Below are 72,089 nucleotides of genomic sequence, written 5' to 3' on the forward strand. Positions count from 1 at the left end.
TGGAGCCTCATAGGACAGTCTTCACTTAGTCCAAATTTTTTTTTCTTTTTTTTTTTTCTTTGTCTATTTGTTATTTCTTGGGCCGCTTCCGTGGCATATGGAGGTTCCCAGGCTAGGGGTCCAATCGGAGCTGTAGCCACCGGCCTACACCAGAGCCACAGCAACTCGGGATCCGAGCCGCGTCTGCAACCTACAGCACAGCTCACGGCAACGCCGGATCGTTAACCCACTGAGCAACGGCAGGGACCGAACCCGCAACCTCATGGTTCCTAGTCGGATTCGCCAACCACTGCGCCACGACGGGAACTCCCCCAATTTTTTTTATACAGTGTATTTTTCACTTCCTATAAATCATTATTGCTGTTTGTAATTAATGACATATATTAATGAATTATATTTAAGTATAATAAAGGTAAGAGAAAAAAATTCACCTTCCATTTGAATTGAATTAGCTCTGGGGAGCTGAGGTGGGGGACGGCCCTTAGGATGGTCTGCAGGGGACTGAAGCCAAATAAGATCCACAGCATGTACTTGACTTTGGATTTCTCTGCTTTTGTAGAAGTCTTCAGGTCTTTCTACATCTGGAGTCCTTTTTTTTTTTTTTAATCTGGATTCATCTGTCTTCTCTGATTGACTTAAAAAATAATAATCCTCTTCAGATGCCCCTAAAAATGTATCTGGATTCAGCTGTGCTTGCTTCTATTTTTTTCCCAAGTTTACCACACATACATACCCCCTTCCCTTTTTTTAAGACAGCACCAAACAAGTCAATTAATTATAAGGATGGCTAAGGATAAGTCCACCTTTGCTAGTGCTCTCAGACTGGATTACACATGAAAGAAGTTTGGTTTTGTTTCCTTTTTTTTTTTCTGAAATATTCTATTAACTGTTGAAACCTAAATTTTGACAGCAAATTTTCTCCATCGTTTAAAAAACAAGTGGCCAGGCAATGTACCCATAAACCCCAGTTTTAAGATGAAAGACATAACATGTACATATTCCGGATGCTATTTTATTGAATAAATAACAAATTTACTCATCCTATACAGTTTTGTCACTGAATGTGATTCCATCTCTCTCCAGAATTATAACAGAGGTCTCTAGCTTCATCTTGCTAAACTCCATTTCAGCACAGGAGCAAGGGAGGGCCTGTGTCACTGTAAATCAGATCACCGGTGCTCAGAACTGCCCCCCCCCCACCGCCCCGCTTCCCATTCCCCCTTGGGGACAAGCCCTGGGAAGAGGTGGCAAAGCCCTCCAGGATCTGTATGCCCTTTCTCTCTCTGACCCCACTTCCTCCAAAGTTCCCCCAGGCTCACAGCACTGCAGCCTCCTTGCAGTAGACCAAGTTTTTAAACCTCAGCCCTACTGACACTTTGGACCTCATGGTTCTTTGTCATGGGGGCTGGCCTGTGCCCTGCAGGACATTCAGCAGCATCCCTGGTTTTGCCCCACTAGATGAGAACAGCACCCCGCTTCTAAAGTGAAAAACCACAAACTCGCCCCAACATTGCCAAATGCTCCCTGAAGGACCGAATCACCCCAGGCTGAGCACCATGCCTGTCAGCCATGCTTCCTCTGCTGACTGCAACCCCCTGACCCCACCCCAGACATCTACAGGGCTCCTTCACTTCCTCAGAACTTCACTCAAAAATAACCTTTTCAGGAGTTCCCATCGTGGCTCAGTGGTTAACAAACCCGACTAGGATCCATGAGGATGCATGTCCCGAGACATGTTTCTATGATATTTTCTTAGCCTCTTTGCTGAAAACTCCATCTTGTCCTGCTTTACTTTACCCCATCTTCCTACTTGGAAAACAGTCACAGTGCTGGTAAATGACTGAGGCTTAAGAACAAAGACCTAAAGGCATAAGTTATTCATAGGTTCAGCTGAATGAGGACATAATGCCTTGGTCTAGGCACGCTGGACCTGTGCAGATTGGCATGCTGTTTGCACAAGCATGGTATGTCCTCTAAAGAATAAGAGAAAGAGGAACCTCATGGCCAAGGGGTTTATAAGCAGTCGTAGCAGAATACGCATTAGCAAAGAGAACCAAGGTGCAAACCTAGGCACACTGGGTTGCCACAAATAGGCATGTTTGGGGAAGCACAGTAAGGATTCTGTGAAATGCTATGCATAGATAGCTAATTCAAATGCTAATGATTGTTAAATGCCTAAAGGTCAGAGTAAAAGCTTAATCATCTACCAGCTATGTGACTTTTAAAATAATAAAAGAACTTATAAAATAATAAAAAAAAACCTATATCCTCCACCTATATATATATATATACATATATATATATGATTGGATTAAGATGTGGTGTATATATACACAATGGATATATCTGTGTGTGTGTGTGTGTGTATATATATATATATATATATATCCTCCACCTATATATATATCCCTCCTCACTTGATGTAATCCTAAAGAGCACAATAAAAGCAGTGTGGTTTCTTGAAGCTGCGATCTTGGTCCCTGAGACCTTGAATTCCCCGGTTCCCATCTCTATTTAAGATAAATGTCTCTGTGTTTTGTTTTATGTTAACTTTTTTCCTTAAGTTTCACAGCACCCATTCTTCGGCCCCATCCTGCTGAGCTGGTCTCCGCAGATGCAGGTTCGATCCCTGGCCTCACTTAATGGGTTAGGCTCGGTCCTGCATTGCTGTGGCTGCAGTGTAGGCTGGCAGCTGTAGTTCTGATTCGACCCCTAGCCTGGGTACCTCCATATGTTGTGAGTGCAGCCCTAATAAGCAAAATAAATAAATAAATAATCTTTTCAGGAATTCCTTTTGTGGCTCAGTGGGTTAAGAATCTGACTGCAAAACTTTCCTTTAAAAGGCACATGCATCTGCATGTTTACTGCAGCATTATTCAAAATAGCCAAGACATGGAAACAACCCAAATATCCATTGACATATGATTGGATTAAGATGTGGTGTGTATATATACACAATGGAATACTACTCAGCCATAAAAAAGAACACAATCATGCCATTTGCAGCAACGTGGATGGAACCAGAGACGTTCATCCTGAGTGAAGTAAGTCAGAAAGAGAAAGACAAATACCATATGCTATCACTTATACCTGGAATCTAATATACAGCACAAATGAATCCTTCCACAGAAAAGAAAACCACAGACTTGGAGAATAGACTTGTGGTTGCCAAGGGGGAAGGGGAGGGAGTGGGAGGGATTGGGAGTTTGGGATTAACAGATGCAGACTATTGCCTTTGGAATGGATCAGCAATGAGATCCTGCTGTGTAGCACTGGGAACTATGTCTAATCACTTATGTTGGAGCATGACAATGTGAGAAAAAAGAATGTATACATGTATGTGTGACTGGGTCACCATGCTGTGCAGTAGAAAAAAAAATGTATTGGGGAAATAACAATTAATTACAATGAAAGTAATTTTTTCTTTAAAAAAAAAACTGACTGCAGCAGCTGGGGTCCCTAGAGAGGTGTGGGTTCAGTCCATGGCCCAGCACAGTGGATTAAAGGATCTGGTGTTGCCACAGCTGCAGCTCAGATTCAATCCCTAGTCCAGGAACTCCCATATGCCATGGGTGCAGCCATAAAAACAAAACAAAACAAAACAAGTCTTTTCAGTGAAGCCTTTTCTGGAATCCCTATCTAAAATGAAACCACCAGGTCCCAGGCATTCTCTAACCTTATTTCTTGCTTCATTTCCCCCCATGTCACTGACCACTTTTTTGATGTTATAGTTATTTATTTTGTTTCTGATCTGTCTCCTCCCTCTAGAATGTAAATTTCACAGTGGCAGCAATGGGTTGTGTCTATTTCATTCAAAGGTGGACTTCTAGAACTTAGAACAGAGCCTAGTGCTGGCTCTGTAAATATTTGTTCAATAAATGAATGATCGTCTAAAAAGACTGGGAGTTCCCTGGTGGCTCAGAGGGTAAAGGAGCCAGCATTATCACTGCTGTGGCTCTGGTCACTGCTGTGGCATGGTTTTGATCCCTGGCTCAGGAACTTCTACATGCTGTAGACATAGCCAAAAAAGAAAAAAGAGCTGACCCTACATTTCTCCTCCCTTTCCAAAGAACCCTACTTAGTGAGGGACCATAGGTCCTGCTGGCAAAGTCTGGATTTTATGTAATTTTATTCTTTTTAGGTGTTTCCTGTTTGCTTTAGCAAGCCTGCTGCCCTCCTCTACCCATTACAATAGGCACCTGTGTCATGAATATTTTATATGCTAATCACTCCAGTTTCCCTCTGTACTTTTTCTACCCTTATTTCCTTCTTGTCATTTATCTATCAATCTACCTATCTATCATCAATCGATCTACCTAAACTTCTATCAGTCTATCAATCTACCTATCTATGCATGCATCAATCTATCAATCAACATACCCTCTATCATCTATGTATCTATCGAGTCTATTTTTATATGTACTTATTCTTTCTATTTCATCTATCTTTCCATCTAGCTGATCTATCTATCTATAATCCATTCAGTCACTTATTATCTGTCATGTTATATATCTCTGTAAGATATATTAAATAATTTAGGGTAAATGAGACCTGGTAATAAATGTTCTTAATCAAGAAGATGATTTTCAAATGCTGATCTCATTTTAAAAATCTGATATTTGATCTTGAAAGAATTTTTAAAATTTTTACACATCAGGAGACAGATGCTGTGCCAAATACCTATCTTGGTCTTAAGCTCAGAAAATTTCATTCTTCGTGGAAAAACTAGTCATTAAACGCCACTTGTCTTCCATGAGTAACAGTGTTCTCCAAACTGCTCCCAAGTTGTTACAACATTTCTAACAAACTTGGTAGTTTTTGAGGTTTGGCATGGAAAATTTTATGGCTGACAGTATTTTTACCTTGAATCCAAGCCTTCCTGAGCCGAATAATTATTTGCAATCAAATATATTATCCTTAATGCATCATAATGACAGGGCTTTAGGAGGTCAATGATCTGTGTTCAATTTCAGACCCTAATAACAGATACTTAGATAAGAAATATGAGCCAACGAGCCCAACTGGAAAGCACAAAGTGGTCGCCTGATCACTTCCTTCTCTCAAAGCAGAGGCACTGTCTGCGAACCAGAATAGAGCTTTTTATAGCTGCTCAACTTCCAGGCAGTTTTATTAATATTGGTGATTAAACGAAGGCAACCATCAGGGGAAGAGCGATGAACGCAAAAGCTATACTGTAATCAAACTTGGGAATGGTTAGTTCATTCTTTTTATTTTCATCATTCCCACTAATAGGATCCATTTCCCCAAAATAGGCTTTTTAAGATTTAAATTTTAATTTGGATTCCAAGTTCCATTTATCTCAAGTAGCACTGTCACAAAAATTTGGACGAATCAATAAACATGAATTTAACTCCCTTTGTTTAAGGGGTGTGGTTTTAAAAGGGAGATGGAAATAGATTGTTCCCTATACATCGATGCTGTCTTCACAGTCTAATAAAATTACTCAAAGTGCAATAGAAGAATATCCAATATTTATGGGAAAAAAATTTCTCTTGGTGATAGTTCAAAATGAATTCTTTTGAGTAACAGTGGTGACGATAATTATAACACTCAGATGTAATATACTCTAGGGGTGCTTGTGTACCAAGGATTTGGCTAACTCACTCATTTAATCTTCACAATAACTGTGTTAGGTACAGATTGGTATCCAGTCTACTGCTCCGCTGGGAATCTAAAGCTCAACAAGGTTACCAAATTGGCTAAGTGGCAGAGTTAGCCCTCCATGCTAAGGTCATCTTATCCCTGAGCCTACGCTCCTCAACACTGGGTCACTGCACCTGTCCATTGACAGGTACAGGCCCAAATATCACCCGCCTATGACCTTCTATGGCAATGCAGACTCTCAGATGGGTGCTCAAGCCAGAGCAGTACATGGCCCTCCCTGGTCCTTTCAACCCAATTCCTATCACTGACAGTTCGCCATGTCCCATGCATGCATGAGGCACTTAGTCTCTCTCTCTCTTTTTCTTTTTTCTTTCTTTTTTTTTTTTTTTTTATTGCTGCACCTGCAGCATATGGAAGTTCCTGGGCTAGGGGTCAAATCAGAGCTGCAGCTGAGGTCTAAGCACAGCCACAGCAACATGGGATCTGAGCCGCATCTGCAAACTCTGCTGCAGCTTGTGGCAATGCCAGATCCTTAGCCCACCAAGTAAAGCCAGGGATCGAACCCACATCCTCGCAGAGACAACACTGGGTCTTTAACCCGCTGAGCAACAATGGGAACTCTACCTTAATCTCTGTTTGCTTTTGGTGATGCTTTTCCTACCTGTTAAAAACTGACATACTTAGATCTCTCCTCTGAAACCCAAATGCCATACAAATACAAAAGTTTATTCGAATTTGTGGTTACAAAGAACATTCTCTGATCATTTTATATCAATCAAGTTTTCCTCCCATAAAATCTCGTGATCTCTTCAAAGATGCCTTTTTCACTGGTCAGTGCAGAAATAATTAACGGCCACTGAAAATATCCTTTAACTTGACAGTTTTCTTTGGCTGTAGAATCGAAAGAATTACATTGTAATGGAATGCTATTAAAAACTCTTAAAAACTGAGATGTGACAAGGTCAAAGGATTTAACAAATGAAAACAATTTTACTCTTAGAAGCCATCTCATTAAAATTCTTAGAAGACACATATAAGGCTTAAATTTTCTCATATACAAAGTAGCTCTTCAAACAATATTTTTATGAATTATTAAACTTAAACATGTCGAGAATACTTCTTAAGAGACTGGAGAATTTAAAAAGGCTCTTTTTAAAAAATAAAATTAGAAAAGCCCATCAGTTGAGTGAAATATCTAAACAGCATTTGAACATACCTGATGACCAAGTGGCATGCTAATAGCAAGCAATTTTGAGACAAAAAACAATGCCTAACTTCCATAAAAAAACTCAAAACCTCAAACTAGAAGTTTCCAGGAAATATCTTTTTTGGATTACAATAAAAGTAAGTTCTCCCCTAAGTTGATGCCATTATGATTCTTTCAGCTTTTGTAGTAAAAATAAAGGTTCCTGATCTTCCTTTTTACTTTATGCCATTAAAAAATTTATTTTTTCAGACTCACTTTATATTGCTTATGAAGAGACCTCAGATTGGAGATCTGTCTTAGCTCAAACCTTGGAATTATCTACATTCATGACTTTCCCGAGTAATGGGCCCATGTTCCCCAAAAAAGGAGGATGATTGAATGGAAAGAAAGGATCTATCACTGAATCACTCTGCTGTACAAAAGAAATTAATGCAGCATTGAAAATCAACCACCTTTCAATTTTAAAAAATATGTTTAAAAAAAGAAAGGATCTAATCTTCTAGAGGGCACAGGTCCCCTGGGGCCAGATCGAGCCCTCCTCCTCTGGTTCACACAGAGGCTACGTTTTACCTATGACAAGAGTTCCCAGGACCTGCAGCTCAGGTAAAAGGAGAAATCTTAGCAAAGTCAAGCCTCTGAAAGCTTGCCTTGCAGTAGCATCTGATGCCTTCCTTTGCATCAACTCGGTGGCATACAGAGCAGCCCACATGCTCCTCTAGATGGAGGATTTATACAATGGAAAAATGGAAAGCCCACCTCCACGGCTCTCAGTCTATTTCAAAAACATAAAGCCACTTTAAATGGGTAAGATATCCAGCTACCTTGAACTGCCTAAAACATCCTAGCGTTATTCAGGTCTAACCAATGGGCTGAGATACTCAACCTCTGTGTTGTTTAATCTCCATAGAGAAATACAAATCTTAGGAAATGTCTGGTCTTGCTGTTATGTCTGCTCCTCAGAGCCGTCTGCTCCTCAGGATTAGTGCAGACCCTGAGTGGCCAGGTACTGTGCTAGGTGTCAGGAACTAAAGAGGAGGGTCTGCAGCCTGATCCCTCAAGTGTGACACCCTAGCTGGGGAGGTGGCAAGACAAAGATAGAATCTCTAGGTTACAGGTATGAGGAAAGAGCCGGGGGGAAAGAGGTGGGAGGTATAGGTGGGCCCCAAGGAAGAGGATCATCTGAGCTGAGACACAAGGAAGAGGAATTTCCATTGTGGCTCAGTGGAAATGAATCTGGCTAGTATCCATGAGGACACAGGTTCGATCCCTGGCCTTGCTCAGTGGGTTAAGGATCCGGCGTTGCTGTGAGCTGTAGTGTAGGTCACGATGAGGCTCGAATCTGGCATTGCTGTGGCTGGGGTGTAGGCTGGCGGCTACAGCTCCGATTGGACCCCTAGCCTGGGAATCTCCATGTGCCATGGGTGCGCCTCTAAAAAGACAAAAAAAAAAAAAAGGGAAGAAAGAAACTAGGAAGGACAGAGAAGGGGCAAAGGCTGTGCCAGGTCAGGAAAGCTGTGGTGCCGACATGAATGTGAACGTGCCAAGCGTGCGCAGGTGTGGCTGTAGCCAGTTTACAAAGCACCCTGTGCAAATGAGGAAAAAAGGCATCCCCTCTGGATCCATGTACTGCTTGTTGAGTGCAGTAAACACCTGCCTAGACCAGAGCCCTGTCTTCAGGAATGGCTGACCATCTGGAAGCACTGGAGCATAATGCAGGAGGAATGGTAAGGCATGTGGTTGGGTAGGACTGTTGTGAAGAATATTCAGTGCAATGCTAAGGAGTTTGAATTTGGCTTCAGGCAATGGAAAATCACTGAGGTTTGAGTTCAGAAGTGACCCATTCAGAGGCATGCTTTTTAAAGGTAATTCTGTTGCTCAAGTAGAGAATAGGTGAAAATTGATTGGGGGGGGGGGGGTAGGGGGATGAAGTGAGAAAATCCATTTAGTGACATGGCCACAATTCAAGTGAGAGATGTTCAGCTTCTAGACCAGGACAGCAGATCCAGTGATCCTGGGGGAGTAGAAAAAGAATAGGACAAGCAAAGCCAAAAGCACTTACAGTAGGGAGTTCCCACTGTAGCTCAGTGGGTTAAACCCAACTAATATCCATGAAGATGCAGTTCTTTGATCCCTGGGCTTGCTTAGTGGGTTAAGGATCTGGTGTTGCTGTGAGCTGTGATGTAGGTGGCAGACACGGCTCGAACCCTGCATTGCTATGGCTGTGGTGTAGGCAGGCAGCTGCAAATCTGATTCAGCCCCTAGCCTGGGAACTTCCATACACCTGCCATAGGTGCAGCTATAAAAAGCGAAAAAAGAAGAGCTTACAGTAAGGACACAGTATATATTTAGTGGGAGAGGGAAGGCTCTGTGGTTGTAATCAGAGTTCAAGATTCCGGAGGTAGTTTTCTCCACGTGCTAAGTGAGTTCAAGATAGAAAGCATTTAAGCTGTAACTTATAATTGGTGGTCATCTTGCATGACACCAAAGGGGTGAAGTGGGAAGATGAGTTTCAGTCTTAAACCAAAGTCTGCAATGATTATTGACCAGTGACAGGAACAGTGGACAGTGATGAGAAAGGAATGAGAAGTACAACTGGACAAACAAAGAACTGTGGGAAAGCCAGGTTTCCAACAGAACGGATACAAATCCCAATGTGCCACTTAGTGAAAGACGAGAGACACAAATTTGATATTTCTGAGTTTCAGCCCTTTTAACAGTGTAATGGGATTCTGATGTCTTCTCAGGCTGCTGCTGATAGAAGGCAGCAGTAGGCAAACTATGGTCCTTGTACCACATCCAGCCTGCAGTCCAGTTTTATTGGGATCCAGGTACACCCATTTCTTTATGTGTTGTCTGGCTGCTTTCACACTAGAAAGAGTTGAGTAGTTGTGACAAGGACCTTATGGCCTACAAAGCTGAAAATATTTACTATCTGGCCCTTTACAGAAAACATTTGCTGACCTCTGTTGTAAATGGTCGACATGAAAAATCCCCAAGTTTCAGTGTATGACACACAGCAGGTGCCCAATATAAATTCTCTCCCTCTTGCTCTTTCGGGAAGGTCATCATAATTATTGAAGGGATGAGAGAATGTGGCCTCCACTTCATGACTCTGGACTTTGTATTAGAACAAGGTTCATTTTTTTCCAGGTTGTGAAGGAAGTGATTTTGTTAGAAAAGAGCTGGGTCCAAATTAAGAGACAGAGGAAGCCTTGCAGGTACAGTGATGACAGTAGGAAGTTACAGCTAGACCTCACAGAGGACTTTGAAAACAGAAGGTAATATAGCCTCGTGAAAAGCATCTGTTCATCTCGATGAACCAAGGTCTCCACCCCCAGAGCTAAATTTCTACTCCAAACAGAAGGCTCTGGGGATTGTGACAACTATTATGAAGATATGGAAAGAAAAACCAGCTTAATTTGAAAAGGTGGAGCTCGTAGATTAAGAGAGGGCAGAGGGTGGGAGAAGAATCAGATTATCTCACAGAGGAAAGTACTAATTTGACTCTTCTCAAAAGAGTTGAGAAGAAAAATTTGGGGAGTTCCCATAGCGGCTAATGAACCCGACTAGAATCCATGAGGATGTGGGTTCGATCCCTGGCCTCTCTAAGTGGGTTAGGGTTTGGGCGTTGCCATGAGCTGTGGTGTAGGTCGCTCGGATCTGGCATTGCTGTGGCTGTGGTGCAGCTCAGCAGCTGAAGCTCTGATTGGACCCCTAGCCTGGGAACCTCCATATGCAGCAGATGTGGCCCTAAAAAGACCAAAAAAAAAAAAAAGAGAGAGAGAGAGAGAGAGAAAGAAAAATGTCTACTGACGCTTTAGGATAAAGGAACACAAATGCCTGTCTATAAATGAAAGTAACGTTTAGATTGAAGTTTGGATTTTCACTACATCTGATTTCACTGAAATGTGGTAGATAACATCAGAAAAGATTTAAAGCCAGGCTAGAGACAAATGTGAAATCCAACTGGAGCCAAGGAAATTAAACGGAAAATCAACAGTTGTTCAATAGAATGTCACCAAAACAGGCCTTGATGAAAAGGATTCTGGAGGGAACCACTAGGACTATATATGGAGCAGGCAGGGGGACAGGGGTTCTTTTGAATTCCTGTAAAAGGGCTGACCTGGGTGAAGGAGTTGTGAAGCAAGTACGTAGCAAAGAGGAGAAGGGGGAGATGAGCCTCCTCAGATAGAGAAGAAATAAGAGCTGGAAGAAAGTAATTTCTACATTTGGGTTGAACTGCAGTGAGAAAGGCATTTGGATATTTTCAAAGTATCCACTGGTGGCAATATGGCACCTTGGAGAACATTTTCTGAACTAAAATTACATCGCATCACAGCCAGTCCAAATGTCTGATAAATAGCAGACACTATCATCTGACCTTCAGACTCAGTTTCAGATGTTTGCATCAAAGGCCAGCAGGCTGGCCAAGTTCATCAACATTTTGCCTTTTGCTACATAACAAAGACAGGTAAACACAGAACCCAACGCAATTTTTTTCAACTGTAATATAACATTTCTTTTTTTGAGCCCCTAAATGTACCCAGTATATTGTTAAAATATGCCTATCAAAACAGTTGGCTCCCCTTTAAGCTACCTCATGCATAATCTACACACAAAACTTTGAAAAAAAAAGTGTATGTGATTAGCACTTTGTAAACACTCCATACAATTTAAAATATTTACAATGGCTCATGGGCAAGAGTTTGAAAAATAAAGATCAGTGCTTAAAACAGATTTTTTGCTTTGAATTTTAATACTACTCATAATGCAATTACCTATATAATACAATAATTTTTGCACCTGCCGAATTCATTTAAGAAATATAATAAAATGTGCTAGCTTTCCTGACATAGCAAATATGTAAGAGCAAATTCATGTTATTCTAGATTCTAGCCTACTTTTTCATATTTTCTCTCATTGCATACATGGGTCATTCCATCTGTAGTATAGCAAATATCACCTTTTAAAAAACAAAATTGCCTACCAGTGTTTTTCCGCCTCTGAACTAAAAACTGCACTGAAATGGGAGAGGATGCTTACCTTAAGGATATTAGGGAGAGCCTTTGCTAGTTTCCCAAAGCGAAATTTTCCATTGTATTAATCATACACATCTAATTTATCACAGCATAGATCTGTTGCTATACCACATAAAGAGTGGCAGTTATTTATTTTCCAATTCAACCAAATTCTGGTTGATACGACATGCTTCGACACCAATGCACAAGTTAGATACTCCTATATGAAAAGTTGCCAGAAACAGATGTAAGTTTAAAATGTAAACTAAAATGTGAATGTTTTTGAAAAATTTAACTTGAGGAACACATTTGGTTGCGGATTTAATTTAGGTGACACCAGATAAGACAACCGCACACCAATATCCAAAATTGCACTCTAGGTTTTATACATTAATTTGAAAGAAGACAAAGATCAAAAGGTTGGAAGTTCTTTCATTCATATGCAAATACACTGAGGTTGGCTGCAGTGAAGGATGCTCCAATCAAGCAATCCCATTCAGAGCTGTGCAGGGATTACTTGGCTGTCCTTGGCACCGCTGTGGCGTAGGCTTGGGATGCTATTTAAAGGAGCCTTCAACACTTGTGGTTGTGTCAAGAATGACTCAACAAGACATAAGTAAAAGCGTGAAATCCAGGGTGGCAATGACCTCTAGCATCCTGAAACAAAATTCTGGGAGATTAATGAAAATACTTCTTGGTATTCTTGGATCATTACAACACTTTCGATGGACTTCATGCCTGATCGGGTTATTGTAAAACTTTCTATTTTGAATGAGCTATCTTATTTGGATGATAAAGTTGCACCTACCCTAAATTACCAAAGACAGGTTGAAGTTCATTGCATTTTCACGCAGGTGGATTATTATAATATAATATGCTTTAATGGAGAGGTGGCAGTGTATATGAGTAACTACTCTCTACACACACAAATAGATGTGGTTCAGGTACCACTCACTAGGTGAAGGCTGCTACTACCTGCTTCCTCCACCCTAAGCACAGAAACTTGACCCCAAACATCACTTGGATCTATCCACTTCAGGTACCTGTTCTTAGTAATATCCAGAGCTCTTTCATTCAAAGCTTCATAAAGACATGCAAAGGGATGATTTAAGAGGAAAAATTATCTGTTCCTTCTCTTCATTAGCTAAACATAGATGTATATGCAGCTGCAAATAAATAATACATAGGTACAGAGTCTGATAGAGTTCTGATATTAGCTTTCAGTGCCTCCTGGACAAGTTTTAGAGGGATGCAAGCAAACATCTTTCTCTCCCACTTTTCCATTGCCTGTCATTATAGTCCTCTGTGCCCAGCTGGTCCATGTCTAGTTGCTTTATTCTAGATTGGTTATATCCATCTATCAAGGCTGACAGAGCAACTGCAGAGAAGTCTCAGTCTCCTCAAGTTCTTCAAAGTTCCAACTGTAAACTACAAAGTTATTAGCAGCCACAATGCTACAGACACGGGAAGTGCAGCTTGCCCACATGCTCTGCAGAGCACGCTGGTGGCCATGACCTGGGAACTCCTTTATCCTTCTCTTCTCCACTGCAGAGGCAGGGAGGGTTTTAATGACCACCCAGGCTGTCGGTGGGCAAGAATAATCTAGGCTGACTGTTGCTTTAAAAAGCAATGAGGTCCCACTGCACAGCACAGGGAACTATATCCAGTCTCTTGGGATAGAACATGATGGATGATACTATGAGAAAAAGAATGTATATATATGTTTGACTGGGTCACTATGTGGTACAGCAGAAATTGATATCACACTGTAAATCAACTGTAGTCTAAGAAAAATTAAATTAAATTTAAAAAGCCTCTATCATTCTTAGAATACTTCAATAGGATATCTTACATGAAGGATGTGTCCTGTACAAATCTCTACAATACCTTATGATCTCCCCTATAAAATACAGAAATAGTTAATGAGAGTTAGTATATATGGCAATCAGAGGGGAAAAAAAAACCAGATTGGTTGAGGTTAACATGCCAGGTGGGCCAGCTAAGCCCACTATCAAAGTCACTAGCTGTTACAGACCAACTTTACATGACAAAGAATTCAGATTCATGCTTTGGCATGTTACAGATTATTGAATGTCATGGAGCCCTGGGGGTTATTTTCAATTAGAATAAAACCACCACTGCTAAATCAATGCCAAAATCTACTATAATCTATGGCTATTTCATGACTTGTACATTAGCAATATAACCATGTTTTGATCAAAAGGAATTTTTATTCCAGAAATTCTTCTAGAATCAACTTTGTCAATTACTTTGAAATATCCTTATCAATCAGAACGTTCAATTCACATGAGCATATAGAGTCTCTGTCAAGAAGAGCTCTCACCTTGGGTCAGTTAATAAGGTTCTTGAAGGAGAGATGGGTTCATTTTTCAAATCATAAATACAGATTTTGTTTATGAATTTCAACTCTATTGTTAAATTGTAAGACTGTCCTTTCTTAGTTAAAATTACGCAAAATAGTTTGCAGAAAATGAAGCATTCCCTAGTGTTACTGTGAAAATTTAAAATATATTTCTTCTAATTCTGTTTTTTTTGCTTTTGATTTTTTTGTTATTTTATTTGAATTACTCATGGTATATGCGTTTCTAGTGAACTGCCTCTTTTATAGAACTAGGTGGAAGGGTAGAGGAGTGAAAAATAAATAGAGGGCCCCCAATTTTTTATTTTTGATGATTCAATTTATCCAATATTGAGTATTCAGCCATATTGGCTAATTCGATATTCCATAGTAAACAATCTTCTATCAGCAAGTTCTTTGGAAAGAGATTGTTTCATTTCATTCTATTTAGCAAATATTTCTTTTTTTTTTTTTTTGTCTTTTTTGCTATTTCTTGGGCCGCTCCCAAGTGGTATATGGAGGTTCCCAGGCTAGGGGTCGAATCGGAGCTGTAGCCACCAGCCTACGCCAGAGCCACAGCAACGCAGGATCCGAGCCGCGTCTGCGACCTACACCACAGCTCACGGCAACACCGGATTTTTAACCCACTGAGCAAGGGCAGGGACTGAACTCGCAACCTCATGGTTCCTAGTCGGATTCGTTAACCACTGCGCCACGACGGGAACTCCAAGCAAATATTTCTATAAAAGGTAACAACAGCTAGTAAAAGAGACAAAGAGCAGTGACATTCATCACAGCATCTTCTCATGTTCAGTTCCAATTCAGCTAACTGCTTTATCTGCGCCACATCACAGGGCTAATTGATAGTTATCAGGATGACCTGGATACTCCAACAAGTCTGGGGGGAAAGTAAAATAGTAACAATATAAACAAATACCTGAGGAGGCAAGAACTAACCATCTCCTTGAGCAATCAAAGCAGTTACAAGACTGGACTTACACACAATTATTAGATGAAACTTTCAGGGCAAAGTTGCACCAGACAGCATACATACTTAAGAGCATGGGCAAGCTATCTAAGGTCGAGGCATGTGCACCATGGGAATTTTCTTATAAACTTAGCATTTGGGAAGTATTTGGGATTTTTCTTCCTCTTTTAAAAATTTTTTCAAGTGGGAGATAAAACACAGATAAAAACACTTAATCTAAAACTTTTTTTTTTTGTCTTTTTAGGGCAGCACCTGAAGCATATGGAGGTTCCCAAGACAGGGGCTGAATTTGGAGCTGCAGCTGCCAGCCTACACCACAGCCACAGTAACACAGGTCTGAGTCACAACTGCAACCTATACTGCAGCTCGCGGCAACACTGGATCCTTAGCCCACTGAGTGAGGCCAGGGATTGAATCCACATCTTCATAGATACTACTTGGGTTTGCTACTGTGGAGCCACAACGGGAACTCCTAAACATTATTCAAACCCTCCTAGAGCCTTCCAAAGTGGAGAGTGTTAAATATTGTGACCATTCTTTCATAATACTTATGCTTTATCTAAAATAGTATATCCGTCACTTTATGAAGTTTCTCACTTGAAATAAAGAAAACAAATCTGTTAATAATCAAAGTGGTATATGTGACTTTTCAAAACCAGAAAATTTAAATACTGCCAATGTACTCTGTTTTGTGATAACATTAGATAAAGTAGAAAGAAGCCCTTATTTTTTTTACTTTGAAAATGATAATTACTTATTGAGGTTTAAAAATCAGACTTGAAAGGAACCTGAATGTCTTCTTTTAATATTAATGGAAACCAATGATTTTTCAAAAGAGATGGAAACATTGCTTTAAAATTAAGACTGGCCCTCTTCTGATGTAACCAAGAAACAAAGAAGAAATGAAAAGTATGTGATTCTGGGAGTTACCGGGTGGCACAGCAGAAATGAATCCGACTAGTATCCATGAGGATGCAGTTCAATCCCTGGCCTTGCTCAGTGGGTTGAGGATCTGATGTTGCTGTGGTTGTGGTGTGGGCTGGCAACTGCAGCTCCAATTCAACCCCTAGCCTGGGAACCTCCATATGCTGTGGGTATGGCCCTAAAGAGACAAAAAAAAATTAGACCAGGACAAAGCCATTTGGGGTATTGTCAGCAAAACCGGGACTTAGGTATGAGAGGGAGAGGGAGAGAGAGCACCCTAGGTCAAAGGCAATGGGATGTGAACTTGTATCAATTTCCCCCTTTTCTCACCCTCCTTTCCCTGATCAAATGAGGCCAAGTGGGCAAAGAGTGGTGTGTTTTCTGGGTGGCTATTCAGGGAAAGCAGAGAAACACAGACCTAAGGACCACTGGAACCAAACAATGGAATATCTGAGACATTTTCATCAAAACCCAGTGTTGTTTTCTATCTTCCTCTGTTTTATCTTCTTACACCTAATTTTTTCAGGGCTTTCAATCTGCTAGTCTGCATAGATTACATACTTTAAAAAGGAAAAACCCAACCCAAGTACATCCTCCACAGACTGGCCACATTCTGTTAAGTGATCTCCTGTGAGAACCTCCGAACCCTTGTGCCCTGTTATCGGAGAAGCACAAAAACCTAATCTGTGCAGCTGGGACGCAGAAAGGAAAGCGCGAGAAGGGAAAAGAGCAAGCATTCAACACAGACACAGCATGACTGGCACACTAAGCAGGCCTCTGGCAATCCGAGGTAAGAACTGGAGGATGGCTCAGGCCACAGAGGCACCTCGATACTGGGGGATTTCTGTGTGCACTCACATCGAGTCGTTCAGCCTGGGGACCCATTATTGTTGATCATGAGGAAAGTCATCGGAAAGGTCAAGTGAGGTTTTTGTACGGTCAGAATTGTTCACTTGACTATACACACATACATATATATATATATATATATATATACACATACACACACACACACACAGACTATATACATGTTATATTGACCACATACACTATATACATAGACTTATACTATATATGTGTGTGCATATATTATGCATATACTGTGTATGTATATCTACGTGTGTGTATATATACACATATACTGTGTGTGTGTATATACCTACATATGTGTGTTTCTACATATATATGCACATGTGAAAGTTCTGTTCTTGGACTGAAAGGGAATCATTTATGGCTCTGTTCTCATACCTTCTTTTTTTCACTCAAAGCATGAAAATAACTGATCCCTGTACTATAAACAGAATGAGAATGTTAAGCATTCTTTCCCTCTTGATGAGTACACAGGAGTTTTGTTTTATTGGGGTTTATTTTCCTTTACCATTTCCCTGACTTGAGAGGCCCCCACTCTAACTCAGAAGAGAGTACGGTCTCAAGGTTATCATCAAAGGACAAAGAATGGGCAGGAGCCCTGGGGAAACTTGTAACTTTGGCTTCTAGCTCCTCCGAGTGCTGGAGCTCCAGGGTCAGCCCCAGGGCGTCTACACCATCAGCTGCTCTCTTGATGCAGGGATGACAGAGGTCTCCTGGCCTTTCCCGTGCTTGCTCTGAGGGCTGTGCTGCGCCTTCTCGGTGATGGTGGCCACGTGGATGTGTAGAGGTCGTGAGCTGGAGGTAGGGAACAGAACCACCTCCATTCTATGTATTTCCAATGTCATCACCAAGAGGAGAAAATTAGTTCTTATGGGGAGGGGTGAAAAAAAATCTTAAAATATTTCAGTAGTTTGTAGCCCTTCCAGCTCCACCCGATTTTGATAAAATCTTATTCCTTTGTATGCAGTTTCTCTCTTTAGGAAATTTAAATTTGACTTAATTGTTCTCCTTATGGGGTCATTAATGAAAAAAGTTAATAATTCCTCTAGTCAACCACCCTCTCCCTTTCCTAAGAATGAAAGAAAGAGAGAGAAGGCGGGGTGGGGAAAGGGAGGAAGAGAAAAGAATGGGAACAAATGTACCCCTTAAATAAGGGGTAGCTGGGGATACATAGGGAAATTGAAGAGAGGGAAGCAGAAAATAAACAGTGCCCCCCAGCCCCCCATTGACCCTGGAGTGCACCTAACAGGGCTACTGGGTGGCTCTCTCTGTACTGGTTCAGATGAACAGAAATGTCCTTCTGCAGATTTCACCTTATATTGTTCTTATCAAATAAGAGCTGCTTATATTCAGCTTCCCGACCCGACACCTGGGATTGACCTATTGGCCAGCACGGTCCTGGACACCATATCCACTTGCGTGCTGGGCCGAGGCTTGCCTCCCAGGCACATCCTTCCTAACTAGGTTTGCCTAAAGACCTGCCCACTTCCACTTCCTCTGCCCTTGACCTTCTTCAGATGTCCGAGTGAGGGCGCCCTATGGTACTAATTCTAGTTCCATTCAGCTCTCAGGTGGGCTATGCTCCTTCCTGGGTGTTTTCTCAATCCTAAGGCTGATAAGACCTCCTGACCCAGGACACCTTTCCTTTAAATGCTTTCAGACACCTCTTAGACCCAAGTTGCGGCATGCAACATTTAAAGGGGAATTGCTACTGCAGTTCCTTTGGGAAGAGGCCAAAGAAAAGAGAAAAACGTTTCCAATCCGGAGGCTGACTAAATTGCCGTGAGCTGGAAGAAGTACAGGATCAAGTCTAATTCCAAATCACTGCCCAGGAAACTGGCAGCCGGTTAAGCTCATCTCCTCCTCTTGCACGTTCCTGTGAAAGGCGTCCCAGAGCCAGCAATTCCATGTTGTGGCAACCTGGAGATTTGTCCCATCCATTCATTCCCTGGGCTTATTTGGCTGGTTCTCTCACATTCACAAACAGTCTCAAATGTCAACTCTGTATATTATCTTTACACGAGGGAAACCACACAGTCACCCACCAGACACACAGACAGGACAGAAAGAAAGCAAAGGCCATCATACAGACGTGAACTCGGGTCCCATGACTAGATCATACCCAGAAAACTACCAATATCTATTAGCCCTGTTACTATTTTGTGAAATGTACAGTTATATATATATTATATTTATTTATAAGTACTATATATACGTGTGTGTGTACATATACATATGTGTGTGTGTGTGTGTGTGTATTGCCTTTTAGGGCCACACCTGCAGTATATGGTAGTTCCCAGGCTAGGGGTTGAATTGTAGCTGCAGCTGCCAGCCCATACCACGGCCACAGCAACACAGGATCCAAGCCGTGTCTGTGACCTACATCACAGTTCATAGCAAAGCTGGATCCCCGACCCACTAAGAGAGGCCAGGGATCGAATCCCCATCCTCATGGACTGTAGCTGGATTCGTTTCTGCTGTGCCACAACGGGAACTCCTGAAAAGTACGATTATATTACATGGTATACTGTGAATATGTAAAAATGTTAATATGTTAAATATAGACTTTAAAATATACACTTTTAAACTCTATTTGGCATTTTTTCAGTTATTACTATATCAGAAAGTTAAATTAATAGAAGGGACACCAAGGTATGTGCTCCGTAAGGGCTGGATTGCTATCATCAGGATCATACCCAAAGATGGTACAACAGACCAGTGGGCCCCGCAATAATTTTATTTTCTTTCTCTAGCTGTACCTGCGGCTTATGGAAGTTCCCGGGCTAGGAAACTAGGGGTTGAATCAGAGCTGCCAGCTACACCACGGCAACCCTGGATCCCAGCCGCATCTGTGACCTATGCTGCAGCTTACGGCAATGCCGGATTCTTAACCCACTCAATAAGGCCAGGGATCGAACCTGCATCCTCACAGACACTATGTCAGGTTCTTAACCTTCTGAGCCACAACAGGAACTCCAAGCCTTGCGATAATTTCATATATCACAGTGGATGCACTTAGCACAGGCTGCACAATTATTATTTAATTGATTACCGAGTATTTATTCCATGTCAATGAACAGATATTTTAACCTATTGTGAACTATTTGATAGATAAGGGCAAGTTTTTCCTGCTATGCTAGGGATCTGGCAAGTAATCTCATAACATTTCTATTTTATTACAGAAATATTATAAACTATATTATACAGAAAAACCAAAAGAGGAAAAACAAACATTTTCAAGGATATTAAATCCCTGTTTAAGAATATTCTTTTAAACCCTGGAGAGAAGAGAATGTGTTGCCACATGTCTACACTAATGTGTGCAGCACACAAAGAACCATTTATATATGTTCAACTGAATTACCAATTACTGCTGAATAAGCATTAACTGAAAAGACAAGGTGAACAGATACTCTCCTCCAGACATAGCTTATCTTCCAAGCAAGTTAGAAAAACACACAGATTCCAAGAGTTTCACAGCAAAAGCATGATCCTGAGGACTAGAGTATCATTCTACTGAAGCTTTGACGAAATGAATTTTTCCTAAGTTGTAAAAATACTATTCACATATATTCACACACACATAGCATTAGCACGCCCCTCACCAATAATTATCCTGGAAAAATAACAAGTTGTAGGACTTGAGAAGAGTACAGGAAAGGTAGTAGTTTATATAAGACATCATACAGAGCTGTTTTTTAAAAGGCTCCAAACCTCAGACAAATGAACAATACTTTCACTTAACCACCATATAATCAAATGTAAAGAATTTGCATAATATCTCCCCATTCAAACAGAGAGGGAAATGGAGACATTTAAACAAACAAACACAAATCCTTTATGAAAACTTAGTAGAGAAACTACTTAAGGTTAGCAAAGATCCGTGTAGCTTGATTAATAATTTGGAACCAAATGTATTATTTATAACTACATAAAAATTTCCAAATCTAAAACCAATGTCCTTGGCTGCTGGGTATAGTTTGTAAGTAGATATGTTATCCATGTGCACATAATTTGAAGCAAGTTTAAATACCCTGTCTGAAGTATAGGGGGATAGAGTGGTGTATTACAATAGGCCGTTACCCATATCACCTTAGAGATCAAGGGATGGCTCTGTGTCTAAAATTTAGAGATTAAATGAACTTCCTCATCTGGGAAATGAAATCATTGATCTATTCCTTACCAGAAATTCTTCAGAAAAAAAAGTATATATTTAAATTTTTTTTATATCAGTACTTAATTTTAGATCTGTGCTCATAATGTTGTTAAAAGCAAATAAATCATATTAACCTTTCAAATTTCCTTTGATTTAGCTGCTTATTTTTACATATTTGGCTAAACTCCCTCTAAAACATCTGATGGAACAATGATTTATTCCTCAATTGCCTAAAAGCTTGAAAGAGTTCATTTGACACTGAAAATACTCCCTGAGACCCAGAGTTTATCTTATGTAGCTTCAAAATTCACTCCATATTTTTAGCAGTAACTCAAATGTGTAACTTAAATGCTTGACACTGGAAAGAGCAATAACTCTCCTCAACCAAAACCCACATCTCTTTCTTTCTTACAGATAAAACAAAAGTAAGCAAATTATTCATAACTATGGAAAGACCTAGTTGAAATCTTCCATTTGCCACAAAGGTGCATTTCTTCATTAGGAACAGCAGAAATAACATTTTATTTCACTTAGTTCCACATCCTGGCCGGAAAGCAAAATGCCTTTAGAAGTCACAATATGCAAAACTAGATATATCAATCCATGCAAGGAGCAGTTTTATGATCATTTGCATTCAGCTGATTATTTACATTCTTTATGTGTTGTAAACGATCATGTAGAATTTTGATTTCCAGTCAAAAGGCACATATAGTCAATTACATTTCTGTAATCTTTATGGTTTATAAGAAAAGATAATTGAAAAAACAGTAAGTAATCCAGGATAACACACTTTTTTCCCTACTCTGTTTTCCATCTTCATCTGCTCTGCACAAAACACTATGCTTCTGCAGCTAAAGTTGACTCTTTTGGCTTTTTACTTATAATTATTACCAAAATAAAGAACCAAATATACGGGATGAAAACCAATTTGTGCTAAGCTTCAAAGCTCAAAATAAAATTAGATAAACAGTCATGCAGTTGAATTAAATATTGAAATTGGTGGCAAAAGAGTTTACTCTGAGATTTAGATGTATGCAGGCCTGATAGAAAAATATGAATTGACCTTCATTTTTGGCACGCACTTCATTAACTCAGAGATATGGTCATACCTTCATCATGGACAAATCAGACACCAACAGACAGAAACATCACCATCAGCAGAGACCTCACAAGACGAGTAAATGGATGCACTCCAGACACTGATTCATCCCTTATAGTTCCTTCCTCCTGTGGGGGGCGCCCAGTCCACTGAACTACCCGGGACCACACTCTCCAGTCCCTCCCTGCACCCGCAGAGAACCAGGCAAGGAGGCACTCCCTCCACCTTCAAGGAAACACCTTGCTTCTACTTGGGATGGAGCCCAGACTTTTCTGCAAGACTCCACGCCTGATGGATCTGAGCTGGTGCCTTCTCTTCACCCTCCAAGTCACCAACCCCATAGAGCTCCAGGGTAGCCAGAACCCTTCGACGCCCTGTGGCCTCGGCCTGCGCCTACATAATAATAACACCTAGGAAAGTGATGCCATTGCATGCCTTGACAGGAAGAATAATTCAACTGGACCGCACAAGATCTTGGAAAGGCTATCTCACCGCATAGCCACAGTGTGTTCTGTCCTACCTCCGAAGCAACTTAAACGAAGCAAACCACATTCTCTAGAATAAGGCACCGCCTTTTCCAACCACGCGCAGGAACGCATCGCTCTGCCTTTCATACCTTTGCAGCCACGGAGGAGTTGGGTTTCTCCAGCAGGTCCCAGAGTTTCTTCCTCTTTTCCGGGCAGCAGGTGTTATCAAACTCTTCGCCCTCCCGCTCTCGCATGGTTTCCGCCTCCCGCCGCAGCTCTTCATTCATCTGCTCCTTCTTTTGATGATACCGGGCTTGGCAGCAGGACTCTAAGTAGATCTCATCGATCCCCCAGTAGTCGAGCTCTTGGCCGAAAGAGAGAGCGCACATCTCCTCCATCATGTGGAGTTTCCCCGTCCGGTAGAAATTTAAAATGGAAGTGAAGGCTCCCGGATGGCGATCAAAGAAATACTCGTTCTCGTTCAGATTGTAGTCGTCGCACACCTCCAGGAGGCTCTCGTGCGTGTTACAGTCCCGCAGCTTCCCCAGGCGGGTCCTGGGCAGGCGGTCCAGCGTTCGCCACAGGACCTCGTGGTTGAGGCCCCCCACGTTGATTTTCACACGGCGGGAGCACGTTTTGCTCCTAATGATGTCCACCGGTTCTGGCGGAAGGGAAAGCGTCGACCTTGACGTCTTCCTGTTTAAGCCAGGGGGGGCTTTCTCTGCCATTTTGGACCGAACAAAGTCGCAGAGTCAAGGTCCCCAAAAGAATGAGCCACGGGAAGGTCACCTCAAGCAGTGTCTCTGTGAGGTGCGCATTTCCACGGGTGCACCTGGAAGAAGGTAACAACAGAGTCTTCGGTTACTTGCATTTTTCCTAAAGCATTTCCTATCCTATGGGATCACTCTGTTGTTCATAAATGCCCACAACCAGGAGGTATAATATCAGTTACTGTGAATTGACAGAGATGTTCATCTTAGTTTTAAGGTCAAAGGAGAAAAAGACAACACCGTGGACTTACTACACAGAAGAAGCTATGTAATTAGTTTTATACACCTAGAGGTTGACAGTTCCTGAAGTTGTCACCAGAGACCTCTTTTTCAAGGTGGAGACTAAACTTTCTCTTTGCTGATCAAATTCTTCCTAGATGAACCACAGACACCTTAAACTAAACTGACCACACCTCCAACCAGCCCCACCAGTTCCTGTAAACTTCTCAGATTTACAGTCCTCTGCACGCCCACACAGAGCCATCAGCTCTGAGAAATCCTGATCCATCTGTCCATATCCAAAAAAGCCCAGGTCTTTCTTAACCAACTTTACCTCCCAAGCATTGCTTAAGCTCTCAGCCCTCATTACCCAGTCCTGTTGCTCTGAACCATTGTGCTGGTTCAAAGCCTCAGCATCTCTACCTACATTTCTACAAGAGCATGTTAAATTAGATCCTGAGCTCTGGTTTTGTCTAGGTAAATACCTTTCTCTGCATAGCTACTAGAATGATCTGCTGAGAAACAAATTTGACCTTACCATCTTTAAACCCTACAAAGGCTCACTGTTACCAGAAGTCCAATGAGCCCTACCAGATCTAACTTACCTCTCCATCTTCACCTCTCAACCCTCCACCGTCAATATATTATAGCAACCCCAGACTATACATATTCTATTTCAAGCTCCTGGCCCTTGTTCACACTAGGTCCTTGGAAGGGCCTCCACCTTTCTCATTTCCTTTCGACTAACTGCCGCTTGTTGTTCAAGACTTAACTCAGATGTCACCTCCTCCAGAAAGCCCTCCATGATACACATCTTCTAAGTTCATGAAACTGTGAATATCTCTTCTATTTCATCGTACCACTGCCATAACACCTTTCCCAACGATGCTGGAAGCTCTTAAAGATGAAGACTATCCTCTCTGTTATATCTTTATCACCAAGCCCAGTGCTTATATATATTGTGAGTGTTTAATAAATGTTAAATAATTAGTCAATACTTTAATTGTTTTCTACAAGAAACCTGACAAAACATCTAGAAGGGCTAATATCTATGGCCAGAAAAATGCATCAATGTAGTTATTTGGATCACTGTCTAAAATGTGCTATGTTTACATATCGTGTGCATATATGTTTGTGTGTGCAGAGTATGTGTCAGAATGTGTGTGTTTGCATTCTTTGCCCCACAGCCCTTTTCTCCTGTGTACTAATTCTTTAAGACATGATGCTCTAAAATTCCCTCTTCTTGAGCTATTCTTCTGACCTGCAGCAGCAATCATCTTATTTGATCTTCCCTTATAACTTTTTTGCAGAAAACCATGGAGCGTCAAGCAATTCATCCCAAATACCACTTTTAATGTAAAACACCATGTTTCATGCAGTCAATGGCTTACACCAAAGGGAAAATCTTTGGGATTTAAAAAGTCCTTATAATTAGAACTCTCTTTTAAGATACACACCAATTTCTGCATGTCTTTGGCTTCTCCACTCCTGTAGGTTAAATTTATTTCTCCATCTGGAAGCCAAGTATCCTCTCAAATGAAAATAAGTTCAATTTATGAAAAAAATGTAGATGGACTCTAAAAGAAGTATTTCAATCATGGCTAATAAATACACTTGAATTGGGAGTTTTTTCAACTACACAGTTACAGAAATATTGAAAGCATATACATAGACACTTTCACTGCAGATGACAAAAATGCCTATTTTGACAATAAAGAAGAATTACAATAATTGGTCAAATACCTTAAATTCTCTAAGTCTCAATTTCTTAATCTATAAAATGAGGATAATAGTATCTACTTTCTAGGCAGTGCTAAGACAATTAAGTGAGATAGTTTATGTCAAGGGCTCACTACAGGGAAGTAAATCTGAATAGAACCAGAAAACTCTTATTTCTCCTTTAAGTTTAGCTTCCAAGCGACTGAATGAAAACTATGATGAAAAGCTACACTGGTGTCTATTAAATAAATGCTGGCATTTAAGTTCTCTTCCTTATGCATATGTTCAGTCCTCTCTAGTGGATTGTAAGCCTATAAAGCCAGTAGTGATTGGTCCCATTTTTTCTCTACTGAGCACTGTACTTACACATAACAGGTACCTCATAACATGTGTCTTTGATGCCACGGAGGATCATGTCCTAATTTTGTCTTCAGATGACAACAGACCACACACACACACACAGAGACACACGCTCACACATGAATACACACAGAGTGTGTGCACAAGGGCACAGTAACATTAGGATCCAGAAAAACAGCTGAAAATATCAGAGATGGGCAATTCCAGTGGTGAATGTTAATGTCTTGTTCTCCCATCAAATAAACTTGGTTTCAGGTTCAATGATACCTCGGCAATCCATATAAATTGTGAAGAGTCCACATGAATAATAAAAAACAAGACAGCTAATCCATTTTTAATTTGGTTACAAATGGACAAAAAATGAATTTACTCTTTTCGGACTCTCATGACTTATACAAAGGTGAAGAAGATGAATGGTCTTTGAACTGATTATAGTATCAGATAGGAAGTTTTCCAGGAACAGTAAGTGCAAACTCCAAGGCAATACAAACATGTCATGTTTATGGTCAAAGGTTTAGTGTGACTTTCTTTCTTGTAAAAGTAATCCCTAAAAGCCTGAATGTTATTGGTACATTTATCTTAAATAATTTCATACTCATGACTTATAGTGAATTCCTCTTTTTGTAGATTATGTGTCCCAAGTGAGTAGAGGTGGGTCATAAGGCTCAAATTTCCCGGTATCTTCTTTACTAATCAACAACTTTCTATTCTAAGAAATTCAGTGTTGATTACAAATGCCACAATCAAAGACAGCCTGAAATCCAATGCCCTTTCTTTTCAAAGCAGGAGTAGAGAAACTTAGAATGAGTGAATGTAGCCTGTTGATCTGATTTTTCTTAAGATTTACAGATAATTTGTTCTGATTATTGTTACTCTGGTGAATATATATATATATTTTTTTGTCTTTTGTTGTTGTTGTTATTGTTGTTGTTGTTGTTGTTGCTATTTCTTGGGCCGCTCCCGCAGCATATGGAGGTTCCCAAGCTAGGGGTCTAATCGGAGCTGTAGCCACCAGCCTACGCCAGAGCCACAGCAACGCGGGATCCGAGCCGCGTCTGCAACCTACAGCACAGCTCACGGCAACGCCGGATCATTAACCCACTGAGCAAGGGCAGGGACCGAACCCGCAACCTCATGGTTCCTAGTCAGATTCGTTAACCACTGCGCCACGACGGGAACTCCTGGTGAATATTTTTTTATTCTCTCTGGGCAAAATATTCTGCCTGTGACCTGGTAAAGAGTAGAAGTTCAAGGGTATAAGTTCTCGAGCAGGTGAAGAGATGTGATGAGTGTTCAGAGAGTGCATTAGGTTTTCAGTATAGTTGTAAAACACAAGTCACATTTGTAAGCCTGTCTTGTTATTCAGGTCAAGTGCAAAGCATAAGCCCTGCTCGAGAGTCCCTTAGAAACTCAGCTTTTCTGTCTACCTGCCCCCCTGCCATTCTTCCTTTTTCTCTCTTGCTCTGTGGTTTTTCTCTCCCACTTTCCTGTCCCTATTTTCCCACACATGGCTTATCTCAGATCCATTCCTCTCCCTCTCTTCCTATCCTATTCTTTAGATCTTTCTATCCCCACCGCTTCTTAACCAACCACAAAACCAAACCATATATTTTCAAACTTGTCCGTACCGCATGAATTTTTCTATATCCTTAATAAGAGAACCTCCTGAGCTGAAATTACCATGTCTCACTTCAGAAGAAGAGAAAAACATCTAAAGTGGGTTGCTTTCTATGGGAGGTTGTAGGAGATCGTAAAAGAGGCTCTGCTTTGAAGCTCATGACTCTGGGGTCCAGTAGGGCTGCCCTCTTGTAACTCCCTCATCTTTCTGGTCAGACTTCCGCTTCTTCATGCATCAAACCACGGCATTTCCATGGCTACTTTTTTCTAGGGTCGCACCCATGGCATGTGGAAGTTTCCAGGCTAGGGGTCAAATCAGAGCTATAGCTGCCAGCCTACACCTCAGCCACAGCAACTTGAGATCTGAGCCACATCTGCAACCTACACCATAGCTCAACGCCAGATCCTTAACCCACTGAGTGAGGCCAAGGATCGAACCTGCATCCTCATGGATACTAGCCTGATTCATTTCAGCTGAGCCACAACAGGAACTCCCCCATGCCAACAATTTTTTGATTCCTGACACTTGGTTGATTTTTCTTCCCTCTCACAATGATTTTGTGGCCGTTACCATCCACTCCCTCCAATCACTGGCCTTTCTTTAGATAGAAAACATAACATAGTAGCCTCAGAGTCCAGGACAACATTTTTTCATGTCTAGTTTCTTAAGAAGAGAGTTCACTATTTCATTTCAAGAACCCTTTAATATTTATCAGGGCTTGAAACAGACTACATTCAGAACATCATAAAAGTTTCATTCATTTTATTTAGTGTTTTTAACTTTCCCTTTTGAATCTATGTTCTTTTCTGCCATATTAATTTTACTTCTAACAATGAATCTGCCGGTTTCCACTGGGTTTAGACACTGCGTCTTGCCACTCTTGAGAACCTGCAAAATTTATGCTTTTAATTTTCATAATTAAAGTGGATATGATGCTATGTTTTCTCACATTTAGTTGTATATGTGAAATTATGTCTACCATAATCATTTTATCCCCGTGAGAATCAATCATGTAATTCAATTTAGTAATATAAGCTTAATATAAGATGTAATAATTCTATGTTCAAACTGTGGAAATGTTACACATGAGAATCAATCATGTAATTCAATTTCGTACATAAGCTTAATATAAAACGTAATAATTCCACGTTCAAACTGTGGAGATTTAGATACATGAAGAGCTATAAATGAAGCATTTTTATGTCAAGGGCAGAATCTCAGTGAATCTTTTCTTTTGGCAGTTTGCTGGTTTCTTTCACCGTTCGATCAATTGGAAGTACGCTTGTGACAATCAGCCAGTGCAAAATGTACTAAACATCCCTTCATTAGTCAGTTAGAGAAAAAAAGCGACTCTTTAAACAATAAACAACAACAAACATTCTCCTTTTGCACAGCTGCACCAGGCTCCTACTAGCAGTATGGAATTATGTTGCCACTCGTTCAGGGCCAAACCTGACAAAACACAACTTTCTGATCTTGGCAACGTAATTACAGCTTGAAACTCTAGGTCTGAGGCAGGCAAGTGGTGGTGGGGCGGGAGGTTTTTTTTGTTTTGTTTTTTTTTACTGTATTCTCAAAAATACTACCATTATGTCATTCATTTACTTGACACTTCCTTACTGTAGCAAAGGCAGGATAAATCCCATGTGTGATTCCGTGAAGATGAAAAACAAATCTTTCCAAAGACCTGAGTGATGGTAGAATTTTGTTTCTGCATTGCTGGTACGCACTGAGCACACATTTGCAAACAAGCAGCTCCAAGACCTTTAGTCTAAATCACGCTATGTATAGTCCTAAAGCATTTTCTTAAATTTTCATGTAGGGTATTAAATAGTAAATGCATCTTTTGTGTAACAGCTATTTCTGTTTCAGAGAGTCACAAAGATTATTTACAGTAGCTATCTGGAGAGAAAAGCACCGTACTGTTAGCTGAAATGTAAGCAGTGCTTAAAAAAATTAGTACTCGCTGAAATTTTTAAAAGCACCTCCAGAAATTACTAATGAATACCAATAAATTTATAACAAGTTAAAAACAAATCGGATTTATTTGAGAAAGATGGATTGGTAGTATTTTAAAGTAAGGTCCTGGAAACTTTCAGCTAGCCTAAGAAATTCAACAAACCTGCTGAATTACTTTAGAACATGGCCAGAAATACGAATGAATTTCGTACTCTTTATTGTTTTTAAGATATCAAATTCTGGTAATAACTGAAACATTGCCCTTGTCCTCAGAGAGGTAGAAGTATCATTTCTTTTCTGTAATCAAAAGCCACTAATATTGATATGTTCCTTGATTTTAGCACAACTATTTACTCCTTAGTTAAAAAAAAAAAAAAAATTCCAGGACTTTTATCCTTGATATAACCGATGCTTTTTTTAGATATGCTCAAAAGCAATCCTAAAAGCTCTGCTTTCAGTGGTCAAAGGAAGCATCTTGTTGCAAGAAGAGACAATAAGTAGGATGTGTAATATGAGCATCTTTCCATATCATCAATGTCTCCAACTAACCAAATTTATAAATAAACTATTTTATTTAGACACATCATATGAATTTTCTTCAGCATAAGAGAGAACTATTTAAAGAATTAGCTCCTATATATGCCTTTGCTATAATGAGAGTAAAACATTAGATTTGCCTTTAGGAAAAAAAAATGGCTTTTTACAAGACATAGCTCATGAAAAATCCTTCTCTATCCTAAAAAATATAAACAACTGTTAGAATACATCTTAGAACTTTATCAACTACAAGGTATAGTTGTGGCTTGGAATTTTCAGTCTGTTTCAAAACCCACCCAAAAAGGCTCAAACCTTTATATGTTCCTTCAGCCATTCAGCTGGTGGAAGATTTTCTACTATGACGATAAAGTGCCCTTTATGTGGCTCTTTTAAAAGAAGACTTGTTCTTTTAAATGTCTCTTTTTGCACAAGTCTTCCCAGAGTCACAATGGGATGCAGGGGATAAATAAAGATGAAAGGTGATGAGAAAAATAAAAAAGGCAACATAACAAGAGAAACTGAAAGGAAGGGGGAATGAAGCTGGGCCACCCTGTAACATCTCAATAAAAGAAATTACAAACTTCAGTGGGTGGCTGCCTGGGGTTCTTTTTTTTTTTTTTTTTTTTTTTCTGTCTTTTCTAGGGCCACACCTGCAACATATGAAGCTTCCCAGGCCACAGCAACGCAAGATCTGAGCAGCGTCTGTGACCTACACCACAGCTCAAGGCAACGCTGGATCCTTAACCCACTGAGCGAGGCCAGGAATCAAGCCTACAACCTCATGGTTCCTAGTCGGATTCGTTAACCACTGAGCCATGAGGGGAACACCTGCCTGGGGTTCTATATGTATGATACAACCTTCTGTTTGGGTGACTGGCTTAAATTTCATATTCCGTCTCATTGTGTGGCCTGAGTTAGATTTAGTCTCTATGAAACCAAGTAAAAATGTTCATGAAGCTTGGCTAGGATTTGAAAATTTTTTAGGTTTCTTCCAATAAAATCAGATTTTGGATTATGCAATGCTTGGTCTGGAACGTTCAGCAGTAAGATTTCTGACAAGGGGTATTTCTTAGGGCTCTGTTTAATAGTAAAAATATATTTTTCAATTATATTCTGGTCCCTTACTTCTCTGTAATCAAACACATTGTAGGCAACGGAGTTTTTATGAAAAGCTCAAATACTGAGTCTGATTTGAGATCAATCTCTATATAACTTAAACATTATACCCAGTTTTAGATAACCCTGTGTTTGGAGACTAGAATCACTGCACGTACCAGAAAAGAGCTTAGATAAGATCTGGTCCAATTTCCCTATTTACAGCTTTCACAAGTGAGAGCCACTGAGGTCACATGATTTGCCTGACCTCTCTCCCTCATAGTTGCTGAACTTGGACCCAGACCCAGATCTACAGATGCCTTCATAAGCCTCTTTCCATTACACCCCAGCTCATCATTTTTTACTTTCCACCTTCCAGGCAAAGTTCTAAAAAACTTTTATTTCTTTGTCTACCCTCTATGTCAAAACATTGGATTCAAATGACACTACGCTGAGATGTGTTCTTTCTTGTATATCACTTGTTTCTTTAGAAAGTGACGGTCAGGCAACTTGACTGTGTTCTTCTAGAGAGATGCACTTCATAGAATGGTTCTTTCCTTGACTCTCCTTCCCTAGGGCCAGCATTTAGGACAAGTACTTCCTTCAGCTCTGGACTCCTCCTGTCATTTCTGCACACTGCAACCCAAACACTAGCAGATCCTGGCTGTCTCTTGCAGAAGAGGCTTCCGTGCTTTCCAGGGTCAGGGCAGACAGAGAACTAAACAAAGACTGCAAGACAAGGTTTGTCCTCTACTTATCTCTACAGTTCAATACCTCCCTCCCTCTCCCTCTCTCTCTGTTCTCACTTTTGCTTTCATTACTTTACATGTGCCATTTGCCTTCTGTCTCAGGGAATTGGCAGAGCTTCTATTTTCTCCCCTCTTCCCTTCCAGATAGCAACTCAAGGATCACATCTGAGTACCACCTGACTTCCGTGACTATGCACTAATCCCCTTATTTTAAGAACTTGGATATAGCTAGGTACCTCCACCTGGAGCACTTGTCATAACAGCAGTTTTAAATTCGTTAGGAGGAGTATTTTGATTATTTGATTAATACCCATCCTCTTGGAGTTCCCATTGTGGCTCAGTGGGTTGGGCACCTGACCCTGTCTCCTTGAAGACGTGAGTTTGATCCCTGGCCTCGCTCAGTTGGTTAAGAATCTGGTGCTGCCACAAGCTGTGGTGAAACTCCCAGATGTGGCTCGGATCCAGTGTTGGTATGGCTGTGGCATAGGCCAGTAGCTGCAGCTCAGATCCAACCCCTGGCCTAGGAACTTCCATACGCCGCAGGTGTGGCCTTAAGAAAAAAAAAAAATACCCATTTTCTCCACCACAGTCTAAGATCCTTGAGGTCAGGGATCAAGTCTGATCTTATTTATCATTGTATCTCAGGTGCCAAGCATACAATAGACACACAATAAATACTATGTGAATGAAAAAGTAATAACCATTTTACTTAACATTTGTTGACTATTTTCCTCTCTTCCAGCTATGTCATATTATCTGCCACTCCCCCGATTCAACATGACTTTCACATATGCAATGCTCCTTTTCACATCCCCCATCTGATAAACTCTTACTTGCCATTGAAAGTCAAGAACAAATATCTTGTTTAGGGAGAATTCATCTCTTGTCCTGTCTATTACAATGCTTTTCTCATTGTATCACAATGATTCACTTAGACTCCTTTCCTATTCATTCATTCAGCAAATATCTCTGACCCTTTACTCTGCTTAAGGTGCAATCTCTGACACCAAGGAGCTTACATTCTTTTTTTTCTTTAATTTTTAATTTTGTTCTTTTTAGGGCCACACTCTTGGCATGTGGTGATTCCCAGGCTAGGGATCAAATTGGAGCTGTAGCCACTGGCCTACACCACAGCCACAGCAAAGCCAGATCCGAGTCATGTCTACGATCTAGACCACCGCTCATGAGTATGGCCAGGGATTGAAACTGCATCCTCATGGATGCTAGTCAGATTCATTTCCAATGAGCCATGTTGGGAACTCCTGGAGCTTACATTCTAGGGAAGGTAGATAAACAGGCTACCAACAAACATGCACAAGCAATCAATGACAATGGTTATAAAAGCTACAACAGAGAAGAAGATGCCATGTGAACTCTCATTGAAAATACCCTCCTGGCTGTGAGTTCTTAAAAGTGATTAGTATCTTTTATCCATAGCTGCATCTTTGGGATGCAAACGTTTGTGGACTACCTGAAAGAATGAATAAATGAGTGACCAATGCATTTCAAAGCACGACTATCCTTTTTTTTTGGCAGGGGTGGTGGTGGTGGTGGTCATACGTTTTGGTTAACATCAAGCCAGAATCAATTTATTATGGTGATTTCTGATTTGTTCAGAAGTTCTGTCCACCCTAATTTGCTTGTTTACTAAGGCCTGAGTTCAAAATAAGAGCTGGATTTTATGGAACCATGTAGGGAACAAGTGATAAACAAGTAAGACTCTCTAATAATTACTGCCTTAAGACACTCCTGGGCCTGGTAAGGTTCCAGCAGCCCCCCGGTGCCCACCTGCTGTGCTGAGAGATGGACAAGACTGACTCCAAGGTACCTTCGATCCCTGAAATATCATGGTCCTACAAGATTTCTGTGTGACTACAACCCATCTACATATTCCACTGGGCGGATGAAAAACCCAGGAAAAAAGTTCACTCTTGTCAATTTCTTAAGCTTACAATTTAGCAAAAGTGAATTTTTAATTTCTCAGCTTACACTTAACTCCCAAGAAAAAATATCTGAGTCAGAAAAGCCAATATCATAGAATTTCTACCAATAAAAGGACAAAGAAAAGAATCAAAGTTAGTGAGTCTAAACTTTTTATTTTCCAAAAGATGAGCTTATACCCTTCAATGATGATCTTCTAAGTAACATAAAGTGTTGTTATACAAAAGCTATAAAAGGGGGCAAACTTTAATCAAAGGAATGACCCTATGGTAATGGACATACAAGCAGAGCAGTTTGGGGGGGTGGGAAAATAACTTAGGGTGAAAGGCAGAAATCTTCCCTAATGTTTTCAAATCGCAATGAATAGGTGGCCACCTCTCGAGACTCAAAAGCAGATGACTGCCCTGATTCACATTATCCTCAGTGTAGCCACATCCACTGGTATTTCGCTCCTTCCTTGACTGTGAATACTCAAAATAATGTGTTCTACATTCTAGCATGAACAAAAAGTTCCTAACAAATCAATGGGAGCCTTCATTAATGGCACTAATTTAAAAAAATCAGAATGTGTCCCAAGAAATTGTATGCTTGCTTTTTCCCCCCTGTGCATTAAGTAGAAAAAGAAGGGGTTCATTGGACTATAAACATCCATCTCCACATTCCCTTATGAATGTTTTCCATCTGCCCTTGTCATCAGTGAGGATCATTAAACAGCATTTATTAAGCATCCATCTGTGTATGACACTTTATAAATATTCCTCCCCACGCCCCTGCCCCCTTTCTCCATTTAACATGTGTCTCTGTTGTATAAAATGCTTGGGAGCTACAGGGATAATAAATAATTAATGGTAAGAACGTAAGGCAGATGGATGAGATGACCTACTGGCACCTATGAATTTCTGAATGTTAAATTTACTTCTAATAAGATAATTTTGCACTATTTGATAAGAAAATATCAAAGCATTTGATGAGGAGAAATGAGCTCATCATTCCACCAACATTTTTCTAAAATAAAAACGTGAAAATTACAGACCACAGATGGACTGACTGAAGCCCTGAGTTCATGTGACTTGTACCAGATGACACAGTCTTGAAATAAGTCATGTGAAAAAGTGTGGAAAAAAATATAAAAATTATGGTTGCCACAGTGTAAGAGTGAATGTGACTCTGAGCCAAGGGTGAAAATATTCAGAAATAAAGGAAAGTCATTGTTTTCATTGAAAGGAGCATTGTTAAGGATGGTGAAATTATAGATTTCACCTTCCCCTCTTTTCAGTTGTTCTTTAATGTCATTATATTATTTTTTTCTTAGAGAATAATTATATTGGTTTCTGAGATGGTGATATTAAAAACACTCCTTTTCTCCTTTCACTCCTTTGCACCTTTTATAATAAAAGAGCATGTCGGTCAGTGTAAAATAAGACACTGCTATGGGTTTCAGGTTTTTGCCACTTGGATTTTGATTTAGCTTAAGATCAAAATGTCCATAAGTAGAAACCATATTTTCTAGAAGGTAGGGATGATGTTTTTGCAGTCGTAGCTGAAGGACAGCCAAAGTTATGATCCAATTTGTTTAATGATTCTCATTTTTATCATCGAGCACATAGTGGGTGATTATCCCATGCAGCCAGTGCACTTAGCTCATGTAATTCTCATAATGAGAATTCTCATCATTCTCAATCCACCTTAGGGTGGGGATTATTATCTTTGAGTTACAGTTAAAGAAACTGAGGTTCTAAAAAGTAAGTACCTTTCCCAAGATAACATAACCAGTAAAGTGCTGATTCCAGGCTTCCAATCCAGCAATATCTTAAGTTGAAACCTATGTTCCTAACCTTCTAAGGCACTGAGGATTTTCCTTGAATGGCAGGATTCTGGATGCCTCGGAATGATAAATGAATGGAAATACCGGACCAATTTTTATAGCATTATGGAGAAGGAAAGAATGAACCTCAAATAAGTCCTATAAAACTATGGCTATCCCTTAGCTTAGACAGGTGGCATGTATAAATTATATTAAATGGAATAATTTTCTTATGCAGAGAGATGGTAGGGTTGGCAACTGTTTCTACAGTTCTAAATTCTCAAAACTACACATAAATTTTACTATGTGGCTTTCAAAAGTAACACTATTAGTCTTAGTGTTTGAGATTTATAGTCAAGATAGATGTTTTTAAACTATTTTTTAAATGTTAAAGATATAGGGAGTTCCTGCCATGGCTCAGTGGAAATGAATCTGACTAGCAACTATGAGGATGCAAGATCGATCCCTGGCCTCGCTCAGTGGGTTAAGGATCCAGCATTGCTGTGAGCTGTGGTGTAGGTCGCAGACACGGTTTGGATCCTACACTGCTGTGGCTGTGGTGTAGGCCAGTGGCTACAGCTCCAGTTCAAGCCCTAGCCTGGGAACCTCCATATGCCATGGGGGTGACCCTAAAAAGACCAAAAGATGTTAAAGATATAAAATTCATAGTATTTGGAAGGGCAAAACTGGCAGGTTTAAATGATATTCTCAGAGTCTGTTCAGCATAAGGGATAGAAGCCAAGTCTCTGAACCCATGTTCTTTCCACTAGATCTTGCTACCTCAGGGCACCAGAAATAAATAAAAAATTAGATGACGGAAAAGAAAAAATGTGAAGCAGGAACCATCTAGCTAGTTCATACCCAGTTAAACCTATAAATACCAGTGAGTTGAGCCTAATTATTAATGATTCCTGACTACAATATAAATCTGTAAATTCTACTATTCCAATAATGGCCAGAATGGAAAGAGACCATAAGCTCTCAATAACACATACTGATTTAGATCCATACTTCCTTCCTCATTCCCTCCTTTCCTTCAAATCAATGTGTTACTTGACTATTAGTATATACTGAGTGTAGGGGGTACAAAATTGGGCAGAGTAACCCTTGCTCTCAACCCATGGAATTACTGCAACCAATATTACAGAAAATTTTGGATTTGTGCTTTTAGCATGTATTGTGTAGGCTCAGACAATATTATGGACTTAAATATTTATTTGATACCTAATTAAAGCTTTCTATCTCATTTAAACTATCAAGTAAAGGAAGAGAGAGGTACAAAACACCAACCATTGAAGAAGATATCTTAATTCATGGGGCTTTACAGAATAAAGTCCTCATTTATGGGAGCTTAGCCTCAGCCACAGTTTGGAATTTTAAAACTCTTCGGGTCTTAAATGAATTAATGAATTTCATGAATAATTTAATTCATTCATTCAACAAGCATTTATTGATCACCTATTATAGATCAAGCATTGTGTTCCAAATGCTCTCAAATGCCTGCAAGAAAATGACTCCCTAAATTACAGAAAAAAAAAAGGCAAAACTCCTTATTGCAATGTTGTACTTTAGCTGCATATACATATTGATTACAAACTATGTTTACTATGCTGGAAACCAAGTATTTTGCTGGGTTTGAATGAAACCAGAAGCCAAGTTTAAGAAGTAGTTTTTTAATAGCTTCTAAGCTTTCTATGTGCTTTCTATAAAGCCTAATGAAAATGCTCTCCTTAGATTTGGAAAAGACTAGGATTCCAAATTTAAAATGACATTTATCTCTAAGGTGAATTAATATTTAATGATAGTCTGATTAATAATGGTGATTTTATGAACTAGAGACATTTAGCACACAAGCCTCTAGACACATTTGTTCTATACTGACTAGGGAGAAGGGCTAAAGATGGACCATCTCTTTTCAAATGTTACTTCGCTGTTATGTTTCAGAATTTTTCCTTCTAAACATCGCTTTCTCATTCTGGTATTAGCTTACTGGGAAGCCTTTCATTTGTGAAAAGCAGGACAAGAATTCAAGAGATCCAGTCATATGAGAACTTTCAAAGGATTAAGAGCAACTATAATGTTATCCAGGTGATAGCTGTGGGAAAAAAAAAGTACCTTACTTTATTAACATGATAAATACTGAAATTATGATACCTGATAAATCTTCAAAAATGTATCAACTGGCCAGTCAGTCATCACTTGAGATTTTTTTTAATCTTATTTTTATTTTTTTTTCCCTTTGGCTAATGAACTGAACTTTGGTTGGTTTTTGTTAATGATCTTAACTGATAAAACAGCTTTTGTAAATAAGCACAAAAGTAAAGAAATCAATATGCAAAAGAAAGAGAACTTGCTAAAGGACACAGTGTCGCACCTGTCATTTTAGAGGTTAGAAAAGAAATAAGAATAAAGGAAGGAGAGAGAGGTAAGGAGAGGGAACAAAAAAAAAGAACAAAAATCCTGGTTGGGAACAATGGATTTGAGAAAGCAGTTAAGGTCACATTACACAGATACTTATGAAGATAATGTTCTAGGAGTTCCCGTTGTGGCTCAGCAGTAATGAACCTGATTAGTATCCATGAGGACAATACCTGGCCTCACTCAGTGGGTTAAGGATCTGGCATTGCTGTGAGCTGTGCTGTAGGTCACAGACGTAGCTTGGCTCTGGAGTTGCTGTGGCTGTGGTATAGGCCAGCAGTTGCAGCTCTGATTTGACCCCTAGCATAGAAACTTCCATATGCTGTGGGTGTGGCCCTTAAAATAAAAAAAAAAAGAAAGAAAGAAAAAAAAGATAATGTTCTACCTTTGTATAATATTTTACATTTTGTACAATTCACATACAGAAAGTAATGCCTTTGATAAAGAACAACTCCTATGTTCTAAGCAAGACACAGGCTTTCAAATCTCTCTGAGATATTCATCACAGTCAAAATAGACACTAGACTCCAGACATGGTTATATATGGTTAATCAGAGGTCAATGTAGGTTGTAAATGAATATTTCTAGAATTTAAACCATACTGCTTTTGAAACTTGGGGTTTCCTAAAGTAATTCATGTTAATAATAGTCTTGGCCTGCACTGTCTAGTATGGTAGCCACCAGTCACATGTGGCTATTTAAATTTAAAACTTAATTTCTCAGTCTTACTGGTCAATTTCAAGGGTTTGATAGCTCTGTGGCTAGTGGCTACTCTCCTGGAGTGCAACAGATGTAAAACATTTCCATCCTCATGTCAAGTCCTATTGGAAAGCGCTGGTCTAGACAGTTTTCCTACGAAGTTGGGAAGCTGAGTATGTTGTGAAATAGGGAGGAGAGAAAAACGCTCTTGGAAGCACCATGTTCTGCCTTGTCTGGATCTCATTCCACCAAACGCCTCCATTCTTAGCAGTGGTAGCCCTGGATCTGCACTTAAAAACTCTCCTCCGGAGTTCCCATCGTGGCTCAGTGGTTAATGAATCCGACTGGGAACAATGAGGTTGTGGGTTCGATCCCTGCCCTCCCTCAGTGAGTTAAGGATCCAGCATTGCTGTGAGCTGTGGTGTAGGTCGCAGACTCAGCTCGGATCCCTCGTTGCTGTGGCTGTGGTGTAGGCTGGTGGCTACAGCTCCGATTAGACCCCTAACCTGGGAACCTCCATATGCTGTGGGAGCAGCTCTAGAAAAGACAAAAACAAAAAACAAAAAACTCTCCTCCATCTGGCCCTGTCAAGAACAACACGAGGAGTGTGAGCATAAAACAGTGCAGGGCCATGGCACGGCAGCTCATCACCAGGAAAACTGGCTCTGGTCCTCCACCGCCCAACCCTGGCCAGCCATTCTTGGTAACTGCACTCTTCGTGCTGTTTTGTGATCTAGAACCTGACTCATGTCCCAGCTTCACCCATCATGTGTTGATCTAATGATGGATCCACAAATAAACAATAAGCATCAGCTATGTGCCTGGCATTGCAGAGGTGCCATGGATGGATGAAGCAGTGAAGAAGAAGGAAGGTCCCTGCCTTTATGGAGCTGACATTCTCACAAAGGAAAATGACACTTGACAAGTATTTGCCCACAATCTAAAATCCGAAGGGGGGGTAAGTGCTGCAAAAGAGAAAATAGTGGTAGGAAAGAGAAGAAAAGAGATACCTGCCCTATTCCAGGAGCCTGAGAAGACTTCTTTGAGCAAGTGACTTTTGATGTGAGATGAGAAGCATAAGTCAGAATTAAGAAAGTGAGTGGAGTGAGCATCCCAAACGGCCACGGGTACAGGCCTTGTGTCACCTCAGGGGAATAAAGGAAAATGAGAAATTGTAGCAGCAAGTGAGGAGCAAGTGTGATGATGTGAGATGATGCTGGCAGGAAGGGGCCAGACTGAGCAGAGTCTGTTATGAATGACAGTTTTACACCAGCGAGGCTTTGGAAAATGAAGAAGGAATACGATAACCCCTAAGTTAAAGATTTAGGCCTTTATCCTCAGAAAAGTAGGAGATCCTTTAAGGGTTTTAGGCAGATGAGTGATCCGACCAGATGTGCCTTTTATCCAAAAAGCAAAGGGAAAATGGATTGAGACGATGAGAAGGCGAGAGACCAGGTGCTAAGCTTGAGTAGAAGTCCAGAAAGAAGTGTTGGCAGTTTGATGATAGTCCAGGAAATGATCCTGTCTGCTATGCCTGAATCCCTGAGTTGATGATGTGATCACCATGTGGCTTTCTTGAGACTACACACACACGTAGGTCTAAACTGGTCTGGACCCCTGCTAGCTACTTTAGATAGACCTCTTCCTAAACTCCAAGTGCCTTCAAACCAGAGCATTGGCTCTTATGGGGCTGGATCATCTTATTCCTGCCTGCGTTAATCTGTTTAAATCTCCAAATGTCCCTATTCCCTATATTTGGGCAGGACTTCCCCCAGTACTCCTTAAATCTAACTTCCTGCCTACTTGGCCCGCCATCTGCCAACTGACTCCATTCCCTTTATTTTTATTCTTTAATTTTTTAATTATAGTTGATTTACAATGTTATGTTCTGTCAATTTCAGCTGTACAGCAAAGTGACCCTGTCATATATATGTGTGTACATATACACACACACACATTCTTTTTCTCACATTATCCTCCATCATGTTCCATCACAAGTGATCAGATATGGTTCCCTGTGCTATACAGCAGAATCTGATCTCAATTCCCTTTAGATGCTGTGTTTGCCTACCTGGCTGATCTCCTTTTAGGACCAGCTTATCCTGATATTATTAAGTACTCACTGCTAGAAAATAAAAGGAGAGAGTGGAAACAGAACCAAATAGCTCAAGTTCTAAGATCTGCAAAAATAAATAAATAAATAAACCAGGTGACTGGAAGTAGAGTATAAATTATCTCTGGGTAACAATGGTGGCGTAACAGCCCAAGTTTAGCAAAACCACAGCCTCCATGCTATGCTGACCCTCACCCCAGAAGTATCACCCTCACACTTTCATATTCAGGAATCTTGCTTCTGCCCATCACCTTTCCTTTCCAAATAGGTGAAACACACATCATTTAAGCTTGGGCAGGTCTATTTGGCCACTGGAGAGAAAACTGGGAGCTCCTGTGTTTGCTTTCAGATAAACTGTAAGCCCAGTGAGGGGAGAGACCAATTTTGTTTAACCTGGTGACCTGGAAGAGTGATTTACATATGAAAAGTGCTTTATAAAGATTTGCTAAGTGCACATCTTTAAGAAGACATGCTTGAGCCAGTTGGACTATGAGAAAGCAGTTAAGTCCTCTTAGAGAAAGAATCACTGCTCTGTTTCAAAAAAAAACCATCATGGACCACTTGGCTGTTCCAGGCAAGTCCCCTTGTAGACTTGCATGCCAAGTCCACTAGCACCTTGGAAAAGGATAGAGGGAAAATCCCAGATGAAGAGATGAAAAGAAGAATCTAGAGGAAGAGAAAGGCCAAGCAAATGGCTGTTATCCAGGCCCCAGAGATATCCAGGTCCTTGAATAAACCCCTGTGGTGAGAAGTGGCAAGTACATTTCTAGGTGCTGGGACATCCAGCATTCAATTAGAATTAATTTCTTGTCTATAGCGTAATTACCATCCTTCACCCCAAAGCTCTCAGTCTGAGTCTGTTATCTTCAAAAGCCTTATACTAGTGATGCTTTAGAGAATAAAGGAAAATGTGCGGTCAAGAGCCAAAGACAGGACAGGAATGAGATGGAGGAGATGCCACCCAGAGTATGGATCTACCAGTGAGTGAATGTGATTCAAAACCTTTCCCCTGCTCATTTATTCTGGAGAAAGATGACAATAGCAGGGAAAGCCAATTGTCTACCTAGACTCAGGTTTCAAGTTTGTAAGAGAGAGTCATCACCAAGAAGTTCCTATTAAGCCAGGAATGACATTTCCCAGCCCCACTGCATCTTGATGGGTCATCTGACGAATTTTCATCAGCAGAATATAAGCAGAGGTATTGTTGTCACCTCTGAGCCAGAAAATTTAAAGTCAGTATCTTTTCAAAGCTGGCTCTTACTCTCCCTCCATGTGATGGTTACATGGGGGAAAAATAAACTTTTATTATGTTAAGACGCTAACGGTTAGTTTCGTTGACTATGGCAGCTGGCATCATCCTGACCCATTCTGAAATTGACACCTCAAAATGGGTGCTGCCTTAACAAAAATCTGATTATGTGATGTTGGCCATTGTCAAGGAAATAGGGAAGAGCAGAAACATGGAACCCTGTTATGACCTGGCAAAATCATGCTTAGAGGGCAGATCTACAGCTCTGGAGGAAACAGTTAGAAAGAGCCAGAATGCCAGTATGGGAGGTTGCTCTACACTGCCTATTCCAAGGTATCACAAGATAGTTAGTGGATGAGCTCATGAAAGAATTGGCTAGTTGAAGAACAGACATAAAGGTGAACAGCCAAATACTGGAACATAAGACTACAAAGCTGAAACAAACCACTGCTTTAGGGACTCTCACAGTGAGGAAGGGCACTGAAAAAGGCTTTGCATAGCAAATGCCCATTAAGACACAGGGACTCAGCCTTGCAGCAAAGACCTGATTAGTGAAATTACCTAACAACCCCAGCCTGTTGCCTCAGACGACCCCAACATAACCACTTGAGACACAGGTGGTTGGTCCATGAACAAAGAAATGAGGCAGGTTCAACGATTATGAATGGGAAAGAATGTTCATTGTAGTTAGTGCTAGAAAGATAGCAAATAGACTTTGAAGGAAATGTATTGTCAAAGAAATGAGGAATCTAATTTCTAGTGGCTGTAGAACTGTAACTATAAAACAACTTTAAGGCATCCAAACTTGGATCGAGAAGCAGGCTGAGAACATGATATAACTGCCAAGAAGGAGGTACTTCCCAACACCTGTTTAGAAGATGGTCAAGGAGAGTAGTGGCCAAGGAAGTGGTCACCAGGAGGTGACCAGTGCTACAGAGAACAATGAATAAAGGCAGTTCTTCCAAGATAGCAAAACTAGAGTCTAACAAAGGAATTTCCCCCACTGCCAGAGCATGGGGTCTTTAGCAATGTATAGTGGGATTTCTTACATGTTATGGGCCAATGACTGCTCTATGCCTCCCGTTCTTCTCTTTTCCAAATGATAATTTTTTGTTGTTTTTTTTTTAGTATAGTTGATTTACAATGTTGTGCCAATTCCTGCTGTACAGCAAAGTGACCCAGTCATACATATACGCACATTCTTTCTTTCCTATCATCCCCCATCATGTTCTATCCCAAGAGACTGGACACAGTTCCCTGTGCTATACAGTAGGACCCCCAAATGAGAACTTTGAAAGCAATTATTCTATTCTATACCTGATCCTTCAGTGTATAATGGGAGGCCAGGAACTTGCCATTTAAGTGTGAAGATTTCTAGACAAGGAGGGGCCATATCCAGATTTAACTGAGGAAGAGGGCTTTACCCAAAGAACTTGAGCCTTGAAATGGATGTGGTGCCCAAGAAGAATTCAGGTAGTCTCGTGGGACCGAGGCTTTCCTGTGTGAAGCCAAAGAGACAGCATATGACTTAAATAGCTGTTTAGCAAAATTTGTGCTTCCCCCTTTCATGATATAGGAATGTTGCTGGGAAGTGGCTGCCCAGCCAGGAGTTAACATGTCCCCCCTCTTTGTATACAGATGGAGTGATAGGATTGTCTCACTAACAGGATGTGAATAGAACCAAGGTGTGTTGCTTCTTGGATGTGCCTTCTCTGTGCTCCATCTCTTCCACGGCTGCCAGCAAGATGCAAAGAATTCCCAGTCCCTAGTGTACACAGAAAGAATCTGGGTCCCCAAGTTGCTATATGAAACACACCCAATGCCCTCTCACAGGAGCCAAAAACAATCTTCCACTCTCTTCATTACTGCAAAATGGAAGCTTGTTACAGAAGCTCAGGTTACCTTAACTAGCACAATGACCTTAGAAGAAGAAAGAAGGAAGCTTCAAGCTGGCTATTAGGACCCATGTTGGAAGCTGGATGACTGGGAGACACTTGGATTACAAGAATTTGCTATGAAGCTATGAAGTATCCAAATTCTCCTTTCTAGCTTCGCTATTCCTTTTTCAGCTAAGCAGGACCTATCATACCCGTATTCCGCAATAGTCCCCCAGCTGGTCTCCCACACATCAATCTCTTCTCCTCTTACAATCCATCTTCCTCATGATAGCTCAGAGACTGTCCCCTAGTAAAAGTTGGACCACCTCACTCTATTTAAAGTGGCAGGTGACCCCCACTTCCTGTTCACTGGGATAAAATCCAAGAGACTTTGCATGGCAGACAACACTGCTCGCATTTAATCCCCAAGCGTCTTCACTCTCTTTGGCCATCACCTCCCTTCAATGGCCAATGTTGAGCCCCAACGACCTGCCAAGCCCTTTTACTACACTGCTTTGCAGATGCTGTTCCCCCTGCCTAGAACATTATCCATCTGCCGCCTTTCTAGCCTGGGGGATGCTTACTCATCTCTTAAAAATTAGCTTAGATGTCACTTCAACTTCGAAGTCTTGTCTGACACTCCCACGTAGAAAAGGAAACTCTGACAGTATGACCAGATTAGTCAGCCTTGCAGATTGTGCGTACTATTAGTTTCTAGTGCTTAGAAATCTACGTGGTTTAGTTGTGTTGCTATTGATTTTATTACTTAGCCTCAACATTACCTTCTTACCAAAAACTTGGAGACGTCTGCTTTTCCAAAATAGCCCAATTATGCATTAGAGTGGGATTGGCTTCCTTCAGTAGGAGAATAAAGCCATAATCAGTACTGCTCACTGGGATCAACACAATCCTTTTCAGCGAGTCTTCTAAAAATTGTTAAGTATTTGGAAGGCAAAGCCCAGGAATGCAATACCTTCCACCTACAATGTGGGTGGAAATTCTGGGAGTTGGGGGGGGGGGTTCCTCCATTATTTTTACACTTTCATCAGACACATATGTAAATGAAAATCTTACTATTATCTGGGACTAGATTCTAACCTTGTGGTAAATAAAATAGTTCTACATAGGAATGTTCCAGGAATGTAACTCCCATATTTGGAACTTTACCAGGATTTGCCCACCATCTTGGAAAGACATGTCACCCACTATGAGGCTGCTCATGTTAACGGATCCACTAATACAGAACACCCACATCTGTTTGCAACTATAGCTGTCACACTCAAAGAACATATTTACTTCCTTCTTCTTTCAAAATGCCAAATATACGAATGTGTCACCAATATCCAGTTGAATATTTTCTCTTAAATCCAAACTGAAGCATTTTAAATAGCATGCATCTGACTGCTTCACGACATCTTTTCTGTAGTCATACCTGAGTGTACACATATTGACACACATGCAATTTTCAGAAGCTGCTTTCCTTCTATTTCTTGTTTCTATTACAGATAGAGCACTTATATTGATTTTTAAAACATGACATGTGTAGATAGGTTCTACTATCTGTAAATACCGTTTCAGGAAAGTAAAAGAGACGTGACAAAACATGGCTCAATAAAAAGGGGGCACTGGGTCTGACTGAGTAGAGAATCATGATGAAATATATCTAGAAATTCAAAGAAGCCATATTTTTAAACTCTTGGAATGGTTCTGTTAGGCAACTACCCAGTTGAATCGCCAGCCTGCTCTACCAACAGCATTTACGACATTTTGGTATCATTCACTTGACTACATATGTAGGCTGTGAATATATGATGTCTTATTCATATTTATGACCCCAACACCTAGCCTACGGCTTGACACAGAGAAGGAAGGAGTTCAGTAGATACTTAAGAATGAAATAACAAATGAGAATCCTGAGGAGGTCCAGTCCCTGGCTCTCTCCTTAGAACTCTGAATCAATTATTCAATGTTTTGCCTATACAAATATTCTAAAGCTTTCTTCATTTTGCCTAATGTCAAAGTCAGTTACGTACAAACTCTCTCAATTTTCTCTCTTCCTTGTGGGTCCAGGCAGAAGAACTGTGTTCACCTCTGGATCCTAAAAGAGCCCCACATATAAGAAGCAGTCAATGAATATTATGTAAATCAAATTATTTTCCAGGAATATTGCTATACATAATGGCTGTGTTTTTGGTACTATCAGTACTGTACTTCATGTACATTATTGATTAAAAGGGTACTTGTGGATTGGTCTGGAGACCAAAGCATCATCTAAAGTACCATTTCCACAAATGTATTACGAGTTTCAAAGAAACCAAAATTTTTCAATCAACTTTTATGCTACAAGCAGATTGTAGGTTGAGAGTTGTCTGTACAATAGGACTGGGCCTTTGAGAAAAATAAAAATGTCAATCAATCATGAGGATGTATCTAAATATTTGACTGTATGGCATCCTGCAGGCAATATTTGGCCATTTTATCTTCCAAATTTAGTCCAGATGGTATTTTCACATAAACAGAAGCAGTGGATATTTAGCAAGAACTTTACTTTAAATAAATTTCTCTTGATGAAAATCTAATTTATGATTCAATTTATGCTTTCATAATTTTATTGTAGTTATTTATCACTTAATAAAATAAATGCACTCCAGACAATATACTAGAAAGTAAACTTATTAAGTGGTTATTCCCATTTCCATCAATATATTGGGAGTACATTTTTCAGAGGAAAAAGTGGGGACATGGGTTCAAGAAAATTATATTGCAAAACTAACAATTTCTTTTAATATATGTTTAAAATAATTTATGGTGCTATACCTTATTAAAAATAATTCACATTTTTAAAAAACTGAAACTGAAAATAAACTCTCATTAAAAATTGACCAGTCAGGAGTTCCCATCGTGGCTCAGTGGAAATGAATCTGACTAGTATCCATGAGGACACAGGTTCGATCCCTGGCCTCGCTCAGTGGGTTAAGGATCTGACATTGCCGTGAGCTGTGGTGTAGGTCACAGACACGGCTCAGATCTGGCATTGTTTGGCTGCAGCGTAGGCCAGAGGCTGCAGCTCCAATTTAGACCCCTAGCCTGGGAACCTCCATATGCCACAGGTGCGGCCCTAAAAAGACAAAAAAAGAAAAAAAAAGAAAGAAAGAAAGAATAAAGAAATTGACCAGTCAGATCATCTGTCTTGGCCAGCATCCGCCTCTGTTGTCACTGTAAGAACAGTACTTCCTAATGTGTTAGCATTCTGACAAAATTCCACACATCTTTTAAAAAAATCAGCCTTTAAACTACTTTCTTATTTCAAATTCACAATGAAAGTTTTTGGATTTCTTCTATTTAAAATAAAGTTCCTCCTTTATCTTTCTTAAGCATCCCCAGTCATAATAACTATGGTATCCTTTGATGGGGAAATACAACACCAAATAAATCTAGGAGCTGCAAACATCTTTTCTTATTCTGCCAGGGATAATGCTTCTTAATCTATAATGTCATAGTGAAGACAAATGCCTGGGTTCAAGCTTGACTGCATCACTTACTTCCTATGGGACTTTCGACAAGAAAAGTCTCTGCAATTTTGCTTTTATATCTATATAATAAGGAGTATTAGTGCTAGCTTCCTCATAGAGTGGTTGTGAGAATTTAAATATTTAGTGTTTATAAAATACTGAAAAAGTAGCTGGCTCACTTTTATATATTTATTATGAGTGTGTTATAATTATATAGAATAGACTAATAATAATGAAAATTAATTTATTTTACATAAATAAAATGAATTTATAATAATGCTGTAATTTAATTTCAATTTTAAACATTTTAATAAAAATTATCATTATTATTATTGTCTTCTAATAATTCCCCGATACATAGACTGTGATAAACTTTGATGGTCCTCTTTCTGAATCAGCCTTAATTTATTTTGTATGAAATTATTAAATGCAAGTCTGTATGCACGAGATCCCTGATTTTGAACTATACCCATGATTCTTCAATTAGTTATTTAAGTGTTATTGTCTAATCTATAAAAAAAACCAAAAACCCTTGAGGGGTAGGCACTATGTCTTCTATCGGTTTTGCGTTTGTTACATTCTAATCAACTGCTTTTCTCCTTATACATACTTGATGAGTAATAAATTAATAAATGAATTAATGAATGAGTCTGTGAGCAGAGACATGGCATTAAATGAGATGGCACAGACATGTACAATTCAACCTGAAGAAACACGCACTTTTCCCTTCAAGATAACACAGCAGGGTTTGGCTTACACAAGCGAAGGAGCCCCTGGTCTCACACACTTGACCTTCTGCTGGCAACCCAGACCTCTGAGTTGGTGGGAATATATATTTTATAGGAGGAAATCGGCAATGAAGAAGAATGGAGTATAGATCTAGAGTACAAAGACACTTGCAGGATGTAATGAAAAATTTTAAGATTGTGCTGCTCTATAAAGTTTATTTTTATCACACCAGGAGTAAAAAGGCCATAAACTTTTACCTTACAAAATACTCTGAATTTAAAAAATATTACATATAATACAGGTATACTCTCCACTCCTCTGAAGCCCCTATGAAAACAATAGGCATGAGAGTTTTATGTAAAATCCACTTGACAAATATAAGCAAATCTCACGTAAATATTTCATTCTGAAGTAAACGGAAAGTCTTAACCTTATATATTTACCTTAAAATATAGAAGAGACAGCCTATCAACTTTAATGATGCTCCTTAGGAATTAGTCTCTCTAAGGAACAGCAAATTGCAAGGAACTAATTACTTCCTTCTAATTTATCATGAAAAATTGCATTAGACCAGAATGAAATGTATTTTGTAGATCTTACCACTAATTTGACTTTCAAAATAATATACATACACATAAACCAGTCTCTCTAGAATACCATTTCAAAATGCCAGAGACAATTTAAAGAAAAAAATTTTTCAATGCTTAAAGAATATTTTCCACAGATAGGCAGGCAGGTATGCAAAAAACCTGGAAAGATAGGCTTTTAGAGTTGCCAAGAATATGATTGAAAGCATATCCTGTCACTTCATTTCTAGCAGTCTAACTTTTGCTACCACCCTGGAAATCAGAAGGGCGAGTTCACGTTCACAGTTGCTCCAAGGTGTCATCAAGGAAACTTTAAAAGCCAAAGAGAAAAGACTGACTAAGGTAACAATTTTCATTAACCTCGTCTGACTATTCAGCAAACATGTATGCCTGGAAGACTGAATGGTGGGATTTGGAGACAAGTGAGATTGTAAACAGTTGCAACAGATGCATGGATTGATTCTATATAGAAAAACACAGGAGCACAAGAAAAGAGAGATACTAGAATTCTCAGTGTGGCAGGCAATGAAATTATTTTCTGGAAGCGGTATGTTTGTGTGTGAGGGAGATTTGGGGACACGAACACAGAGAGGGCAAGGTGAAGGTTAAAAGGTGGAAGAATGCAAAGAGAACTGCCAAGTGATTCACTCCTTTCTCCAAGAGTCTAGGTTGTGCCAGAAAAGGAAAGAGAGTGCATTAGACACAGTTCTATTCGTGATAAACAATTGGTCTGAATCTGACAGCATGAGGGAGGGGATTATAGTATTTACTTGGTGGAGGCATGTTAACTCTTTAAGTGATGAGGTTACTATTCATTCAGCGAGGGGAAAAGTTGTTTATACACTGATTCTCAGAAAGTCTATGTAGCCACACAAATTCATCCCATACTTATGTCTTAAATTAAAAACACCACCTCCAGAAGCAATTAAATGCACTAGACACATGCACAGTGTTTCAAATTACTGAACTCTTTAAGTTCTGATTAATTTAAGAACCAAGAACTATCTAGTTCAGACAGAGGTCAATAGATCTTATTCACGTATTACAAGTGAGCTTTGTACAACTTTATATTTATTCACACACAACACACCTACATACACCTCTAATGAGTGAAATAAAATAAAACTTCATTTTATACCTACATAATTTTTTTAACATTACCTTTGTTTTCAAAATCTTTCCTGTAAGTTACTTAGCATTGTCAAGACAGACTTTAGATTTCTGACTGGAATTTATCTTTCTCTTGCCTATGAATGTAATATCTCAATTGACTTTTTTTTTTTTTTGGTAAATAAACCCAGAGGAGACCTCTGTCCCACACAATACTACACATTTAAAAACAATAACAAACCTTTACTTTTCCTTTGAGCTGAGCTGAAAAAATCAGATTCCCAGCACAATTCCAAAACCAACCTATATAAAAACCGACATGGGAAACGCTCTTTAAAATATTGATATTATTGCATAACTTGATTAGAAATGATGCTGAAACTGCATGAAATGAAGCTGCATGAAATGTGCACCCTGCATTTTTCAGTGTAATCTATTATTATAACACTTGTGTGGTCATAAATGATGCTTAGGTGGCCTGTCGGTGCAGATTGCATACTGACCAATTTTATGAATGAATACACAAAAATTCTCATAATTCGAAAAAATTGATGGCAGCATACTATTTTGAAAATGGTTATTAGGCATCAGAAGCAAAGGATGAAGCACACGGTCGGTGTCTTTTGGGTCCATCCAGGGCAATTGTATTCCCAGGTCCCCTAGCAGAGTGTGTTGGAAACAGCCATGAAGCTCTTTCCTTAGAGACTCGTTCTCTCCCTCTGGAACCGTGTGCTACAGAACGGAGACTGTGCGCCGCTCGGAGAACAGAATTGCAGGCTCGTCTCTGTGTTCTGAGGACTGTTCATACATCAGAGACATCACACTCCCCGAATCCGGTCCCACAAGTGTGTGCATGTGAGTGTGGCATTTACCAACAAATGAACAGAAGGCAACAAGAGCTCATCTCCTAGAAATAACATTTCCCACCCCTTACCAGGCAGGCTGCTCGGAAGCTTTTCAGGGGCTAACACTTGAGCGCCTTCCCCACGGGGAACGGAACCTTACATTAACAACCCTCTCAGGACTAAGTCAGCTTTGTGTGTTAAGTCCACTCGGTGCCATATGGCAGTTTGCAATGCCTTTAGCCACTCAAGTCCGGCTAGACTGCCCGCGATGATGTATTCTGAAAGGAAGACCCCTTCCGGGAGCAGCAAAGCCCCCTCCACTTACCTAGCTCCCACTGACCCCGCTCAGCAGGCGGCACGGGATCGGGCAACCACAAAGGGCTGAGGGATTCCCCGCTCCCTCCGGGGCTCCTCTCCCCGCGACGGTCCCCTTCGCCAATGATCTGTCGCTGGAAGTCCCCCTCCCCTCCACAGAGAGGAGGGTCTCCCCGGCTGGCTGGAGCTCCTGGCGTTTTTTTTTCCCCCCTCTCTTTACATCCCTGACTCTGGTCCACGGTCTCTAGTAGAAGGCTCAAAGGAGAGGCGGCGGGAGGAAGCTAAAGCATCCTTAAAAAGAACAATAATCTTCATCGATCTTCACCCCATTCCCCTGGCGGGCCCCCATCCCCCTGCCGCCGCCCAGACGACAGAGAGCTGGGACAGAAAAGGAAAAATCTAGCGGGGCTGAGCTCGCCGCGCGGAAGGAGCCGGGAAGGCGAGCCGCGCCAGCCGCGCCAGCCGGGGAGTTGCCGCTCGCTTGGGCTGCCCGCGGCGCGGCGGCGGCGGCGGCGGCCGGCGGGGGCGGAGGGCGGTGGGTGCTTGGTGGGTGTGTGTCTGTGGCGGAGCCGGGGAGAGGCTGGGCGCGGGAGGCGAGGCGGGGCGCTCGGGGGCGCCGGCTCGGGCGCGCACACCCGCCCGCGGCCACCCCGCCTCGCGCTCCGCCTCCTCCCGCGCTCCGCGCACCCGCGGTTTGGAGGGGCCGTCGCCGCCTTCTCCTCCTCTTCCTGGGCGCTCGCGGCTCTCGAGGTGGGTGGCGGGCCGGGGCGGCGGGGCAGCGCGGCTGGCCGGGCACCTCCGGGGACGCCCGGGCTCGGCCTGGCGGCCCGGGAGTTGTGCGCTCGAGCGGGGACAGAGCCCGGGTGCCCAGGGCGCGGCCGAGGCGCGGGAGGGAGGGCACCGCCCACACCTCGTCGGGCACCGCCCACCTCCTCCCGCGCGCCCGCAGCTCCCGGAGGCGGGAGCCCAGCTCCACACCCACCTGCTTTCCTCCTCGGCTCCCGCTCCTCAGGAGCAGGGGGGTCCCCGGCCCCACGGGCGCCGCGCCCAGGGAGGCGGGGAAAGCCCGGGGCACCCCGGCGGGATGCTCTCGGGCGGCTCCGCGGGATTCCCCGGGCCCTTCTGCTCCTGGCTGCTCAGCTCTCCCCCGCCCGCCCCCACACGCCCCTGACCCTGGCCTGCCGCTCAACCCGGGCGAGGAGAGACGGATCTTGAGTGATGGGGCCCGGAGTATTCTCCCGGGGAAGGAGCGCGGGGATAAGCAGCAGCACAGAAAGGATCCAGTTTTTCTCGGAGCACCTCCAGCTCCACTGGGGGGCCGTCGCCAGCCCCAGTAACCCCGCTTTCCTGGGTTTGAGGGAAAAGCCTGGTCGGTGGCAGCCCTAACTCCTGCTTCCCACGGGGGCGCTATTCACACTCGGGCCTGCCTGCCTTGCCCGCTCTCCTGCCATCTAGAGAACTGTGCCAAGTTCCTCCTTGGCGAGGCCGCCGAACGGACGGACACCCAGACCTTTCCCTACCTTCAGGTCGAGGTAAAGACTCTATGAACTTGTATAATATCGCAGGGCCGTCCGGGTTCCCGACCCATGAGCTTCTTAACAGGCACGAGATAGAGACAGCCGACACAGTTACAGGGGCTTTCAGGAAAACAAGGTGGCTTGAAACACCCTTTTAAAAAGAGTGCAGGCCATGACAGTATATTTAGAGTTGGGACTCCCTTCCAGGTTTCTTTAGGCCAGGAAAGATGGCTATTGAAGAAAGTCTAAATACATTCAGTTTTAAACATATCTCAATCCTTGCCTCTCGTTCAGCCCTGATGTACAGTGGGATGCTCTGTTATCTGGGATTGTCTACGCTTTGAGGTGCCATCTCTCCACGAGGCCTTACCTTGTGCTGGGTGGTGTTTTCCAAGATGCCAGAAGTTGGGCGGGATGTTTAGTATAGAAGTTAGCTCTTCAGAGGCCATCGCCCTCCGCCTAGGTCCTCTGCTGTTCTCCGTGCTTCTCAAATGAATACCAGGAAAAGGAAGAGGACTCCCAGATTCCCAGACCTTTATCACACTCACCCTAACCTGCAGGGACCTGCAGGATGTCCATTCCCGCGCTCCCAGTCTTTCCAGCCTCCCATACACACTTCCTACAGTTTGCTCTGCCCCAGCCACCCCCTGACCACATCATTTACCTTTTCACAAACTTTCCCTGGCTTCCCCATCCCCTCCCAAACAGTGTCTGCAAACTTCTGTGCCGTTGCACCTCAGCATCTCTACTGGGATGCTCCTTTTTTCGTCTCAGGTCCGAATCATTTCTGCACTTCAACACCCCAGTCAAACTTGGCCTCCTCCAGGACCTGTAATCCCTCCCTTTTGACTTCCGGTAACAGGCGGTCTTTTTAAAGACATATCACCTTCCACTTCCTACAGAATGTATGTTTCCTGTGTGCCAAGTCTTACCATTTTAAGAGTTTCTCCAGGGTGGATTCCATATCACTTTGTTTACATTCTTAACGTATAACCCAAAGCCCCACATATCAGAGATATCTATTCATACAACAAATATTTATTTTGCGACTTTTCTCAGGCACTCGATATTTGTTAAGTAAATGGAACTTACAAAATATTTTGTCTGGAAAAACTGCTTAAGATTCATTTAGGGGTGTGCCTAAATACAACAGTATGACAGTTCATAATTTTTACAGGTGGTGAAAATCCCCTTACTTTACTAGACTTACATCAGCATCAGTGATCACCTTCAATTAGAATTTAATTATTCGACAAGTATTTGTTTAAAAAATTTTTTATACCTACTTCGTTAGAGTTCAGAAATTAGAATCCATTTTCCTATTAAGTAGTCCTTGGTCAAAAGAGCAAATTACCTATTGGGTAAAACACGTTGCTGCCATCTCCATTAATGGGAAGTAGGGTGCTAGGAGTAATTACCCATCATTCCCAAGTCTTGTCTGTAAGCATGCGGTGATGTGGAAAAACAATCTTTAGAAATAAAATCTAATTCTACGTACTAAGTAAATTACTCATCGCTCAAATGAGTTATAGAGAATAACTCTTAGTATACAAAATTTTTGGAATAGCTGAGCTCTCCATATGCACAGCTTGAATTCTGGAAGGCTGCAAAGACTCTTGTGTTGATTATCACCATGTGGTTTCACTGCCTTAGTGTATATAATTTTGTATTTTTTCAGTCATTCTCCAAAGAAAAGATTAAAATGATCTAGCTGAAAAGTTAGACATGTTTTCGCATTGCTCCTAAAACCATCTTTTTTTTTACCTTTATTGATATTTATGGAAATGTTCCTTTTGCTTGTATTTCAATTTTTCAGATTTATCCTGAGATTTGATAAAATTACATTAAAAATAAAGGGGAGGAATGTCTGTTTAATATGTCAAAGTGATTTCCCCATAATGCTTTGTAAAATATATCACTTTAATGTAAGTTTAACCTGAAACACTCTTTTGTGTATCATTAGATCAATATAGATGAAGAAGGGGCCTCATACATCACAATACTGGTATATTGTAATATTTATATATATATAAATGATATCAAGTAAATATATTTTTGGTATCCTTTTATTGAATAAAGTATTTGAAAAATATTTACTATAATCTGGATAACATCATTACTGACTACACTTTAACCTATCAAATTGGAATTTTCTTTTTTTTTATGAAATTTTTTTTTTTTTTTTTTTGCTATTTCTTTGGGCCGCTCCCGCAGCATATGGAGGTTCCCAGGCTAGGGGTCAAATCGGAGCTGTAGCCACCAGCCTACGCCAGAGCCACAGCAACGCGGGATCCGAGCCGCGTCTGCAACCTACACCACAGCTCAGGGCAACGCCGGATCGTTAACCCACTGAGCAAGGGCAGGGACCAAACCCACAACCTCATGGTTCCTAGTCGGATTCGTTAACCACTGCGCCACGACGGAAACTCCTCAAATTGGAATTTTCATTGGCAAGTTGATTTACAGGAAGAGCCTGTATAGATAAGAATAAAGTAGTAAAGGCTGGAGAATGAACATATTTTAAAATGTTAAAAGCAGAAGCCTAAAAATTTACAAGTTTTGAGAGACTTATTAGAATTTGATTTAAACGTATTTAAAAAGTTAAATGGAAGTATATGACATATTGAGTAAAATCAAACCAAAAAAAAAAGTTTCAGAGTCTTTAAGAATGATGTGAATCCCACTAAAGGAAAAATACACTAACATAAATATAAGTGTGTGTCGGGGGGTATTCTGGAAGGATATACATACATTAACAAGCTAAAGGAGTTAGCTTTAAAACTTGAAAGGCAGGTTTTGTTTTATATGGCATAACTTAGTTATACCAAAGAATTGGTGAATATTCATCTTCCTTAAACATCAGTACCATGAGGACACTACTTTTCATTATAAACCAAATTTATACATAGATCAGGATTACACTTTTTTTAATGGGGAAAATACTATGATACCCATCATATAAGAAAGCAGCTACTGAAAGATGATTAGGGCGATTACCACATTCTCACATTAAAGTGCCTTCTTTTGCCCATCTAAAGGAGAATGTGGGAAAACTGGGCAGTTTGGAGCAGCTCCCAGAATCCTAGCAGCCACTGAAATCCTACACTCGCATACTGCAGGGAAAGCTTGAAAAATAAATGAACCTCTTGTGTGTTCTTCACTGAGATAAGTCCTATCTCACCAATTCTTTTGAATTTAGTTGAGACAGATTTGGCTGTCCTTTAAAGATGTAAAGTAAGAGATAAGCTCCAGACTGATTTTATTTATTTATTTATTTTAACAGTTCTTGTACTGAGCATGAACTTTTTGGAAAATGTCAAATGCTTAAACACAACATTTTATTTTATTTTATTTTTTGCTATGTAGTAGCAGGCATATAAGTACATGTTTGAATCCATCTTTGAAGATACTTCCTGACGTCATTAGTATCTAAGCAACCTAATTAGTTCTTAGGAATCCATGAAGTTGAGGGTAAAGAATTTCTGGGGCCAGTTAACTAGAAATTCAAAAAAATATGCTACATAAACATATTTATGTTTTTCCAGGACCTAGTAGAAGAAGAATTGGGTTGCTAGTCAGATCTGAGTCTGTCTCTATTATGTATTTATGCTATGTAATAACAGGGAAATTTCACCAAGACATTACCGCATGTCAGGTACTGAGCTAAATTCCTTACAGGTATTGGCTAATTTAATCTTTATCATGGCTCTTTGAGGTAGATACTGTCATTATCATTCCAGTTAATTAAGGAAGTAACTGAACCAGACAAAATATAAATTGTTTGCCCAGAATTGGCATTTGACCTAAGCCACTATGTATGACCTTAAAATTTTAGACTATTTCCCTCTACTTTACCCCACAGTGATAACATCTTTCTTCCTGTTTCAAAGGTAGTCTCAAGTTCATGTAGAAAATAGGATATAAAATGTTATTTTACATTTTTAGGATGGAAATAATATGAAAATATTATTTGTAACTAAATTATATTATATTTAATTTAAGATAAATGCAGGAGTTGCCAAGCACAATCTACGAAGAGGAAAAAAAGAGGAGGAGAGAGAAAAGAAAAGAATGTGTTGCTGGTCCTTACAGGGGAAGGAGGTAGGACATGTGCCTTTTGTTCTTCCAATTGGTAGATTGATGTTGACCCACCCACACCGCTTACTAGGTGTCTACCTGACATTTGACTGAGATTCGACCTGTCAAGGTTGGGCATGTTTGGGATGAGGCAAGTAGCCATGGACTAGGATGAAGGCTTTCCTTACATAGGGAGGTATCCGTGTGGATCACAACCCACACAGCAGGACAAGACAGCTCCAGATTGTGAACATACTGCCAGCACAGTGGATCAGAAAGCTTCTGGGGCTCTTAGAATAATCTGGGCTTTGGATAAGTAGGAAATGGATAATCTCCAAAGATTGAGGAAATACAACCAGTCACAAGGGTGAAAGCCCTCGTTGCAAATACAGACATTATTCTCAGCCCCGGAATTTACATTTTCATAAGCAAAAAGTGGCTAGAATGAGATAACAAGTCCTTCCTGACTCTGTAAGGACTTTGTCCAAAGCCTAGATCACAGTCACAGCTAGCAAAGTTAAATTAGTTATTCATGGTCTTTTTGGAGAAATTTCCCAGTGGACCTAGGACTCTAGCAAAGCAATTTGGGTTTAAATTGAGGCAGAATCTCTAACAGTGCCTTTGCTCCCTTCTGAGAATGAAGCCTGAGCTGACAGTACATTCGACAGAGACATCCTTCCAAAGGGGCCACTGATTCTCAGAACGACAAAAAAATAATGCTGCCGTATTTCTTGGTTTTCCTTGTCGTTGGCCCCCTTACACCTTCCAAGCCTTCTTTGCAGTATCAGATAGAAATACTGATCATTACTAGGCTCTGCAGGCTGACAGTCATCATTTCTCACTACTAAAGTTGTGCTTTAATGTTTTGTTCTAAATAAAATATAGCATGTTGACAAATATAAAATCAAAGCTTTTAAAAAAGCAACCTAGCATTGTCTATTCAGTAAAATTATACCAAGAACTTAGCACAGTAACTATTGAAAAGTATTTACTATTAAAGATAATTAGATGTGAGTAACTAGTCAAAACTGATAAATACATATCAGAAGGCATACAAGTTTAAAAGCAAACATATTTGGCTTAAAATATGCTACGGAAATAAAGGGATGATTTTTTTCAATAATGCCAACCATGCTTAATTACTACGAACAAATTGTCAGTTTATGGAATTAAATATATGCTAATTGTACCACTCCTTCAACATTTTACTTAATATACTATGTTATTATGTTATATATTACATATATTATTTGAAGTTGAACATTGTTAATATGCATCTTAGGTGTTTTGGTTCTGTTTGTTAATCTAATTCTTTTCAGTTAAAAAAAACGAAGAAGTCTTTCAACAAACACAGGTATGTATTTTAGAGCACAAGAGCAAGTGATTTTGACTGGAATTTAAAATCCAGAAGTAGGAGTTCCCGTTGTGGCGCAGTGGTTAACAAATCTGCCTAGGAACCATGAGGTTGCGGGTTCAATCCCTGCCCTTGCTCAGTGGGCTAAGGATCTGGCATTGCCGTGAGCTGTGGTGTAGGTCGCGGATGCAGCTCAGATCCCGCATTGCTGTGGCTCTGGTGTAGGCCAGTGGCTACAGCTCCGATTTGACCCGTAGCCTGGGAACCTCCATATGCCGTGGGAGGGGCCCTAGAAAAGGCAAAAAGACAAAAACAAAATAAAATAAAAGACAGAAGTGAAAATTTTGAAACAAGTATTTTTCCCCCATACCCACCACCATTTGTACTCTTTGCATCACTACACCAGGCCCAACTAGATTTTAAAATCTGTCTTAGTTCATATTTGATTTAGCTAATTGCATTGCTCCTAGAGATCATCAGAGAGGGGAAAGGAGAATCAAACATAGAAAGTCAGCCTGTTAAATGAGTCTCATTAGCATGAAAGCCATCTAATTGGACTTCCTGCTCTTGCTATCAAGGAAGTTCCCATCCTGCCTCAGCAAGGGATCACTTCACATGGCACCATGTTGAAACTTTCTCTTGTTCCCTCTTTCACTACATATATTTACTGCCCAAACTAGCCCGATATTAGCTGGGGGTGTAAACACTGGTATCAGGTAGGGTTAGGAGTGTGTCATTCTCTTATATTGCTCTGGCATTCCTAAACGTAGTAGTCGTGACAACTGCATTTGATAGCAATTGATGCAAAAGAAATCTAATGAAAGCCTCACCCTCTTTTCTACTATAAATTACATTCATTGGAAACATTTCTCATACTGATATTCCAATGAGAAGTCTTTAAAAATTCAGCATTTTGCACAAAGTTCATTTGAAGATTTGAAAAGCACCATATAGGATATTATGAAATTGTTGTTTGGAGGAGAATGTCTTTCTACATAGATATAAAATGAAATGTACCTGTTAAGAACTTCAAGCTCAAGAGAGTTCCTAGGAAGGAGAATTTCAATACAGTGTCAGGTTATTGGCTTATGTAATTTTCTATATCGCCTATGGCAATTACCAATAGTTGTAGAACTGGAAACAAGTGCAAAAAAGAAAACGAAAAACCAGTTAACAAAAAAGCAGAGTGGATAAATTGAATTAGTTTAATGGTGAGTGCTGAAAAGGAATACTTTTGTATCTCTTTACAAACTCTCCAGTTTATTCCCTGAAGCATGAGACTTGAGTGCCCAGAGACAATATTATTGCTTGGTTTGCAGAACTCTAAAATACTCCTGGCATCCCCATTTGAAAAATGTGACTGTTAACATTTAAATGACTCTTGTTACGATTTGACCTGGAAAATTACGGTTGAATCTGTACACTTTACTACCAGAAGAATATGGTCAGCTTAGAGGGAATTTGGAAAAGACTAACCTAAATAATTAGAGAAGAAAATAAGAAGAGGAACAGTATAGTTGTACTGCCAGAGTGATTGATGAGGAAACAGAGATTTAGAAACCCTGTGTTTGAAGAATGATAATGTCAGTGTGAATGGAGGTAACACTGAGATTATGTTCAGTGTCACAAAGTAAAAAACAAACAAACAAACGAAAAAACAAGAGTGAGACTAAAGGTAAACAACACTCCTATTTTTAAAACATCCATTTTACAAGATATGAAAATTTATTATAAAATTTGTTCTTCTCAAAGTACCAAGTACTTGTAGTAAGCCCCTCTTTAAAACAAAACAAAGCAAAGCAAAACAAAATGATACTTAGACATAGTAATGAATGTAACTTGCAAATGATAAAGAGCTACTTTTCTTATTCTCTCAAGAAAAATAAAATGTGCTTTAGAGTCTTTATCCTGATAATTCTTGCTAATGTGATGAGCACCTAGGAAATGTGATACTTTGATTATTTAAAGAATAAGGCACATTATGTAACATATCTTGAGGCCTCATTGCATGTTGAAAATACATAGTTACATCACATAGTAAATATTAACATTATTAAATACTTGGACTACTTATTGCTTTATCCATACTTATGATTTAGAGAATTAAAATTTTTTTCTTTTTTCTTTTTCTTTTTATATTTTTGTCTTTTCTAGGGCCACTCCCACAGCATATGGAGGTTCCCAGGCTAGGGGTCTAATCGGAGCGGTAGCCGCCAGCCTGCGCCAGAGCCACAGCAACTTGGGATCCAAGCTGCATCTGTGACCTACACCACAGCTCACAGCAACGCTGGATCCTTAACCCACTGAGCAAGGCCAGGGATCGAACCTGCAACCTTATGGTCTATAATCAGATTTGTTAACCACTGCACCGTGACGGGAACTCCCAAGAGAATTAAAATTCTAACAAGTCATGTCTTAAGTGAAAACTTACTTGACAATGCAGAGTAAATAATTTTTATACCAACTACTGCATTTTTTCCTTAAGAAATTTATAGATTTAGCCAAGCTTTTGGTGTTTCTATTTGGTATTCCTTCCCTATTTCCTTCCTATCACACTTTATGAACAATTTTATATCTATCACAGCTAGCGTGACAGTTTTAGTAGCTAAAAAAATATGTAATAGTTTCTTCCACAGGTTGGGTTTCCCCTTGGAAATTTACATGGAAGTGATGAAATTAGCAAACCGGGATTCAGTGCTGAGCGCATGCGCCTCTTTGATGTCCCTGCCTTTTTCTCTCTTAGGGGGCATCAGTGCCTCTAGAACTTTCATCTCTATCCAGATGACTCCCAAAGCCATATTCTCCAACCCTTGATAATGGCAATTAGTGTTACATTTCTAACAGTCTTTTGGAGCCTTCCACTTGGATCCTCTGCCATCATCTGGAATAGGTCCTCCCCTTGATCACCAGGCTAATTTACCACTCTTCTTTCGTAGGAAACACACACACACACACACACACACACAATTGCTTCCTACTTTATGTTATCCCCACAATTTCCTGCAGTATGAATTCTCTCCCCACTGTCACCTTCTCAAAACACCCCCATCATCCCATCACACAAGAGTTTAAAAATGATTCTCTTCTACCTGTAGAATCAATCCCCAACCCCTTAGGCTGAAATTCACACTTTTCCATGATTTGATTCCTGCCCATTTTTCCACCCTCATTCCTCACACAGACTCCCGTCCCTCGAAGACACTTGGCCTTTCCTAATTTTGTACTTTCAACCAACCCTCATTCTTACCTTGAAATACTCTCTCCTTCCTTGTCCACCAACCAGAATTCTAAAAAGCCCCACCTAAATACCAGTCTCACTTTCTCCTGAAGCCTTCCTTGACTGCTTCAGGCAGAAGGGATTTTGTTCTTGCTTAAACTACACTACATTATCTGCTACTCCTTTATCATAGAAAAATGGTAGCGTTTAGCGTTTAGAATTGGCATACTCTTTTCTGCCATGTATTATATTGGATGTCTTAGTATATATTAAATGCTATCTCCTCATTGCTTCTTATAGAGCATTGCAAAGGTCATCTGTTTCTCTAATTAGATGATCAGCAACTTGAGAGAAATTTGGTAAAGAAAAAAATGAAAAACCATTAGCTTTTAAATTACAATCATCTATGAAGTTCAAACAAACTTAAGATATTTCTGTGAGAATGAGCAAGTTACTTGGCTTCTCTAAGCCCCAGATCCCTTTTTTATAAAAAGAAAAAGGACGTACCTATTTTGGGAGTTTGCTTTAAAGACTAATTAATCTAATATATGTAAAGATGTCAGCCACAGAAAGCACTCAAGAAATGTGGGTTCTTCTTTTCCCTGTGTGTCCTCTAAATAACTTACAGTGGGGACTTTATCAAAATCAATTGATAACAAAAACTTTTGTAACAATTAAAATTTTTAATTTCTTAGAAAAGAAGTTGCTGGGTCTCACTAGAGTGAAAGTACACATGAGAAATTAGAACGTAATAGGGTTGACAATGTAGGTTGATACAAGACAGGAAAACCTGGATTGTCAGGCCATGGACTATTTTTCTCACTCAATCTGAAGTAAGACATGCTGAAAGACATTATCCAGAGAGTCATGCAAACTGTTCCTCTTTTTAAAATGCGACATGTTGTGATATGTGGGAAACAATGAGAGGGAAAGAACAGTAGGTGCTAGATATTTGTAAAAGCATGGGCTTCATTTCAGAAGGCTGGGCTAATGTCTTGGCCTTGATAACAATAGCTGTGTGACCCTAGAAAAATCCCTTTACTTCTCTGTGCCCCTGTTTTCTCATCTGTACAATAGGACTAATAATTCCCTTCTCATGGAATTTCTTTGAGGATTAAGTGAGACTATATATATATATATATATATGAAATAAATAGATAATATATAATTTGTAAACTGTGCTAGATGTACCACATGAATATAAATATAAAAATGACATGTTCTGTTTCACAGATTATATAATATAATTAGAGTCAGTTTTGGGGTGGTATACTATGTAGATTGTAGCTCTATTCATTGTGTAAACTCTCACACAATTGTGTAAACTCTCACAATACCATATACTATATAGTATCATTAGAATTAGAGTTGGTGAGATATACTACATGGTTTGTAACTCTCCACACGCACACACAATTAAGATACAGGTCTGTGTTTATGGTGAAATGGGATTTAACCATAAATAAACCGTAAAGTAATGGTGATGTTGAATCTTATGTTAGGGGAGGGCTATAGCTACAAAGAAAATAACAGTACCAAAGGCAGCAATCCCTGTAAGATGGGCTCATTCAAATGTTATTTGTCCTTTTCTTCTTCTTCCGGTATCAGGGCTGCCAGGTTTCACAAGGAGGCTGAAATTCTGTAAAACGAAATAGTGTAATTTCACTGTTTACTAAATATATAAGACAACATCAACTACTGGAAAACAGTAATAGCATTACATCAAGTTAAATTAAATCCAGTGGGCAGAAAATTCAATAGAATGTTGCAAAACAAAAGCATGCATTTTGCTTTGAGCCCTAAGGACCAGCAAGGGAATGGCAGTGCAGAAGCCCCCATTTAGAAACGTTGCCTACTGTTTTTATGTTCAGTTATGGAAACAGTGGCACTCTAGCTGGCTATGCTGCTGGGATATTGGATACAAAGAAAATTAAGCCCCAAATCATCATGGCTTTAAGGGGTGTAGATAATTCAATATAAATTCAGAAATCAGCCATCTGAAATTACCTACAAATTGTAAACAGCATTGAGGAGCAAGTAATAATCAGTAATATTTTATATTTCTTGATGTCATTTAGGGGACATTTATCATTGACTTTCTGATTGAAGAAAAGAAGATTATGTTTCTTTGGTAACAATAAGTAACAGAAATAGAATTGTAGGAAGAAATAAACTTATGGATGTCTGGATTGTAATGTTGATTAGGTACATAGACTATTTAGCAGGCAACCCAACTAAGATGACATCATTAGCTTTCTTGTGACCAAAAATGAACTGAGAGTATAAGGCCATGAAAAGAGTTTATTTAAAAGTCTAGCTTTTATTATATATTGTAATTATTTCTGGTTTGTATTTAAGCCTTCAGGCTTGGCAATCTTCCCATTGAGGGAAAGGAAATGAAAAGTTGAAACATATATCACTTTTATTTAAAATTCTAGTATCAAAAGATATTGAGCAGTCTCCCTTGATAAAATCAGCCCCAATGGTGCTTTTGTCTTTAACTGTAAAGTTAACTGTAATGTTTTAGATCTGTGTTATTTTTTATACTGGCATTTATAGCACTTGATTAGTGATTGGACTTCCCTCTTTCCAAGTTATAACATAGCATAAAAAGAAACAATACCCACATAAGATTCAAACTCCTTATTAGAATGGGTATGGAAGACCCTATCTTGATAATTTGATAGGCATGGTGACTTAGTTGCAGAATTCTAAAGATTGTAAGAATGAATTATTTTTAATATATCATAATAAATCTTTAGATTTCTTAACAGATCAGGTGTCTATAAGTTAAACTTTGTCTGTAGCTGAAAATATAAGGGAAAAGGCCAACTGGAATTTCTTAGGTCCTTAATAGGTATGTCTTATTTTAAGAACATGTGCTAAATTCCTAAGAGCGTTCAAGGACCAGGCTGTCAACAGATTTTCACTGGCAAAGTGTCTTCAAATTTCTGAGTAAAAACAATTTTCAACCTAGAATTCTATACTTGGAAAACTATCAATAAAATCTGAGAGAAATTAAAGAGGTTTTTAGACTTCTAAGAACTCAAAATATTTTCTTTTCACTCATTATTTTAAAACATTCTAAGTATCTTTATTTTTTCCATATTATTGTAATTTTTTCAGCTTCAACCTTTTTTTTTTTACTGAATTATGGTTGATGTATAGTATTTTATGTTGTAAGTGTAGAATATAGTGATTCACAATTTTTAAAGGTTATACTCCATTTATACTTATTATAAAATTTTGGGGTATTCCCTATTGTACAATAAAACTTTGTAGTTTATTTTATACCTGTAGTTCTTACCTCTTAATCTATAACCCCTATATTTGCCCATCTCCTCTTCTCTCTCCTCACTGGTAACCACTAGTTTGTTCTCTTTTTCTGTGAGTCACCTTCTTTTTTGTTATATTCACTAGTTTGCCATAATTTTAGATTCAACATATAAATTATATGCAATATTTGTCTTTCTCTGTCTGACTTATTTCACTTAGTGTAATACCCTCCAAGTCTACCCATATTTTTTAGAAATGGCAAATTTTCATTCTTTTTTATGCCTGAGTAGTATTCCATTGTAGACATACACCACCTCTTCTTTCTCCATTCATCTGTGCATGGACATTTAGCCTGTTTCCATATCTTGGCAACTGTAAATAATGTATGTATCTTTTCAAATTAGTGTTTTTGTTTTTCACATCATTGTAATTTTTATTGCAGCAAGATATACATAACATAAAATGACAGTTTTAATCAGTTTTAAGTGTACAGTTGAGGGGCATTAAGTATATTCAGTTGTTGTGCAACCATTACCATTATCCATCTCCAAAGATTTTTCATCATGCCAAGCTGAAACTCTGTATACATCAAACAATAACTACTGATTACTCCCTTCTCCCAGATCCTGGTAACTACTACTCTACTTTCTGTCTCTCTGAATTTGACTATTTGAGGTACCTCATATAAGTGGAATCATGCAAGAGTTGACCTATGCCTAGCTGATTTCACTTGTTTTTAAGGTCCATCCATGTTGTGTCATGTTTCAAAACTTCATTTCTTTTCATGGATGAATAATATTCCATTTCATGGATATTCCACATTTTGTCTATCCACTCATCTGTTACTGGATATTTGAGTTATTTCTACCTTTTGGTTATTGTGAATAATGCTTCTGTGTACATTGGTGTAGAAATATCTGTTCAGGACCCAGCTTTCAGTTCTTTTGGATAATACCCCTAAGAGAAATTTCTGGATCATATGATATTTCTGTGTTTAATTTTTTGAGGAACTGCCATATTGTTCTTTATAGCAGCAGCACTATTTTACATTCCTACCAGCAATGCGCAGGGTTTCAATTTCTCCACGTCCTTGATAACATGTGTTATTTTCTGGCTTATTTGTTGTTTATTTGTTTGTTTATAATAGTCATCCTAATGGGGATGAAGTGGTATCATATTGTGGTTTTGATCTTCATTTGTCTAATGATTAGTGATGTTGAGCATCTTTTTATGTGCTTACTGGCCATTCGTGTATTTTCTTTGGAGAAACATCGATTCAAGTCTTTACCCATTTTTAATTGGTTTGTTGATGTTGAGTTGTAGGAGTTATTTACATATTCTGGGTATTAATACCTTATCAGATGATTTGTAAATATTTTTCCCATTCAGTGGATTGCCTTTTCTATCTATTGATGGCATCCTTTGATGCAGTAAAGTTTTTGATTTTGATGCAGTCTAGTTTATTTTTTCTTTTAATGTCTGTGTTTTTGGTGTCTTATCCAAGAAATCATTTCCAAGTTCAATGTGACAAAGTTTTCCCTGTATGTTTTCATCTAAGAATTTTATAGTTTTAACTATAAAACTTATATCCATTTTGAGTTTATTTCTACATGTGGTGCAAGATAAGGGTTCAATTTCATTCTCTGGCATGTGCCTAGTCATTTTTCTTAGACCCACTGATGGAAAAGACTATCCTTTCACCATCGAATGCTCTTGGTACCCTTATTAAGAATTATTTGACCATATATGTAAAGATGAGCTCTCTATATTCTATTCCAGTCTTTGTGTCTGTTCTTATGATGCTCATAAATTCTTAAACAGTTGTTTAAAGATGTGTTCTGGAGTTCCCGTCATGGCTCAGTGAAAATGAATCTGACTAGTCTCTATGAGGATGTAGGTTTGATCCCTGGCCTCACTCAGTGGGTTAAGGATCCAGTGCTGATGTGAGCTGTGGTGTAGGCCACAGATGCGGCTCAGGTCTGGCATTGCAGTGGCTGCGGCATTGGCCGGTGGCTACAGCTCTGATTCGAACCCCCACGTGCCACAGGTATGGCCCTAAAAAGACAAAAAAAAAAAATTAAAATAAAATAAAATAAAGATGTGTTCTAGCTAAGCAACATAAAAAGGACAGGATAAGCTTAAGGAGACAGAAGTAGCAAACCAGAAGAACAATGATATACAATCTCCAAACGATAGTTTTACTGAGACCTAAAGAGTAACCAGCCCAGATTTGAGCAAGGGGTCAGAGATTTCCCAGTGCAGGTCTTAGGAGTAGAAGGAGATTCGATTGATTAAATAGAATGAGAATTTTGAGAAGCTTGAGACTGTAGTAAAGGCATGCAATAGGGAAGAGAAAGAGGACTCTGTTTGAACCTAACTATAGGAATGTTTCCTTTGAATGGCACAGCAATAGAGACATGTGATCTATAGCAGAAGGAATATAGTCCAATCCCACAACTCACCTCTGCAGGAAACAAAATTTAAAGATTCATAATACTGTAAACTTTCAGTTGTGAAACCATATACCCATACCTGCCAGGTTAAAATGAGGCGGGAGATGCTTAAGACCTTTGAGCTTAGTTGCAAAACAGCAGGAAACCCAAAGATGTGGTAACAGCTTGTTGGCAGCCTTCTTGGGCTGAACATCACACGGGTGCATTGAGAGACTAAATGACCAGTCAGTGAACTTGGAACATCATGGATTGAAAATCCACTGCATGGAACACACAGAATCCCCCGAATTTGCCCATGTGGCCTAAGAAAAGACCTGAAGGCATTCGTGCCTGTGCTGAGGACTCTTGAAATTTCCCTTTACCCTTCCACCAATCTTTTCTTAACCTTGACACTTTCCCAGTTCCTACTCCCATGAAAGGCCAATGAAAGAGAGAGATCTGAGCTAACCTATAAATGAATCAGAGACTTCATTGTCTTACAAAAAAGAATGTAAAGGTTACCCATCCTGGTAATACAAAAAGTAAGAAATTAGGAGATGGGGCTGCAGCTGAAGAGATGGAGAGAAAGCCAGTGTTGTCAATGTCTTCATCTTTAAAGGGGAGGTCAAAAGATTTTGGCTGTGGCTGTTGGGCTAGAAAGTGAAGGTTTACCAAGCTGTTTAAAACTGCTGAGGTAGGAGTTCCCGTCGTGGTGCAGTGATTAACGAATCCGACTAGGAACCATGAGGTTGCGGGTTTGATCCCTGCCCTTGCTCAGTGGGTTAACGATCCGGCGTTACCGTGAGCTGTGGTGTAGGTTGCAGACTCGGCTCGGATCCCGCGTTGCTGGCATAGGCTGGCAGCTACAGCTCCGATTTGACCCCTAGCCTGGGAACCTCCATATGCCGCGGGAGCGGCCCAAGCAATGGCAAAAAGACAAAAATAAAAAATAAAAAAAAAAACAACTGCAGAGGTATTTGGAGTTCCCACTGTGGCTCAGTGGGTTACAAACCCGACATAGTGTCCATGAGTATGTGGGTTTGATCCCTGGCCTTGCACAGTGGATTAAGGATCTGGCATTGACACAAGTTGCAGTGTCGGTCACAGATGTGGCTCAGATCTGGTGTTGCTGTGGCTGTGGCTGTGGTGTAGGTTGGCCGTTGCAGCTCTGATTCAACCCCTACCCTAAGAACTTCCATATGCTACAGGTGCAGCCCTAAAAAGTAAAAAACAAACAAACAAACAAAAAAAAAACAAAAAACCTGAAGAGATATCCAATAGAAGAAGTGTAAATAGTAATAAAACATGGGGAGGTAAGGTAAAAGGGAAGGTGAAGTAGGGAGAGAGAGATGAGATAAACCCTCATTTATCAGTAGGAAGTCGGAAAACATTAAGAAAAGCTGTAAAAACACAAACACTGATGAGCAAGTTAAAAGGTTGTTGAGGCATCCCAAAAGGACTAGAAAAAAATATTTTTAGAGGGTTGCCTCTGAAGAGCAAGTTAGTGAGTTGGAAAGATGAAGCAGCAAACTCTTCTTTTCATCGTAAGCCCTTCTTTTTGATTTTTTAAGCCCCGTGCATTTCTTGCTTTGAAAATATAAAGTAAAATACAAAATGCAATGCCAAATGAAAAGAAAATAGTAGATTAGATTAGAATTCATAGATCAACATAATTTGGAGTACTGATTTGATTACAAAATATTGCTTAGTTTACTAAGGATTCAGTGATGGGCATCTTAAAACATTGAAGGTACCATCTGCATTTCGTGGTTAGTCCTAAGCTGCTTGATGAAAATAGTCTTCAAGCTCAAGTGATAATAGTGGGGCTATTAAAGGTAAATCTTAAAGTGCATCTGAAATTAAAATGCAGGTCTCTTGGCTAAAAGATTTTCTTTAAAAATTCAGTCCATACGTAGCTTATTTGTAAAGTGAAGGCGATTAAAAATGCTGAGATTATGTCTGAGTCTATTAACATAGCAAAGTTTCGCTGATCCAGTACCCCAGTATCTGACCCCTTAATCTATCCTGGGAAACACAGCAGAATTAGGATGTAAACCACCATGTCTCAGTATTTTACCAAGACAGCCTCTTATCCCCCTCTAGTTAGATATATTAATCGATATTGATACTAATGTATATATATATGTGTGTGTATATGTGTGTGTGTGTATATATATATATATGCATATACATACATACATACATATATATATGCACAATCCTAAATTTGGGGAGAGGTTAGCCAATCTCTATGACTTTTAAAAAAGTAGGCAGAAAGGGAAATATAATAGGAGATACTTGATACCATCAAAAGAATGACTACTAAAAGCAAAGGAAGAGACATTTAAAAAAAAAAAACCAATAAAGCAGACACAAGAGCTTTAAAAAATAGCAGTTGGAGGCCATTTAGTTTGCTGACAAACCATCCTTCACACCAGAAACCCCCAAGAGCTGGTGCAGCTTTAGCATTTTGTAACTGATGACAAATCGCTACCTGTATGTTGATGACTCTCAAATCTAGATTTCTAACTTGGACCAGCCTTCTGCGCTCCAGACCTATTTATTCAACTACCCACTGAATGTCTTTAGCTGGATATTCACAGGCACTTCGAATTCCTCCTCCACATTCTCTTCCTGAAGCTGCAACTCCTGATTCTCTATCTCAGTGGCACAACTCGCCAGTGCTAATCTGTGTGGTTTTATACACGATTTCTTTTCTCTTACACAGATTTCAAGCTGAAGGAAATGCCTGAAAGATAATTACTGATTTGCAAGATCCAGTAGCAGAAGCATCATATGCTAAATTAAGATATCCAGTGCTAAGTTTGGGGTTAATAGATGCAAAGTATTACATTTAGACTGGATAGACAATAAGGTCCTACTGTATAGCACAGGGAACTATATCCAATCTCCTAGGACAGACCATGGTGGAAAATAATACATATACTTTTTCTTTTTAGGGCCACACCTGCAGCATACGGAAGTTCCCAGACTAGGGGTCGAATTGGAGCTACAGCTGCCAGCCTACGCCACAGCCACAGCCACGCCAGATCCAGGCCGCTTCCTTGACCTACTCCACAGCTTGTGGCAACGCCAGATCCTTAACCCACTGAGCGAGGCCAGGCATCAAACCCACATCCTCATGGGTACAGGTTGTGTTCTTAACCCACTGAGTCAAAATGGGAACCTGAAAATAATATTAAAAAGAATAATATTAAAACTAGTGATAATAATAATAATATTAAAATATTATAATCATTAACAATAATATTATTAATAATTATAATATTAAGAAAATAATATTTTAAAAGAATGTATGACATATATATGACTGAGTCACTTTGCTGTACAGCAGAAATTGGCAAAACATTGTAAATCAACTATACTTCAATTTTTTTAATTGAAAAAAAATTTTTGAAAACTTAAAAAAAGATTTCCAGCTCTTTCTGAGTCTCCAAAGGGTCTCCATTGTACTCTGTTTAAACAGATATTTCTTTCAGTACCTGCAACAGTTTATCACTGGAATCCTTCCACTAGACTGTACATTCCCTAATAAGTACAATCTTTATCTTTTTTTAATAATGATTTTTATTTTTTCCACTGTATTTGGTTTACAGTGTTCTGTCAGTTTTCTACTATACAGCAAGGTGACCCAGTTACACGTACATGTATACATTCTTTTTCTCACCTTATCTTCCATCATGCTCCATCATAAATGACTAGTTATAGTTCCCAGGGCTATGCAGCTATTCCAAAGGCAATTGTTTGCATCCAACTAGAGACTCTCATACTAAGTGAAGTAAGTCAGAAAAGAGAAAAACAAATACCATATAATATCACTTATATCTGGAATCTAATATATGGCACAAATGAACCTTTCCACAGAAAAGAAAAGAAAATCATGGACATGGAGAACAATCTTTATCTTAATTGCCATTGTCCCTTAGTCCCAGGCCCTCACTCTCTGCTCCGTGAATGTTTACAGAGCAAATGAGTGAATTGTACAGAAGATAATCAAATTATTTTTAACATGAGGAAAAACTATTAACAGGAAACTCTCAGTGGAGAAAACACAAATGTCCAGTAAATATAGGAAAGATGTTCCAATTTAGAAGTTGTTAGGAAAATGAAAAAAGAAAAGAAAAGAAAAGAAAAAGTCTGAATAATTTAGAATGCCAAAGATGAAAAAGATTGATAACTTCTAGTGCCGGCCAAGAGACATGGATCTGGCATTATCGTACAAAATTGATGGGACTGAAAAATATTATAACTGTTATTGCAGGCAACTTAGTAATAGTTATTAAAGTGTAAAATCTGTATTTGTTTTTGATACGGAAATCTCACTTCTGGGAATTTATCTGACAGAAATAAAAGTGTAGCAATTCTTTAGAGAATTAATTTAGTAGCAATTTCTCCCCAAACAAACAAGCAAAAAACCACTCCTGGAAATCTAATCAATATGGGAGTCAGTGGATGAAATTATGATACATCCATACTGTGAAAAAATATAAAGATCTGTGTGTATTGACTCAGAAGAAATTGTCTACAATATACTGAGTCAAAAATTAAGTTACAGAATAATGTGTACACTATGCTACAGTTATATATATAATATATATATTTATTCTTACACAAGCAAAAGAAAAATATGGAAAGATAAAATTGCCAGAGGAGAGGAACAGGATGCTGATTTTGCTTTATATACTTCTGAGTTTGCTTTTTTTTAGAAAATTTTCAAATGAACAACTTTAATATATGGAAACATACAAAAATATAATAGACACCTGTCTACCCATCACTTGGGTATATCAAATGTCAATATTTTGACATATTTGCTCCAGCTCTTTTTTTACAAAAGGAATAAAGTGTCATAGATAGAACTAAAGCCGTTTCACCCACACCTCAGTTCCCACTCGCCCTCCTACTCTCCCTAGAAGTAACCATTATCTTAATGTGGGAATGAATCTTTCCTGTGCATGACTCTCTTTCTCTTTGCCCATCCCTTTCCAGCTCTGTATGATTCTCGGGTCAGCATTCACATGCATATCAATCATGCCTTTGCCTTACAGAGCCTCTGTTCATCAGTGTTAGGATATCTGTGCATGATTTTATAATTTACCTGTGCATAGATACATTCATCAACAACCAAGGTCTCTTTTGTGTGTATAAGTTTATGTAAATGGCATCATTTTTACCCATCATTCTGCTGTTTGTTTTTTATATTCGACATCCCTTTCCAGTATTATCCAGGTTGAGGTAGTTAACTTATTTTAATTGC

General features: G+C 39.8%; 1 protein-coding gene across 1 annotated transcript; it reads right to left on the reverse strand.

The window, feature by feature from the left end:
• Positions 1-22,623: 22,623 nt before the first annotated feature.
• On the reverse strand, positions 22,624-51,411 carry LOC125129253 (potassium voltage-gated channel subfamily B member 2-like). Its single transcript, XM_047783761.1, has 2 exons — positions 50,949-51,411; positions 22,624-23,545 (listed from the first exon to the last, which is right to left on the reverse strand). The coding sequence occupies exon 2, from the start codon at positions 23,439-23,441 to the stop codon at positions 22,857-22,859; it is 585 nt and encodes a 194-aa protein (XP_047639717.1). The 5' UTR covers positions 23,442-23,545; positions 50,949-51,411; the 3' UTR covers positions 22,624-22,856.
• Positions 51,412-72,089: the final 20,678 nt, after the last annotated feature.

This window comes from Phacochoerus africanus, chromosome 6, assembly GCF_016906955.1.
Source record: "Phacochoerus africanus isolate WHEZ1 chromosome 6, ROS_Pafr_v1, whole genome shotgun sequence".
Classification (NCBI taxonomy): domain Eukaryota; kingdom Metazoa; phylum Chordata; class Mammalia; order Artiodactyla; family Suidae; genus Phacochoerus; species Phacochoerus africanus.

Coding starts and splice junctions, on each gene's coding strand:
- LOC125129253 (XM_047783761.1), bottom strand. CDS start 23,441: ATGGCAGAGAAAGCCCCCCCTGGCTTAAACAGGAAGACGTCAAGGTCG.